Below are 72,089 nucleotides of genomic sequence, written 5' to 3'. Positions count from 1 at the left end.
CTAACGGCAAAAATGGAAAGTTGGGTGTTAATAATCAGGACAAATACACAGTGAATTTTTATACGTTTCATGCTTTCCAGGCCTGCTTCCCAAAAGTAGAAAAATATTTTGTACTTAAAAGATGTTTTTTCTGCTTATACCCCTCCTCTTTAGTAAAATCACAATGCTGGCATCACAGACTGATTTATTAAATCACTGAATTTTTACTGTACTACTAAATTAGAACTAAACTAGGTTGGTGCGGGAGATCTGCTGCTCAAAACAGAAATGTCTTCAATAACTGAGGAAACAGAATGTTGGCACAAAATTAACTTTTGAATAAGTATTCTCTCTCTCCCCGTACCCCCACCCTTCTTCACATTTGTTACACAGCAAAAATATCCTTCAGAAGTATTCTAGCCACAGCACTGCCAGCCTCGTGGGACCATAATTAATTCACACCAAATTTCCAGTAAAAGAAACGATCAATGAATGATACCTGAAACAATGCAGTCACTGCTTAAAAGATATCCATTTCCCTTTGGATCCATTTGCATTCTGTTCAGTTGCAATTACATCCGGAGCTGAGTGAATAACAGATTTTGAGTCACTGGCACATCCAAAATCTATATATATATATATATATATATATATATATATATATATATATATATATATATAAAAAAATCATTTGGGACCAAAACAAAATCTAATTTTTTTTTGCAAATCAAAAAGTAGAAAATTAATTTTGGGTCAAATAAAATGTGCTGCTTCAATTTCAACAACTTTTAAATGTTTTTGATTTTTTTAAAATAAAGCAAGTTTTGAAATGAAAAGTCCTTTCAAATTTTTTTTTTTTTTTTAATTTAAACAGGTTTCAAAAACTCAAACAAAACATTTAGCTTTTTTTTGGAATTTTTTTTCTGTTGAAACGAGTCAGCAAAATCAACACCAATTTCTGAAGCATTTTGGTTTCACTGAATCTGCATTTTTTGCCAAAAAAAATTCTGTGAGAAAAAACTTTGCCCAGCTCTAGTTAAGTCTTTGTGATTTAAAAGCACTGCTACTGAAAAGTGAGAACAAAAACTGCACAAGATAATATTTTGTTCATTAAATAAATAAAAAGTTTTAATCTTGAAGAGTTTGCTAAGTTTAATAGCAGCACAAATTTATACTTTGAGATTCTCTATATAGGCAAACTGCATTGAATTCAATAGATTTGTTTTTATAGGAACTATGGCATCAAGCCGTATATACACAGGTTAGACAAATTCCAGAAAGAGAACAAAATGGATATATAATGTCTCTGGACATTTCATTGATTTCTCTAAATCCTAAACATATTCTCAAGTAGATTTTTTTTCTCTCAGCCACAAGCACTGATATTTTGGAGACAAGCAATAAAACAGTAAATATATATTAGTTTCATTTGATTAACTGTGCAATAATATTTATTACTGGATTCGGTCACATCTTCCAATAAGTAAAAGTGTGTTGTTAAGTCACTATAAGTCTGATCCATCAAACTCCACATACCAAATATTTTGCTTCAAAATCAGATACAAAACTCAAAGTTTTATCATAGGTAGTGTGACTTATCTTAAAGACTTCATCAACTAATCTGGTGATGTCTCTTTAAGCAGTTCATTAAGTAATTTAGAACTCACTGGAAGTAATTAAGCTATCCCAAAGAAAATAGGTAGGTATAAGAAAATATTGCCATCTAGTGGTGACATCTTGCCTTAAATTAATAAAGTCCTACCAGCATACATCATACAGAGAAACACCAGAGCTCCTTGCTTAATATGAAGAGAATGACAAACATTTAAATAATTAAAAATAATTAAAAATAAATAATTAGGTGCTAAAGATTTAGCTTCAGATTTAAAGATGGTCCATTAATGATGTGAAAAGCTTGTGTATCCTTAATTTGGATTCTTTGTGTGCATGCATTATGATACAGTCTTTAATTATACAATCACATGTTAGAACCCCTGCCTCATTCAGTGCACAAAATGAAGTATGCTCAGGGGAGGAATCAGGGTTGTATGGTGAAGAAGACTGTCTGTAGGATCGCTGATTCGTTTCTTGCAGAAAGTGGAAGATGTGTAGTGAAAGAGGCAGGAAACAGCAAGAAGGGAAAGGATGGTCTCCTGGGTAGGGCAATTGAATTCTACCCCGATGGACTGGATTCTATCCCTGTTTCTGCCAGAGGTCCTATGTGATGCTAGGGCGTCACTTAAACTGAACTTATGTAAAATACCTAAAAGGAATCCCTTCTCCAGCTCACTCGCCAAAGTACCAAAAAAAACTGGATTGTCTGCATAGGCTGTAAGTTTATCAGCCATTTCTATGGGCTTTTTAAAGCCATTAAATGGAAAACTTCAGTGTTATCTTGTCAAATGCTACATATATACTATACATAAATATTTCATTTAAAAAGGTCTATGTACACACACCATAGAACCTTTATAGCATGCTATCGGCATAAATTAGGAATGATCACTTTGCTGCTGAATGCTGAAGCCGCAAGTTAGGAAAGTGATCCCGAATGAGTGCCAATCAATACCGCAATACACCAAGCCAATGCCAGTATTTTTACATCAGAGCATCATATATTCAGTATACACCACATAGTTTCTCTCTAATATGTCACAATTACTTGAGGAAAAAATGTACTATGGCCATTTTGTTATATCCTTCTGCCTATAAAACCAGGTGCCTTAATTGCCATGAATCCTAGTATATATAGGGCTCAGAGGGAGCTGTAAATAACATCTGATTAGCTTTTCTGTACCTAAAATATCTTGGTTTTAGGGTCTGATCTCTCAGCATCTTACATAGGTAGAAGCAGATGCTGTGTCCACATTGGACAGCTAGGAATCTTCCTTTTCCAGGGGTCTAAGGCTCCTGTTTCTATCCCTGCAGGGTCACAAGATATTGGGCCTGAAACCTTTCCACAACTGAATAGCATTTTAGGGAGGTGATAGTTCAGGAAAGGCAATTTCCACTTTTGTTGAGGAAGAAGGAAATATTTTTCTGGCAGGTTGCTCCAAAAAAATTAGTGACCTTGAAGCAGCTTAGAAGTTTGAAATGGCAGTAGTTCTGGGGGAAGATGGACAGAGAAAAGTTGAAGCAGTCAGATGTGTATGATAAAATTCAGAACGGTGCAGTACTCCCAGCTCCTCCATCTATCACATTTGTGGTATGTAAACATATGTATACACACAGACATGCAAACAGTATATGTTACATCGTTAGAGATATAAAATCATTTAGAGAAGAAAGGCTGGTCCTATGGTCAAGGCACTGGCTGGGACCCAGCTGCCCTTTTCTATTCCTGGCTCTGCCACAAATTTCCTGTGTGACCTAGCAAAAGTCACTCTCTGTGTGCCTTTGTTTCCCTATCATTGTCGCAAGGATACCACCCCTTCGCTCACCTTATAGGAGTGTGAAAAGTACAAATTCATTAATATTTGTGGAGCATTGTCATAGAGCAGTGCAGTGGGGAGAGGAGAGAACAAGTAGGACTGTACCATCCTAGACTGATATTTCTTGGTGTTGCAACATTTCTTCCCTATGGCAATGGATGGTTCCAGCTTAGCTACATGGAATCTGCTATGTTCCAAGTGGTGGAAGGGCATTTGAGAGAGGGAAAGCCTTTCATTCCGGTACCTTTCATATACAAAAAAAAATTAGGGACATTTTAACAAATACATTGACACTCTTTTCCAATGTAATTCTGAGTTAAATGAACCCCTTTTGGTTTCCTTAGAGGTAACCAGGTTAAGGGGAAAAATAATTTTAATGTGGAAAATAATCTTTGCATCTGGAGCACCAGGAAAAGAGCCGTAAAAGCCACAGTTTATGGTACAGCGGAAAGGGTTGAGAATTTGGAGGCAGTTCCAAGAGGTCGAATGTCAGACCAAAAGCCTGAGGTTAGGCACCTATAGTCGCATGAGTTAGGTGACCGTATGTCCTAGTTTGCTAGGATTCTTTTTGTTTACAGGGCCTGTCCATGACTGGGTTTGCTACACCCAGTCATTCCCAGTTTTACTTCAGTGCCCCCGCCCCAGATATACAGACTCTTGCTGACGTGAACCACAGGAGTGAAGCAGATCAACACCTCAGCCACGTACGTACACCAGCTCTTATGGAGAGGGGCAAGAGAGGAATATGGGGATTTCTGGCATCTCTGCATATACTGAGGAATGAAGCAACCAAACTTTATTGGCTGCCTCAACCCTCAGTAAATATATTGGTTGAACTTTCCCAAGGAGGTAGGTGGAGCAGAGAAAGAAACAGTTCCTTACTGTAACTGTGGTTCTTTGAGATGTAATGCAACTGTGTATTCAACTCAAGTGTGAGTACCCAGCGTGCTGGAGCCAGAGACTATTGCCTAGCAGTATCCGTAGAGGGGAGGCACTTATGTCTCGTGGCAGTGGCCCCTCCCCTCCCCTGGCTCTATGAGGCAGTGCCACCCCACCCCCTCAGTTTCTTCGCACTGAAAGCCCGTGAGAGGAGACTTCGGTGCAGCGGGGGATGGAAGGCGGGCCATGGAATACACATCTGCATCACATCTCAAAGAACCATAGTTACAGGAAGGAACCATTTTTTCTTCTTCAAGTAGATGCAGACGTGTATTCCACTCTGGTGACTTGTGAGCAGTACCCCAATCCAGAGGTGGGGCTCAGAGTCTACTGCGATAGGGACCGCAGGACCATCCTTCCAAGGCCTGCGTCCTCTCTGAAAAATGAGGTAATCGCATAATGGTCCATAAACGTACGTATGGACAACCACGCGGCCGCCCCACAAATGTCCAATATGGGAATGTCACTGAGGAATTCTACTGATGTCATTTGCACTCTTGTGGAGTGAGCATGTATCCACTGAGGTGGCACAGCCAAAGCTATCTCATACACAGCCTTGATACAGGAGGTTATCCCTCTAGAGATGGTCTGTGCAGAAACTGCTGGCCCCTTCCTGCAGTCTGCAGATAACATGAGCAGTGAGGCAAAACATGAAACTGTTTAGTCCTGTCTAGATAAAGGGCTAGACACCACCTGACATCCAGAGTATGGAGGCCATGGTCTTCCAGGGAAGAGTGTGGCTCCGGGAAATATGCAGGAAATACACTGCCTGATTAAGAGGCTACTGAGAAACCACCTTGGATAAAAACTTTGGGTGTGGTCGCAGTGTTACCTTGTCCTTGGAGAACTGAGTGTAAAACAGCTCACCCATGAATCCCTGCAACTCACACCCTCTTCTTATCAAAGTAATGGCTATTGGGAAGGTGATTTTCTGAGACAGGAGAGGCAGCAGACAGGATAAAAGGGGCTTCAATGGAGAGCCCATCAGAGCCGCTAGAACTTAGGTTTAGGTTTTTACGTCCCACAAGGGAACCAGTTCTCAGACTGGAGGATGTAAGCACAGAAGCCCCTTCAGAAATCTCGTCACTATGGCATTGGAAAAAACTGTCTTCCCTGGAATTGGGAGATGGAATGCTGATATCATTGCTAAATGCACTCTTGCAAACTAATCGCAGGGCCCAATTTCTGAAGATGTAGCATGTACTCCAAGATGTCCTGGATGGAAGCCCCTGTTGACTGAGTCCCACATTTCACTAAGTTGGCTATCTTTGTAGAGGACAGCCTACTGCTGTGTAGGACTTTTTGGACAGCTGCTGAGCTCTGTTTCTCCGCTTCATTCAGCCATGTAGCAGCCACGGCATAAGGTGCAGAGAGCTGACTGCAAGATGGCGAGTGCGGCCGTGGTCCTGAGTGAGCAGGTCAGGATAGAGAGGAAGCAATATGGGAGGCTGAGCCAACAGAGCAAGGAGGTCTGAGAACAGCATTGTCTTGGCCATGCAGGAGCAATAAGGATGAGCTTGGCCTGATTTGCACTGAGCTTGCAGATGACATGCAGAATGATCAAAATGGGGGGCAAAGGCATACAGAAGAGCTGACTGCCAGCTGTAGTGAAAGGCTTTGAAGAAGGAGCCTTGTCATAAACAGGTTGATCGTGGGGATGCCCCACAATGTGACGAAAACTCAGAGCGCTCTCCTTCATAGGCCACTCTTGGCTCAAACCCTGCTGAGATGGTCCACAAGATGATTTTGCACCCCCAGCAAATGGATTGCTACCCAAGTGATGTCTTCTTCGATGCAAAATTGCCATAAGTTGATCGTCTCCAGACAGTGTAACCTAGAATGCTCCCCCCTTTGTTTGTTCACATAGTACATTGCAATGGTATTGCTGGTGAGTGTGGATGGCCCGAAGTTCCAACATGTTGATATGGAGTGAGGCTTTCAGTTCCAACCACAAGCCCTTCATCCTCAACGAGATCCTCCCCAACCCAGAAAGGATGTATTGATAACCACTAAATTGATCGGGGAGGGCCAAATGAAGGTGACTCCTCGGCACCCATTGCATGGGGACTCCAACCTGCAAAGGGAACCCAGGACTGGTGGAGGAAGGTGAACCAACCTAACCAGGGAATGCAGGGCAGGGAGGTAAACAGTCCTGAGCCACATCTGAAGAAGGCAAAGGCACAACCTGGCAAACTGGACCAGCTGCGTGCAAGCAGGCATGTGGCCAAAAGAGGCTCAGACACTTGCAGTTGTCATGGATGGCTGAGACTGCAGACTGAGGCAGAGCTGTTGAAGTACCTGGAAGTGGTTGGTCAGCAGGAATGCCCTCACCCTCGTGGAATCTAATAGGGTCCCAGGGAACTTGATTTGTTGAGTGGGAGCCAAGGTGGACTTTGCAGTGTTTAAAATGAGTCCCAGACAGTTAAGCAAAGGCAAAGTGTTGTCAAAATGGGCAAGAACCTCCTCTTTGGAGCCACCTTTCAGCAACCAATCATCATAGTACAGGAAGATGTGGATTCCCTTCCTCCTGAGTTATGCCATGATCACTGCCATGCATTTGGTGAAGATGCAAGGGGCAGAAGAAAGGCCGAACAGGAGAACTGTATGCTGAAAGTAGCCTTCTCCTAACATAAAATGCAGAAACTTCCTGTATCTTGGCAGAATTGCCACATGAAAGTAAGCATACTGAAGGTCCAGAGCAGCAAACCAGTCATTCTAAGACAGCAGAGGGTGGACAGCCAATAGAGCGACCATTCAGAATCTCATGTACTTGATGAATTTGTGGAGACCGCAAAGGCCAAGAATGGGTCTCATCTCACCCTTGGATTTTAATATCTGGAAGTACTGGGAGTAAAAGCCGTGGCCCTGGTTTTCCTGCAGAACTTCCTCCACAGCTCCAAACTTCAACAGAGTTGATCTGATCCATAAGCAATGTTTCATGAGAGAAGTCCCAGAAGAGGGACAGAGAAAGAGGGTAGGAAGAGGGCACAGAGAGGAACGGCATTGCATAGCCCAATCTGACAGTGTCTAGGACCTAGCTGTCGGCAGTAATAGAGTCCCATGCATTGTAAAAGTGGACCAGCCGGTCCCCAAAAGCATGGGAGGAATGGAAGGGATGGAATAATGACTGGACCAGAGCTCTGGACAAAGGAGTCAAAATGGGTGCTCAGCCTGTGCCAAGGGAGGGTATATGGACTGCACGAAGCCCAAGCCCGACTGCTTCCTCTTTTGAGATCTATCCCTCTGTCTAGGCTAGACTCCAAATCAGAATCAGAGCCCTGGGATCTCTGTGACATGGGCAGAGCAGTGCCCCAGGGAGCCAACGTGTGGTCCAATTCATCCGTCATCCAGAACGAGGTGGGAATTGGCACCCCCGATGAAGGCAGTACCATTAGTACCAAGCATGCCAGTGCCACAGGTCGGGTCAGTCCCAGTGGAAACAGCGGCACTGATGTCAAAGGTGTGCGAGCTACCATGGGAGCACATGCAGCATCAAATGCGGTGGGGCTGAAGAGGGTCCAAGTGCCAAGGCTCCCCCCCCCATTGATTCCAGTACCGACTCCATCCCCTCCCCAAGAAGGGAAGCATCTGGAAGCGGTGCTGACAGATACTGAGGGCCAGCAGCTTACTCCATTGGTGTGGCCATACATGATGCAGCCTTGGACCAACGTTGAAGTTGGGACTGAAAGACAGAGAAGGTCTGTGGCTGCCTCCTATGCCAAGGACATGGACACAGTCAGTTCCAGCATCATCCCTGGCAGGATGATTCAACAGATGCCCGGAGGCCAGAACCGGAGTCAATGGTACGGGATTTCTGCCCTTCCCATTCGGTACCAGGTAAGGGTCAGAGGTACCCACACCATCCCACATGCTGATCTGCAACTTTCCTGGAGCCATCCTGATTGATCTTATGACACCTCTTCCTCGGCGCCAGTGACCGAGAATGGCTCCTCCGTCTCTTCAGCAAGGTGCCTGCCTTGGAACAAGAGGCAGCAGTGCCCTCCCAGCCCAAGGGTGATCTTCGGCCCAAGGAAGGCCTCGGTTCCAGATCAGGCCACGTGGCCTGTTCCAGCAGGAGCTGCTTAAACGAGTTACCAGTCAAACAGTCCTCGTTAAGGTGGGCCTTGCCAAGACAAAGCACGGACTACTTGTGGGGGTCACTGCTGGGGATCAACCTTCCACACAAAGGAGGGTGTTTAATCCCAGGGCGCACATCACTAGGAAAACAGGGTTACTTACCAGTAACTGTTGTTCTTCGAGATGTGTTGCTCATATCCATTCCATTATAGGTGTGTGCGCGCCCCGTGCACAGATCCCCGGAACTTTTTTCCCTTAGCTAGCCCCGTAGGGTCAGCTCCGGCGCCCCCTGGAGTGCCGCGCTCATGCCGCGGTATATAGGGCGCTGCTGACCCTGCGGCCCCTCAGTCCCTTCTTTCTGCCGACTCCGACAGTGGGGACGGGGGGTGGGTTTGGAATGGATATGAGCAACACATCTCGAAGAACAACAGTTACTGGTAAGTAACCCTGTTTTCTATCTTCGAGTGATTGCTCATATCCATTCCATTATAGGTGATTAAATAGCCATACCTTGGAGGTGGGTAGGAGTCAGCGGTGAGCTACTCTTGCCAGTACTGCTCTGCCGAATCCTGCGTCCTCTCTCGCCTGCTGTACGATGGCGTAGTGGGACGTGAAGGTGTGGACCGACGACCAGGTGGCTGCTTTGCAGATGTCCTGCAGGGGCACTCCTCCCAGGAAGGCCGCAGATGAGGCCTGGGCTCTGGTTGAGTGCGCTGTCACAGCTCCTGGAAGCGGCACCTTCGCCCGCTCGTAGCAGGTCCTGATGCAGGCGGTGATCCAGGCGGAGATGCGCTGGGTGGAGACAGGTGAACCCTTCATCCGGTCCGCTACTGCCACGAACAGCTGCGTCGACTTCCGGAATGGTCTGGTCCGCTCGATGTAGAAGGCCAGGGCTCATCTGACATCCAGCAGGTGCCATCTCCGCTCCTCCTCCGAACCGTGTGGTTTTGGAAAAAACACGGGGAGGAAGATATTTTGGTTATAATGGAACTGAGACACCACCTTGGGTAAGAAGGCTGGGTGTGGTCTCAGTTGGACCTTATCTTTATAGAAGACCGTGTAGGGGGGCTCTGATGTTAAAGCTTTAAGCTCAGAGACCCTCCTAGCCGATGTAATGGCCACCAGGAAGGCTACCTTCCAAGACAGGACGAGCAGCGGGCATGTAGCCAGAGGCTCGAAGGGGGGTCCTGTCAACATGGTAAGGACCAGGTTTAAATCCCAGGGAGGCACCGGGTCGCGGACCTGGGGATAAAGCCTCTCCACCCCTTTGAGGAACCTGACTGACATGGGGTGGGAGAATAGTGACCGCCCTTCCATTGGCATGTGGAAGGCCGAAATAGCTGCCAGGTGCACTTTCAGTGACGCCAGTGCTAGGCCCTGGAGCTTCAGGTGGAGTAGATACTCCAATATCGCCTGTATGGGCGAGGTGGACGGTAGGACACCCTGGGATTCCGCCCAACAAGTGAAACGCTTCCACTTGGCCCGGTACACGACCTGTGTGGAAGGTTTCCTGCTGCCCAACAGGATATGTTGGACCTGCGCCGAGCAGGCTCTCTCCCCTCCGTCAGCCAGAGAGTCTCCATGCCGTCAGGTGGAGGGAGTCCAGGTCCGGGTGCAGCAGGCGACCCTGGTCTTGAGAGAGCAGGTCGAAGCGCCTCGGAAGTGGAAGTGGCGTGTCGACAGACAGGTCGAGCAGCATACTGTACCAATGCTGTCGTGGCCACGCTGGCGCAATCAGTATCATATCCGCTCTGTCCCTCTTGATTTTCAAGAGGACCTTGGGCAAGAGCGGAATGGGGGGGAACGCATATAGGAGGGCCCCCATCCATTCTAAAAGGAACGCGTCGGAAAGGGAGCCCGGCTCGCGACCTCGGAGCGAGCAAAACCTCGGGCACTTCCTGTTCCAGGACGACGCGAACAGGTCCAGTTGGGGAACCCCCACTTCCGGAAGATGAAAGCCACTACCTCCGGGTGCAGTGACCAGTCGTGTCGGGGTAAGAACGACCTGCTGAGGCGATCTGCCTCGTCGTTCCTGACCCCCGGGAGGTGAGAGGCAGAAATGTGAAAACCATGCCTCACGGCAAAATCCCAAAGTTGAATAGCTTCTTGGCAAAGAGTCGCTGAGCGTGCTCCCCCTTGCCTGTTGATGTAAAACATGGCCGCCGTGTTGTCCGTGAGGACCTGAACTGTCCTGTCTTTGAGGAAGTTGATGAACACCTTGCAGGCCAAGCGGACTGCTCTGAGCTCCCTGACATTTATGTGGAGAGCTTTCTCTTGTATTGACCACAGCCCCTGGGTGCTCAGGTCTTTGCTGATGTGGGCTCCCCACCCGCTGTCCGAGGCGTCCGTTATTAACGTGACTGAGGGAGCTAGGTCCCTGAACGGAACACCTTTCAGCACCTCCCTTGGGTCCTTCCACCAATCTAGGGAGGACAATACCTGGGCGGGAACCGTTACCACCTTGTTCAGTCTGTGTCTGGCCGGTACATAGACTGAGGCCAGCCACCCCTGGAGAGGCCTTAGCTTGAGGCGAGCTAGCCTCACCACATATGTACATGCCGCCATGTGTCCCAACAGCTGAAGGCAATGCCTGGCTGTCGTCGTGGGGGACCTGCGAAGATCGGTGATTATGGCGGTCATGGTCTCGAACCTGGTTTGAGGGAGGAAGGCTCTGGCCTCTCGTGCGTCTAATATGGCCCCTATAAACTCTATGCGCTGCACCGGGGTGAGAGTAGACTTCTGCTCGTTGATGAGCAACCCCAGTCTGGTGCACGTGGCGCAAGTAAGGGCTAGGCTGTCCTTGACATGGGCCCTGGACTTGCCCCGGATCAGCCAATCGTCCAGGTAGGGGAAGATCTGGACCCCTCTGCGGCGCAGGTGGGCCGCTACCACTGCCATGCATTTTGTGAACACTCTCGGTGCAGATGAGAGGCCAAATGGCAGGGCAGAGAACTGGTAGTGAAAACCAGCTACCATGAACCTTAAAAATTTTCTGTGGTCTTGAAGGATTGTTATATGGAAGTATGCATCCTTCAAGTCGAGGGCGGCATACCAGTCCCCTGGATCTAGGGTGGGAATAATGGAAGCTAGGGAGACCATATGGAACCTGGAACGCCTGATAAACTTGTTTAGGCGACGCAGATCCAAGATAGGTCTTAGACCTCCCTTGGCCTTGGGGATCAGAAAGTACCGAGAATAGAATCCCCTCCCCTGTTCCTGTATAGGAACCTCCTCTATTGCGCCCAGCATGAGGAGGGAATTGACCTCTTGTATGAGAAGTTGCTCGTGAGATGGGTCCCTGAAGAGGGACTGGGTTGGGGGAAATTGTGGGGGGGAAGCCGTAAGTTGCAGTGCATGGCCCCTGCGAACTATGCCGAGGACCCATTGGTCGGTAGTAATCGCTTCCCACTCAGCTATGTAAGGCCGGAGCCTGTATAGGAAGGGTCTGGGTTGATCCAAGGGGGGAATAAGTGCCGCCCTCGTGCACCCCGTCAAAACTTCTTATGGGGTGCCCCGCCTTTATTAGGGCCTTGCTGTGACCCTTGATATGGCCCTCTGTCACGGCGGTTAGGCGCCCGGTACCTCTCCCTACCCCTCCTGGGTTGGGTAGGCCTAGGAGGTAGCCTCAGCGGAGGTTGCTGTTGCCTCTGCACCTGAGGCCTATTCTGGCGCCTCGAGGCCTGAGGCGTGTATAACCCCAGGGATCTCAGGGTGGCTCGAGAGTCTTTTAAAGCATGAAGCTTTTCATCAGTCCTCTCCGAAAAGAGGCCGGCATAGTCAAAGGGGAGGTCCTGTATAGCTTGTTGGACCTCCTGGGTCAACCCTGAGGCTTGGAGCCAGGAGCAGCGGCGCATGGCAATGGCCGAAGCGATCGCCCTGCTGGCTGTATCCGCAGCGTCACTGGCGGACTGTAGAGCCGCCCTAGCCACCGCCACTCCTTCCTGTGTCACCGTGGCGAAATCTGTGGCCTGGTCGGGGGGCAGCCCCGCAGAGAACCTCTGTAAAGAGGACCACAAGTTTAAATTGTACTTTCCCATGAGGGCCTGGTGATTAGCTACCCTCAGTTGTAGGGCCGCAGTAGAGTACATTTTGCGCCCAAACAGGTCCAGCTTTTTGCTGTCCTTGTCCTTAGGGGTGTTACCCTGACCCCCTTGACGGTCCCGCTGGTTCACCGCATCTACTATAAGTGAACCTGGAGCGGGATGGGTGTACAAAAATTCAAACCCCTCCTTTGGCACATAGTACTTTCTCTCAGCCCCTTTCGAGGTGGGAGCTAGTGAGGAGGGGGTTTGCCAGAGGGTCTTCGCGAGTTTCATAACCCTCTCGTGGACCGGCAGTGCCAAGCGTGAAGGGCCTGCTGTGTCAGAGACCCCAAATAGGGGATCCTCCTCCTCTGACATCTCTTTAATTTCCAGACCCAGATTGTCTGCTACCCTCCTCAAGAGGTCCTGGTGGCCTTTAAAATCAAAGAGGGGGGCTCTAGTATCCCTGGCCGTCGCCTCGTCTGGAGAAGAGGAGGAGGACTGTGGAATGGGTCCTGTGGATGGCCCTTCCTCTGGGTCAGATTCCCCCTCAGAGGGGTGACCCTCCTGTGGGTCTGTAGTGGGGCCCATTGGTGGGGCCACCGAGGTATGTATAGAGGTGGTCCCCGGCCCCATCTGGGTACCCCACGGCCCCCAGTATGGCCATTGCCAGGGGCCCTGGGGCCAGGCAGGTGTTGGTGCAGGCACCTGCTGGCTCAGCTCCATCCTTCCTCTCTTTGAGCTCGAGTCACTTCGCCGGTGCTTTTGAGCTCTGGAAGGGGAGCGGCTCCTCGATGAGGAGGACCTTCGGTGCCGACGTCTGCGGTGCCTGCGAGGGGAGGGGCTGCTGGAAGAGCTGTAGCTGTCATGGCCCCTCCCTCTAGACGACTTTTGAGTTTTCTTTCCCGATCTCGATCGGGAGCGGTGCCGACGGCGACGTCGCGACATAGACCTGGAACACGACGTCGGTGCCGTGGCGCTCGGTGCCGAGACTGTCGGTGCCGAGGCTGTTGGTGCCGTGGCGCTCGGTGCCGAGGCTGTCGGTGCCGAGGCTGTCGGTGCGGGGGAATGCTGAGCGGCGGGACTCCGCACCGGGGTGCCCAAGTCCATGCTCCTGTCCCCACTCGAGGCGGAACTGTATCTCCTTCGCCTCGAGCGTTTTTCCCTGGACCGCCCTCGGTGCCGCGGTGCCGGGGAGCTCGACGACTGTGAGTCGGAGCTGGGAGGGGAGCTCGCTCTCGCGACCCTCCCTGGCCGTCTGGGGGGAGACCTCGATTCCTGTCTCCGCCACCCACCGGGGTAACCCAACGCGGGTTTGCCCCGAGACACCGGTCCCGGAACCCTCGGCCGAGGGGGGGACGGAGGCGTAGTCAGGCCCATGAGGGCGCGAGCCGCAGCGAAAGCCTCCGGTGTCGACGGCCCTTGCAGAGGCGCTCCCCTACCCCCAGGAGTCAGGGGAGGCTCTCTGCGAGGAGATGCCGGTGCCGGAGTCCTCTCCACGGCACGTGGCTGGGGCATCTCCCGTTGGACCCCCTGCTTTCCCGGTAACAGGGGGGGTCCATGTGAGCGGCCTCACGCCGCTTTTTCTTCGTCGGTGCCGATACGCTCGGTGCCGCCGATGCCGGTACCTTTGATGCCGGTGCCGTTGATGCCGGTGCCGGCGGAGCGCTCCGCACCGATGAGACACTCGGTGCCGCCGGGGAGCGCGACGGTTCGGCGTCCGGCCGGAGCGCGGATTCCATTAGGATCGCCTTCAAGCGGGCGTCCCTCTCCTTCTGGGTCCTGGGCTTAAAGGACCTACAGATTTTGCATTTTTCCTTCCTGTGTAATTCCCCCAGACATCGAAGGCAACGGTCATGGGGGTCACTAACAGGGAAGGACTTTGCACATTGAGTGCAGGCTTTAAAGCCTGTGGAGCCAGGCATGGCTCCGTTCTAGCCCCTAAGGGCACTATCAACTACTCTACTAACTATCTTATCTCTAAAACAAAAAACTCTAACAAAAGGGCTAACTGTGAGGAATGCTACTTGCGTTTGAATGCAAGAGGCAGGCGTTCCGTTGACCGTCACTGGCGGAAAGAAGGAACTGAGGGGCCGCAGGGTCAGCAGCGCCCTATATACCGCGGCATGAGCGCGGCACTCCAGGGGGCGCCGGAGCTGACCCTAAGGGGCTAGCTAAGGGAAAAAAGTTCCGGGGATCTGTGCACGGGGCGCGCACACACCTATAATGGAATGGATATGAGCAATCACTCGAAGATAGAACACTGTCAACTTGCACTAAGTTTCTCAAATGCGGCCATTGTGGTCGCATGTGGCCACCAGGGGCATTCTGTGCAGCCATGACAGCCTCCTGGGCAGTGATTGGGGGATGCACTGCCTCTGGAGACAGGTGGGGCACAAGGGAGAGGGATGGAGAGGGGCCCGGGCTTCCAGCTCTGACCACACAGTGGCAGGCGCTGGCTCCGGGCGCTGGCTCCTGGCTCTGCGGCAGCAGGGCTCACCACCTTCTCCTCACCCCAGACACCTGCTGTGTCCCCATGCCATGTGACGGGGGGGAGGGACCGCCTCATCATGCACTCTTCCATTGTCCCGGGCCCCCGCTGCAGCCCCCAGCTGTGCGATAGTGGGGCTCACCACCTCCTTCCCCATTGCCTCAGGCCCCCACTGCCTCCCCCCCCCCCGCCACACCATCCAAGGCTTAGTTTGTCCTGGGGCTTGCTGCGAAGTGATATTAACAAACATATTAAAATAACTTTTCACAGCATTATTTTTATTATTGAGTCTGCAAAAAAACAAACAAACCCCAAAACACCTACATACATTACAGTGATTTGGACATGTGTATGTGCATAGTTGTTTATTTTTTCCTAAAGCAAGAGTTGGTGGCTGCCTTCTGAGGCTACCAAAAAATTTGAGAGCACCCCCTGCTCTGAGTATTAACTATCACTAACGATACAATAAACTAGACTAAAACAAAACGTGAGGCTGTGAGGTTATACCTATACAGCTCTCCAACTCCAGCCACCAGCAGTGAGAAGGAACTGAGAGGGGTCAGGTTAGCACCACCTCAGGGGAGGGGCCACAGCCATGAGTGCCACCCCCTACGGGTACTGCTAGGTAAAAGTCACTGGCTCCAGTACACTGGGCACCCACACACAGTTGGAATTTGCAGCAGCAGCCAATCTGAACAGGTTTCTTCCATGTCACTTACCCAGCCTTCCTGTTACCCAACCAGCCTCCCTTACTACAACCTATCCACACAAGCCTTCCCAACCCCCCAACCTGATATTTCCATGCCTATCAATCACCTGTCTTGCCTTTTCCCCCAGCTTTCCAAACCTCTTTTGCAATCCCATTAAAACACTGCTCTATGCTCCCCGTTAGATGTCACCTCCGCCTCCTACCCGCATCCTGGGCCACGTGACAGATGCTTGATTTTAAATTCTGACAATCTGCTCACCCATACATTACAGCTATTGTTCAGTCACAGCAAAATGTGCTATTGTCTGACTTGCTGCTCTGGGTGAGGGCTCCCTTTCTCTTCATTAGCACAGCCACCTTCTACCAGGTACTTCATGTTACAACAATGTGCTTTTTGGGGGTTCCTTGTAGTGTGATGGTTTTTGGGTTTGTTTTTTTGGTTAGTTTTTAAAGGAGACCTACTATATTAGTCTCACTCTGGCTCCCTAAACTTCCCCAGTAAATACAGTGCATTATTGTACTGTAAAGGAATGATTTCACTCAGTGCTTCTCAGACATTAAGACCTACCACCTCTTTCTTAGTGTAATGAATTTGTTAAAACCATATTGTTACTCTTAAACCAATCAACATGCCAGCCAATTGTAGCTCATCCCACCAACTTGCAAACCACTGATAAAAGCAATGGGTTTATGATTTTTTTTAAAGCTGACCATTTCTTACAAATTAAAAATGGGAGTATTAACCTTCCTAAGAGCTTTCTGTTCCTCAAGTATTTTAGCTGCAGAATTTAACATACTTTCAGTCATCGTTGTCATGAACTGCTCTGGAAATCTATACATTTACTCTCTTCCAGGCCTTACAGGAAGCGTTTGATGCAGGTTTGCCCTCCTGTCTTCAGAAAGTATGGATGTAAAATGTACAGCATTATTTACTTATACACATTTTATTTGGACTATGAAAATGACAGACTATTCCGCCTCCCAATACTATTAGTACATTAGCTATGCTGTTTGCCCATGACTTCAACCAGCACCTACTTATTTTTCCTTTGTTCTTACTTTGTAGAGCAGATGGATGTAGAACAGCATCAATACCACCGAAAGCTTTCTCCCAAACAGGATCAGCGTTATGATCTAATAATACCACCATCACCAGGGTACTGGGAACTTTAGCAACTATTTTGATGGTATCACTGCACAATGTGCCTGTCTATTGATGTGATAAACCACTCTACAATAAAAGCAACTCTCCCCCGACTTCCTCAAATCCACTTTCCACCTCCTCACTTCATGCCTTCAGGAACAAGAAGGTATCAGTCCACTCCTCTCCAAGAAGGTTCTCATGGTGCCACCTGTGAAGTTTCCTAAACATATAGCAGCATTTTGGAGACCCAGCAGAGCAGTGTCTGCAAGAACCCAAAGAGGTCTGAAAAGGAGGCCATTTGGCACAGTGGACGGAGGAGACCTGGGTTCATTTCCAGGTTTGCCATGGGACTGCTGGGTAACTTTCAGCAAACCACTTCAACGCTGTGTCTGTTTCCCCATCTGTAAAAGGGGAATAACTTCACTGACCTAATTGTAAAGCACTTTGAGCACTACTGCTGAAAACTGCTATGTAAGAGCTAGATGTTATCTACCCGAAGACTGGAGCTTGGCGATCAGCAGAAGCACCCAGGGTGAACATGTTTTACACACAAGATGACACTGGCTACAGTTTGGAGCTATTTTAAAAATACATTGGAAGCATTGCTCCAGAATTAAAATTAGCATTATGCAAGGAAAAGCAGATTTGGGGTGGGGGAAGGACCTAACCAGGTTGACCATATCCTGTTCATATTTTTTAATATGCTTGCTGCCTAATGTGTATATATAGAAGTCTGCAGGGTAAGAATCTGCCTTCATACAAATATGTTTCGAGTGGCCTCTCTAAAAGGGTATTACTTCTATAGCCGGACTGCTCTATAACCTGAATGTATTGACTTCAGGTTTGTCCCCCACGTAGCAACCATAACCCTCATGAACCTATACCCAACTACTAGCCTGTCAACTTCTCTAGTTTTTCCTGAAAAAGTTCCACAGTTGCTACAAACAGTGGAAGCATTAGTATAGACATAGCAGCAGGATCTGCTGGCAATATTTTGTGATGATTGGCACTGAGCAAAGTTAAAGACAACATGGTAATTAAAATATCTGCAGCTGCCTGAAGCCCTTTCTATGCAAATGCTCTCACCCTTGCTAATACCAGTGGAACTGCATCAGTGGTTGTGCTAGTCTGAAAGTTTTCAGAAAACATGGTAGCAGGTACAAATTCAGAGAGGGGGACAGAATTGTCACTAACAATTGCTGAGCCCTCTGTTCTGTCATTCACTAGCTAGCATTTAATTGCAGTACCGCATTATCAACCCCTACATTTCAACAATCATGAGTCAGACCCCAAAAATCTCATGATTTAAACATAAATAAAACTAAATGTTTATGTCAAAGCACATCAAAAGGTGATTATTTGCCATCTGGTTTTTGAGCCTTTGGGGTAACACGCATGCTTTCCTTGGCAACTATGAATCCTTCATCACCAAAGCTAGCAGAAAAGAATCAACACACTAACTGTTCCTTGTGGAAGATACCATTTCCACATAGCCACTTGTCAGATTAAATCTATGCTTAGGACATGTTTCCAAAGACAACCCATCCAGTACCTCTATCTACATTACTTTTATACAGCCCTCAAAATATGACCAACTTTCAAGTATTTAAAAATAGAAATAATTTTCTTTCCTTCCTACTCTATATGAAAAATAGCTTGTTTATAGCATAGTTTTGCTGGTTGGGTGCATGTGCAAAGAACTCATTTGAAAGAAAACAAAGTCAAAGAAATTTGCATTTACTTGTGTGGTTAATTTCATGGTCATACTTTTCTCTCAGGACCCCAAAACTGGAAATTCGGTTGCCTGCACTCAGCCTTCCTATATTGGACAACAACTTAACTATACCATACTAGTAGAATATAGTTGCCATAGGAAGTCAGTCAGAGAGAGAGAGGTGGGCTTCTCTGAAGAAGCTGGGACCAATCCCAGGAAGAGATACAAACATGGGGACAGACCTTGCACTCTATTCAATGGGAACCAGTTCACAAAGCAGAGCAGGTAGTGACCTATTCACAGTGACCTTGCTAAGATGGGCTGCTATGTTTTGTATCAGTTGTAATTGTAGCTGTGACAGCATGTGGCCTTCTTCCTAGCAAAACATTAAAAAAGCTGGGAAATGATGCTGTTTATGTTTAATTGAAAGGTGCTATAGAGCTGATGTCACCAGTGTACTACTGACACACAAGCCTTGGTCGTCTCACCAGCTCTCCCAATGGCTTCACCCAGATGCTGAATAAAAGGAGAGAACTCCCTAAAAAGGAAGTATTGGTAACCGGTTAGTAAGGTCCCAGATGTTTTACTATCTTTTAATATCCACAAAGGGCAGGGGTCAATTACAAGAGATTATATGCCAACTGCCATCAATACTCAATGATTTCTACTTGTATAAATAGGCTGACTTCCCGAAAAAAGAGTGTTTTGTATTTCTGTTCATAGCTTCTGCTTGTTGGTCTTGGTGGTCTATAGGGGGTTATAGCCTGGCCGCACATGATCTTTTTTATGAAATAAGAGGATAATACCTCACAGTGATAGATGGTTATATTCTGGAGTAAATCAGAGGTAGTCTGGTTTTATGAAGCTCTTTATATTCCTAGAAAGTGCTCCAGGGAACTTTCCTACCTACTAGAGCAGTAGATTCCATCTTCTTCACCTCCTTGATCAGAAGGCTGTCCAATGAGTATAAAAGCATACAGATAAACCCAGAGGGCTCCAATATGGATACAAAGTAAGATACATTGTATTATACTTTTCCCACAAAAATCAGAATATTTTTAATTCGCTTACTGTGTCTGGCTACCCAACATGTGAAAACTAATCACTAACGGTTTACCGATAACTGGATGCTTAAATTATCAACATTAGCTATAACAAACAAGGCACTATGCAAGCTGTACAGCAAACTAGGTACACCTATTTGGCATAAAAACATAGATCTAGTGTATGAACTCAAATCAGGGAGTCTCAAAACAAAAAGGACACAATCACATTTGTAATAGTTTATTAACACTTAATGCTTTGTAACACCCTTATAACCTTGATAATAAGATTTGCTTACCGATTTTATCCGTTCCCATTTGGGAAAGGCCTTTTGCCCCCCTGAGACACACTAATACAGCTCAAGCTAGTGTTTTGTTGGTTTATTTCCTGTATGCACATCCGCTTCAATCATAGCAGCAGGAACATGCAAGGCTCTAGCTGACAGTGTGTCAACTGCTTTTAGAGAAGCAGTAGGAATGCACAAACATTGCACATTGGTGCAAGTTGCAGTGTATTCTTTTTTAAAATGTGCTCAATAAAGTGGTAGGCTAATTTATTTACTATAGTAATTTTGAAGTAGGTTAAATTTGAGACCTAAATTACTACAGAAATGCATTAATAGAGAATGAAGTATTTTCTATTTAGCTGAATTTCTGAAGTGATATATGTTTTTAAAGTGCTAGATCCATAAAAAAACTTAACACACTGTACTATGTATTTGGGATCAAGAGATTTTTGTTACTTCTTGCCCTAGTGGGCAAGCAAAAATGCAATTCGTGTAGTCCACTAAACTAAAAAATGTTGGGAAAATTGTGCATTTAACTTCATACATGACTTCATGGCCGTTATCATTTAACCGTACTATTACTATTAGCAATGGAGATTATATTTCCCCATGCTGACACACACAAGTAAGCAGGCACACAAAGTAAGAAGTTCTAACCATTTCAGGAACAGACAAACAATTTAATCCATATTACATAGTTCACTGAATACAGTTGATCTCATCCAAAGTCACTCCTGAGAGCAAAATAGTTTTAGCATTACATTTTATATACAGCTATGAAGGATTACTTGAAACCAAAAGAGTCTCCTTATACCAGGAGCACCTCATGTTATGTATATTGGTTATGGTGCCTGTGTGCGCTTTTAGTCTACACTTATTACTGTTTCCACCTGCTTTGTATTTATAAAAATTCATATTCATCAGCTGATTTTATAATAATTTTTCTCTCATTACACGTGCCTTTTCCCACTCCAAAGTACTTATGTCAGGCATCCAATATAAATGGGTTGCACTGAGAAATGACTTTCTTTACTCTATAGCCCTGAAAAATGCTGGGCATTATTACAAATCTTTGCATACCCTAGTTTATGATTGCTTTGTCTGAAGCAAACTACATCCTGCACACTTTTTTGTTATTTTCCATGTTATCAGCTTTCCTTTTAAGGAACAGGCTTATACAGTCAGATATATCACCATTTTGACAGAACGTAAGTTGGAGAATTGTATTGGTTTCTGAATCAATGGAATCAAAATAATCAAGGCTTTAGAATACGTTTTTCAGTCATTAAGATGAGAGGAGACTTGAATGCAGATACTGGAACATACAATGGAAACATTGGTGCTTGCATGCTTTTAAGTGAAAAGATAAGCACTATTTGTATTTTTCTTTGTTGTCTTCCTTGTACATATGCAAGATGTTTTTTTATAAAAGTTTACCACAGATAGCAATGACAGAACATGATGTAATTATATTTTTCATTAAAAAGCACTAGAAATCAAAGGCAACTAAGATAATGAATGTTTTTCCCTAGAACATTTTTCTTCGCTACACAATGTGTGTATACACCAAGGTCTAACACACTTAGCTGCACCACATCAAGTCAAGCTGTCCAAGTACATACACAATTTTGCTTACAGGAGTATATCCCTTCCAGAATTTGTCAGTTTACAAGTAATTCTCTGTGTTGGATTATGGTTAGTCAGAAGTATGGATATATTTTGTTCCAATACCACCATCTACTTGTTTTTATGACCTGTATATCAGAAATGAGGCAAGACATAAGATTAAGTGCAGGGAAGCATTTCAGACCCAATAAATGCATTCTTTAAAACTTAGATATACATGGTTAGTAACACAAGTAAATTTGCCAAGAGTTGTATGAAAGTTTTTTGTTTTGTTTTTTACACTTTTGGAAGTTAAATAATTGAGGCTTGCTCAGCAAACATCAACTCCTCTGCATCATGGAAACTCATTATGGGTGTCTGAATAGAAAAAAAATGCATTTAAAAGTATCCGTTAAAATGGAGTTACAAAGAGAACAGACAGATTAGTAAACTTGAATGAGGTACCCTTTATGAAACCAAAGGAGAATTTGCCCCTGGAAGACACCCAACAGACCCAAAGATGCAACAGAAGGTTGACTATTATGCACCCACACAATCCAAGCAAATATTTAAATACCAGATACTGAAAACATTTGTCTCTCAAAATAAGTTTGATTATTATCTTTTCTGTAGCTGAAAGCAGCCACAAAACTGTTCAGCTATTCATAAACAGAATGGGAACCCATAATGATTTTTTTTAAGCTTCAAATACAACAGTCTAAGCCAGAGACTTAAGTAAGTAAATTGAAAAATATCCATTTGTTACAAGTAGCAAATTACCAAGAACAATGAACTTGTTAGGAATCCCTCTAAAAGTATGACACACACAAACAGGCTACCCAGCAGAATATCTGTTAACAATTTTATTTCTGTTTTAATGTTAAATATCATGGGACAGGACTGTAAGAATGAAAAACTCCAATAACTGCCTCACAAGGGATAAGAAAGAAATTCTGCCATGATAGTAGCAAAGTAAGGTAAAAGAGAAAATTTACACAGTAAGAGGCACCATTTCCCCTAGAAATCCTCTTGTCATATTCCTGAACGAGTGGGATTAGCAATCTAATAAATCATTTTTCAAGAGGTAACAGCAACAGATAAAATTTTAAAGGATTATTAAAATAACATTTACAAGACTCTGAACAATTTTTGAACTCTTATTAAAACCACAGAAAGAAAGAACAATTCTTTATTTATGAATTTTCATAAAGGACTGAATGTGCAACTGACACCTGCAATTGATGATTTAATGTACAATTTTGTCCAGTAACCGAACAGTTTGTCTTTTTTTAAATTGTGTTTTCTAACCGTGCGAGATCATTAAAGGCAAAGCCTGTATGACGCTGTACACAAAAATGGTCACTTGGGCCATACTACCAATGAAGTGGTAGGTAAACAAATCTTTTTCTGGCCAAGAAAAAAAAAAGGAAGCCGCACTCTGCATGCTTCTCTCTCTCTCTCTCTCGCTCTCTCCCTACAAGATGAATTTCCCTAGAAAGAATCCAATGAAAATGGCTGCAATTACAACAAGAAGTGAAGGAAGAGGATTGGAGCCATTATCTCTGAGGGCCAAGGCTGAGGGTGATCCAGATTTATCGGAGTGTGCAACCTTTCTGGTCCTCAAGCCTTCCTCCTGAAAAGAACACATGAAAGAAATTCATGAATATGCAAAATCACAGTCCTCTTAATAGTGAAAATTTAACCAAGAGACAATCTCTTTGGTAAATATTTAAATAAGGTCATACAAAATCAGAGTAACTGTACTATCACTTTTTAAATTGGAAAAAAAAAAATTAAAGTACTGCAAGTTTCAAAGTAAGTGTGAATTTATCAAGTCATAGTTTCTATTTTCCAATAGCTAATCCCCTAGTGTTCCACCCTGCTTCTGTGTATAACTATTAGTAAAGGTAATAAAACTTACCTGGCATACTGAAAAATCCATCTTTTATTTACACAACATTTTAAAGTAAATGAAATGACTCCTCGATAGCTAATATTTATATTTTGTGGTTTGTTTCCCCATGTGCTCTGATATCACAACTGAAGTTTTAGGTGTTAGCATTATTTAAGATTTCTTTATAAAATAAAATGCTACTATTAACAAGACAGGAACTTTCATATACCCAAGAGCGACAATGACAACATGTAATTAGTGATAAGTTATAATTATGGAAATACTACTATTACACAAAGTCAGCAGAAAGTAACACCACATTGGACAGAACTAGTAAGTGAACAATCAAATGATCTTGTAAGCTAAAATTCTGTGATCTACAATGCTGTTGCATTGGTTCTCAGTTATATGCGCTTGAGTACTTCTAAACAGACCCTAAATATTGTGAAAACAGATAACTGAGTTTTTATGAAAAGCTGTGAGTGATCAGTAAAGTGGAAACTATAAAGACATCCAGGATGTTTGAGTACTGCCTTAAGAAAAGGGTAGTTATTCCACTACGTCTTAAAAAAAAACTGGTGTAGTTTCAAATTCTCATCAGTGGAGGAAAAAAAGATACTGACCATCAACAACTGATGAGTGGTTACATTTAACATTAACTTGTGCTGCACACATCATGGAATAATACTTCCTAGATGATTTATAAACGAGTTTAAAAATAAACTCATTTATTTCTTGCAGCTGACACAGAAGAGGAGTTTTTAGATGAGAAGAGAAGTGATAGCTTAGCTAACAGTGTTACTGAAGAAATAGCTACATTTGATCAATCCCTGTTTCTTGGGAGAACATGAAAATTATATAGCAGATAATCCTTTTTATACAGATAGTTGTACCTACTTTCTAGAACAGGCTTTGTTCATTCTCAGAAGTATTTCCCCAAAGTATTTTCCTTTTTTAAGTGTTATCTGCATGTCTCTATACAAATCCATGTCTTTTAATCAGCTGTTTGGGAGTAACTCATTTTAATAGGAAACTCATTAGAACAAAACTTACTCTCAGGCGCCGATTTTCATCTGACAATTTCATCACATCAGCCTGAAGTCTTTTGCATTCTTCCATTAGTTTCCTTGTTTCAGTATCATTAAGAGACACACTATGTGGTTTTGGCATCGGTCCATCCTGTTTAGCTGTATTCAGTACTGGGGCAGATTTGCTTGCTTCTATATCATTCTGCAAATATGAAGAATAACCCTGAGAATTTTAATTTTCTAGATAAAAAGAAATATTTACAGTTTAAAATAAAAATTGAAAAAATTAAACTACTGCTACAACGTATTTCAAATAAAGTTCATATCTGAGGTCATTCAAAAAACAGCAATCAAGTGTTGTGCTATCAAGTGTTCCCTTCTCATTAGTAAGAGCATTAAAAGGCAGGAGAACATAGCATTGTTTGCTTTTAGCTCTAGTGCCATTGAGAAAAGAAAGCCAATACCTATACTTCTTGAGTTAACACTGATCCAACAGGCATCCAAATGATAATGTAAAATGTGAACTTTTTTTTTTCCTTTTCCTTTTGTATAAAAATGGAAGGTGATAGAAAGGTATGAAAGAAACTGCTAAAATAAGAAAGATGAAATCCAGACCACAGAAGTTCTGTTAAAGACTGAGGTGTGATAAGAAAATAAAAATATTTTGCATGTAAGAGTGCTTCTCATGCAAAGAGCTAAAAGCACTTTAAAAACATTGATTAAACCTCAGCATCTCAGAGTAAGAATTGCACCCATTCTGAATATGGGTGAACAGAAGCAAAGAGGTTAAGTGATTGCCCAAGGTCACGCAACAAGACCAAGTCAAAGCTGGAAATAAAATCCAGGAGTCTAGATACCTGCGTCCCCACTCCAAACATTAAACAATCTCTAGTGGACATTAGAAATACCATTCCATATAGCAGTGACCTGAATTAACTACATAGTTAAATGGATTATAAAAGATAGCAACCACATGTTAACACCACGGCAGATAATAGTAATTCATGTCATAGTAAATCATGGTAACGCTATTGTATTGTCTCCTGATTAACTATTCAGTGACTTTTATTTAGGTCACCACTCTATTGCACCTCTTCAAATAGCATGTATGCAGTCAAAGTTAAATACCAAATCAAACAAAGATTATATCAATAGTTATTTAAACTTAATGTGGCAATTATGTAATAAAACAGCCAAAAAGAGACGTTAACTTGATTTCAGTTTGCAGAAAAAACAAAGTTCTTCATAATTAAATGAACTTCATTAGTAACAACTCAAGCTGCTACTGGTACCTCCTTATCCCTGCTTACATTTTACAACATATTCTCCTGTATGGCCATAAAGAGCCGAAGGGCCAAATCCTGCTGTCTTACACAGGTAATCCCCACTGGATCCAACAGAATTACTTGCACGAGGAGAGCATTGTATGGCACTTAGTTTATTACTAGTTTGCTAGCTAACTAGGGATTGCTTTAAAAAGCACTGAAATGCCATTAGAGCCATATAAGCTTTTAGCTCCCTGGAACAAACCTGCTTCGTTTGCTGTCTGACCTCACTGACTGGTTCCTTCATGTCAATCTTCTGGCTATAACTGACAGGTGTCTGGAGAAAGTTGCTGCTCACTGGAGTGAAATACTTGTATCCTGATGTAGGTAAATCCTGAGGTGGCAGGTGAGCCATACCCTCAGTACTCGGCAGATTTCTCATTGCAAGATTTAAGGGAGAGACTAAACCAACGGCTAAAGGATTAGGTTCTGCAACCCCACGCTGCTACTCAGAAAAACATAAACATTATGTACAAGCAGTATAATACAAAGGTACCAAGTTACAGAAAGCACAAAAAGTTCGCTTCAGATGTTAGTTTTGTACAATTAATTGCTCTAGCTAGTCTACGGTTTAGAGTAAAATGAAAGAGCTACTTAACACTTTTTTGTAATATGCCAACAGAATTAATTTAATAACTTTTAGTAAAAGAGAAGAAAAAAGGGTGGCAACTATATGAATATTTATTGGTACTATGCTTAGCCTTCATACTTAGAATTTAACTGCAATACGTAAGCACCTGAAGCTTGGTTAAGAAATTGATGCCTTACTCAAAATCTACATTTAAAAATTACCATTATAAGGAAGTCTTATTTCCAAAATATTTTTATATTACATCCATAAAAACTACGTTAAAAAAACCAAGATCTCAAAGCCAAGTATTCAGACATTAGAAGCACCAGAATTAAGGTTTGCCTTTGCAACTAATTTTGTGTGAATCCATTATAATATAGACTTTAATTATATGATCACATACTAATTTTTCCAATGAACTTCTGCCTCATTCAGTGCCCAAGATGGACAGTGCTTAGGGCTCTGAAGCGAATGAGGCTGTTGTCTGAAAGACCCCCGCCTAGGCATTATGAATGACATATGGGCAGAGACAGTTCCCAAATCAGACTGGACAAAATTGAGGTAGCATGCTTTAAATACACAGGCCTGGCATTTCTAAAATGACAGCAAATTAATGTTACTCTCTGCACTGACATTTAAAGTACAGGCCTTTTTCAATTTATACATCTTGAAATTACCATCTGCCACACTATTTGAGTGGATTTTGGTGCAGATAGGTAAAAGTTGCATCTTTCTAACTCATATTTCCTTTCCTTACCACTAATTTGAAAGATGGACATAGGTCCCAAGAGTATCTGTACTAAACCCAAATGCATCACCTCCTTTTTTCAGGAAAACTGAATTCAAAATAATAGGTTTGAAATGTCTGATTCATTTAAAAAGGTACATGAATATTTTCATTAATATTCAAATATTAAAATTCAGTTTTAGTAGAGGGAAAAAAAAGTCTTGCACATAATACTGAAAATTCTCATTTGTTTTACCCCAATCTGTTGAAAGAGCCAAGAATATTAAAGCAACAGAATCAGGGCTGAAAATTAACACAGTATTTATCTATTGATACTAGCCTAGTTTAAAATATTCTGAAAACTCACAAATTCTAAATTTTGTACCATCTGTAAGGGCCACAACACAATTTTATTATACTGTATTAGCTGTACCCACAGAATGTTATTCCTCTGAGACAGACTTATTTAGCACAGCTCACCAATATGTTCACTTAATATGGTGTAACAACTTCCATTGTTGTTTGCAGTATTATTGTAGCCATCCCAGAAATATTAGAGCGAAAAGGTGGGTGTTCTTTGTTTTTTTTATTGAAAAACAAGCTTTCGAGCGACACAAACCTCTTATTCAGGCCAACTTCAATTAATCCAGTCGAAGATATTACCTCACCCACCTTGTCTCTCTAATAGTATACTAAGTAATTTAGTTCATCATCAGAATGGTAAACTTAATTAAGGTTAAAGGTGATCTGTGGGAATATGAAATAAAAGCTGCAGAATAAAAGAGGGACACTTGTCAAATAAATGTTAAATTTGCCTTCCTTCCCCTATTTCCAGGTCTATTTAAATTAGATGACAAATACAGACTGTGTGTCTAATCCAGGAGTGTAGTATACTGAGATGTAACAATATTAAGAAACCCCAATGGAGCATTTTACTGAGGTAAATAACTGCTTTTTAAAAAATATGGCCCCAATATTGCAGAGCAAAACTTTTATCTCAAGAGCATATTAATATTTTGTAAAACCATATCACATAATGAAAGACTGCAAAAGCCTGCTAGCAACATGTTTAAGGGATAAAAAAAGAAACCTATTTTTTAAAATTCGTTGAATGTGTTATGTTTGACAGCTTTCTTACTTTTGGTATCTGTTTTTGCATTTTGCTTTGGTATTAGTTTTTGTTAATATGTTTGTTTATATAATATCTTTAAAAACACTCATTCAAAATAAACTGAAATTGCTGTAAGATCTTAAAAGGCTAGTATAACATCAATATTAGTTTTTTAATTTGTTCTTACTTACCAGTTTATCATTTTCGTTGGGCATTTCAAAAACACATCTCAATTTGGAGTCCATTAGTTCATCCGATTTTGCCTCTTTCCACTAAGATGACAATATTTTATCGTTATTTAACATACAAGATTTATGCAAACCACACAAACACTTCTTAAATGATTTGCTTTTATACTTCTCAATACCCAAGTTTGACTGTTGCCTTTATTTCAGCTACAATTTTCAGACTCTAGCTTTTAAACAATTCTCTCATCTCCATTATTTTACAAATTATAATGAATAATGGAAGCTAGAGATGTGTAAAAACAGAAGTCTGGAAAGAAAGATGAAAAAACAGAATGCAACATTATGAAATAACTTTTGATTTTAAAAACAAAGAACTAAAACATGTTTTTCTAAAATACAGGAAAAAATCTGTACTATATTTTATAATGGCAGTATTATCTCATTAACATGATCCTGTATTTTCAAAAACTCTTTTTAGAGTAACTTTATTACTACAGGAGGTCAGACTACATGATCATAGTGATACCTTCTAGCCTAAGAATCTATGAATAAATAAGTTCTTCTTACCCTAGATTTCTGAACTAATTACCATTTTGCAGCTTTTAACACATTACTGTTTGGGTCTATAGAAATATTTCACAGTAACTGATAAACATTTTGAATTACAGTACATTGTCAAATATACCCAACTATAAGACAGACTGGAAGATTCCCTTCTTCCAGATAACTGATATTAAAGTACTGCCATCTAAAATATGCCTTAGACTTACTGAGTTCCAGATGTCATCACTGCAATTCTTGGAAACATCCACAACTATTCCCAATCCTCTCCTGCTGCCAAACATCCTCTTTATGGCTAAGTAAGCATTTAAAGTTTAAAAAAAAGTCATAAGACTTCCTACTAAGAACTGTAAACAAAGATGGCCCCTCCCTACAAGCTTTAAGAGTCAGAACAGTTGCAAAAAGTATATTTGTCCACTAGGGGGCAGAGCTTAGTCAAATCACTCCCAAAGAGAAATAAGAGTTAACACGACACATTAACCAACACAATGATGCATTACATACTGACTTATCTACTAAGTAGAACATATAAAGAATGTTTATAAATTCATTATAGTGTCTCAGGACACTACTAATACTAAGCGCCACTGAGCACTAATTTGCTATTGGAAACCTTTGATACATCAATGTCGGTTAACAGTGCAGATTTTATATAAATAAACAGAGGAAAATTGTAATATGTGAAATATTTTTAGGTCCATTTTAAATAAACAGTGTCCGTCTTTCATAGGCAATTTGATTGGTCTGAAACAGACTTAATATTTGACAGTTTATACACCAAGCAAATTGTAATCATAGCCAGGCAGAAAAATGGTGCTGAAAACAGCCTCGCTTTCTAACGGCTACTACATGTCCCTCCACCTTGAAACACTATTATTTAAGTTACTTACCTGTAAATTGTTCTACAAAGATATACACCTCAACAGATAACTGCCCTTGGGTTTCATGCTCCTGTGTGCGAACACAGAGCAATTCCCTATGCTCAATTTTTGAGTCACTGGTTCCAGTCTGGGCAGATCTTGAGCCACCTTGCTGCAGACTAATGGCCCAATAGTCTAAAAGTCAATTTCCTCTGAATTGGAGATCAATTTCTCAAAAAACAAACAAACAAATGAGAGTTTGGGCAGAAGTTCAGTATCATTAAATGTCTGTAAAACACCATGCACCCCAAGGCTACTCCATATTTTGACTTCTGTCTAGAATTCAAACTGAGCAATAGTACTTGGTATGTGCATGTAAAGAACTCCATGGAAGTGGAAACAGACCTGAAGTTTGCAGCAGCAGGTGATTTGCCTTGCTCTAAGAGGGCTTCTGAAATTATCTTAAGAGTTGTAGGTATTACAGATAAACAGAATCAGAGTTTCAATAAGCCATATTCTATAAAATCCCTTCCCGCTCTTTTTTCCAGAGGCATTTAAACTTGTGTGCAAAGTATTTTACAATCAAAGTGATTCATGTTTTTGCAGTTTTAATTCTCAATACCCCTCTACTCTAATGTATTTTCCAGGGTGGTCATTTAAAATAATGTTTCTGAAGTGGATTTTTATATCCTCCCTGGATATTGGTAATATTCCATGTAGCCAGGATCCAAAAGAACATAGGATTGGGACAAAAAACAAACAGGAAGCTCAAGTGAGGTAGATTCCACCTAGACACTCCAGAAGCTTTAGCAAAACCTGGATTATCATCACTACTTCTGATTAAAGGAGGCCATAATGAACCCTTCAACTTCTGATGAAAGACGTACAGTACAAACCCGCTGAGCACTAGTGAATTCAGTTTTTTGTAAAACCTGGTTTCTGGCCTTTGTCCTTTCCTCTACTCAGAGTTACCCAAGTGAAGTGCACCAGGGCTAACTGAGGAAGTTCTTGGAACAAGCACCAGAAGGAGGAGCCTTGACCTCACATTCCCTGAATCTGAAGGCACATGGTTATCAGATCCCTCCTAGAAGATGTGTCTCCCTGGTTTCTGGGGAGTCTCAACATTTCCTGAAGGAAACACTGCGGTTAGAGGAGCCTTCAGAAGTAACAGTAATGGAACAAATATCTCCAGAAATATGGACCATCAACCACTTCCGAGACCTGTGATGGTGGCTTTTCTTCTTAGAAGACAGTACTCCAGCACACAAAATCCCTCAGTGGTTGTTCTTATCTTTATTCTTAAATGGGATCAGAGAGTAGGATAAACACCTCAACAGGAATTGAGCCTTGGTTGGAGGTCTCAGAAGGATCCAATGGGATTCTGGCACTAAAAGCCTCACCTTCAGGGTTCTTTAGCAGTAAGGGAACCCCTAATACTTATGGATTCCCTGCAGTGACTGGATCCCAGTTTGGAAAGAGGCTTTTATGGTGCTGATGAATATTTTGGTACCAATGGGGTCCTAGAAATCAACCAGCTCACAGCGGTTCTTTCTCCAGCACCCGTTGTATACTGCTTTAGTGAGTAATCAATCTTTAGTGCCAGCTTTCAAAACTTGGGAATCTCTGAAGACAACTGCACAACCAACTGTTGATTTGAAAATAGTTTGGGGTCTGAAAGAACAGTTAGTAATCTTCTGTAACTGTTGTTCTTCGAGATGTTTTGCTCATGTCCATTCCAATGTAGGGGTGTGCTTGCCGGAAAGTTTTTTCCTCAATTGCATCCATCAGGTCAGCTCTGGTGCCCCCTGGAGTCACGTGCTCATAGAGCTGTATAAAGGTTCCCACTGACCTCTATCCCCTCAGTTCCTTCTTGCCGGTTAACTCCAACAGAAGGAGGGGAGGGAGGGAGAGGATTGGAAATGAGCGTATCTTGAAGAACAACAGTTTTAGAAGGTTAGTAACCGTTTTTTCTTCTTCAAGTGCTTGCTCATGTCCATGCCACTGTAGGTGACTCCCAAGCAGATGCAGGGGGAGGGTTCAGAGTTCATTGACAAGCAGATTGTAGCACCACTCTGCCAAATCCAGCATCGTCTCTAGCCTGTTGAGTGATGGCACAGTGAGACAAAAGTGTGGACTGACACTAAGTTGCCATTCTACAAAAGTTCTGGATAGAAATCTGTGCCATGAATGCAGCTGGAAATGTTTATGCCCTGGTGGAATGTGCCGTCAGGGCAGGAGCAAGGACCTTTGCTATTTCATAGCATGTGCGGATACAGGAAGTGATCCACAATGAAATTCTCTGGGCTGAGACTCAAAGACCTTTCATCCTGTCTGCAATGGCCACAAAAAGTCGAGTAGTTTTTCGGAATGATTTAGTCCTTTCTATGTAGGAGGCAAGCGCACTCGGGAGTGAAGTGTCTGCTCCTATTTGTTGCCATGTGGTTTTGGATAGAAGACTGGAAAGATGATGTCCTGGGAACTATGGAATTGTGAAACCACCTTTAGGAAGAAGGCTGGATGAGGACGCAGCTGGACCTTGTCTTTGAAGAATACAGTGTATGGAGGTTCTGATGTGAGGGCCCTAATCTCCAAGACCCTTCTTGCCGAAGTAATGGCCAACAGGAAGGCCACTTTACAGGACAAGTAGAGCAAAGAACACATTGCCAGTGGCTTTAATAGGGGACAATACAACTTGACAATACAAAGTTGAGATCCCAGGGCAGGACTGTAATTGGGGGTACAGTCTGTCAGGTTCCTTGAGAAAATGACTATAAACAGTGTTTGATAAGACAGACCAGCAGTTTACCCACGGGTGAAACACTGAAATTGCAGCCAGATGGATCCTAATTAATGATACAGATAGCCCTTGCTGCTTCAGGTGTAGCAAGTAGTCCAGAATGAATAGCACTGATGACTGTGTGGATGAGACACCTTTCTGCAGTGACCAGATTGAGAACCGTTTCCACTTTGTCAGATATGTAGCTCTAGTGTATGGTTTTCTGCTTCCTAAAAGAACTCAACAACCAGTCCTAATCATTCTAGCTCCAAGGGGTTCAGCCATGGAGCTTCCAGGGTGTGAGATGAAGGGATTCAAGTTTCTGATGACACAGGTGACCATAGTCCTGGAATATCAGGTCTGGAACCTGAAGTAGCCAGATTGGTGTTTCCACCAACAGATTCAGAAGTGTGGTGAACCAGTGCTGTCATGGCCAGTCTAGGGCTATCAAGATGACTCATGCTCGATTCCATCTGATCCTCAGCAAGACTTCGTGTATGAGAGGAATGGGTGGAAATGTGTACAAGAGATGACATGTCCAAGGTAAGAAGAAGGTATCTGTAACAGATCCTGGACTGTGGCCCAGGAAAGAGCAGAATTGGAAACACTTCCTGTTGTGCTTCGTTGCAAAGCAGATCTATTTGGGGAGTTTTCCACTTCTGGAAGATGACTTTTAGGATCTCTGGGTGAATGGACCACTCGTGACCTCTGACACGCATTTGTCCACTATATGGGGCTCGAACACATGGCAGGCCAGGGAAACCACCCTGAACTCTCTGATGTTGATGTGAAGCAAAAGCTCTTCCGGAGGCCATAAGCCCTGAGTTCTGAGGGACCCCAAGTGAGCTCTGCATCCCATCACTGTTGCATCTGTGAAGAGGGACATTGATGGTTGGAGCCTTGAGAAAGGGAGTCCTGTGCACACCGCTAGCAGGTCTAGCCACCATCCGAGGGAAGAAATCACCAAAGGGGGGACTGTAATGAATGAGTCTATCTGGTGGCAGCTTCGCGAGTATACCGACGCCAGCCATGCCTGAAGAGGTCTGAGCTGAAGTCTCGCATGATGAATCACATAGATACATGATGCCACATGGGCCAGGAGCTGCAAGCAATTTCTCACCATGGTGACGGGATGTTTCCTGAGGCTTTCTGTATGCCTTGTTATTGCTTGGAACTGTGCTTCTGGTAGAGAAGCTCTGGCCTTAACAAGTCTAGTATTGCCCCAATGAATTCTATCCTCAAATAGGGAGAAAGTAGATTTCTGCACATTTATGAACAAATCTAAGTCTTGGAAGGTCAACTGTATTAACCTCACATCTGCCTCTACCTGAAGTTTGGACCAACCTCTGACCAGCCAGACATCGAAGTACGGATAAACCTAAACCCTTTGCCTCTTTAAGAAGGCTGCCACAACTGCCATACATTTCATGAACACCCAAGGGGCCACCGACAGGCTGAATGGGAGCACTGTAAACTAGTAATGCACATGGTTCACAATGAATTTGAGGGAACCTTCTGTGTCCCTGAAAGACTGCAATATCAAAAAAAAAGTCCTTTAAATCAAGGGCAGTGTACTAGTGCCCTGGATCCAGGGAGGGGATGATTAAGGCCGAGGAGACCATGCAGAACTTCAGGTTCTTCATGAATTTGTTGAGGTTTCACAGGCTCAGAATCGGTCTGAGACTGCCACTGGTTTCAGAAATAGGAAACAGTGAGAGTAGAACCCCCAGCCCCTTAGCTTCGGTGGAATCTCCTCCACTGCTCACACCCTTAGGAGCAACTGCACTTCTGGGCTAGAAGCTGCTCGTGAGAAGGGTCCCTGAAGAGGGACAGGGCAGGGGTGTGGAAAGGAGGGGAACAATAGAACTGAAGGGTGTGTCCTAATGCTATTGTGCACAGCACCCAGTAGTCTGAGGTAATAACGGCGCACAGCCGACAGAAGTGGGATAACTGGTCCATAAAAACTGGGGAATTTGGATCCACGAATTGTCCTGGCACATCATCCCCAAGCATTCCATCAAAAAACTGCTCTGACCCTGCCAAGTGTCTAGGGGGTGCAGACAAAGACTGTGGCAGAGGCTTCCTCCTGTAACCCCTACACTTCCTCCTGCCATAGTCCTGTCGAGCAGGAAGAAGCAAGCCATCGGATGGGGCCTTCCTCATAGGGGCTGGTGTATGAAGGCTTAAGAATTTAAGTGTGGCCCTTGAGTCCTTCAAACTGTGAGGTTTGAAGTCCGTCTGCTCTAAAAAGAGCGATGTACCCTCAACAGGGATGTCTTGTAATGTCTGTTGGACCCCATGTGACAAGCCCAAGGATTGCAGCCACGAATTTCTACACAGTCACAGCCGAGACCATAGACTGGGCAGCCAAGTCCACCACACTCAGGGCTGCTTGTAGCTACATACTTGCCTTTGTCTATGGCTTCAAACTCCCATCTGGACTCCTACAGTAGCAACTCCTTAAATTTTTGCATAGAGTCCCAGGAGTTGAAATAATACCTGCTCAGGAGCACCTGCTGATTGGCCCTGTCGAAAAGGGGTGCCACCGCTGACAGCTCCCATATGGCTGGGGACTGCGGTACACGTAGAGCGAGTAAGTCTCTTGCAACCATGAATGCCTCTGGCGTTGACGGTACAGGCAGAGTAGTGGGTCTGCAGCTCCTTAGACACAGTGAAGTGTCTCGTCTCAGCACCGGAAATGGGGAACGTCGTCGAGTGTGTCGAAGCGTAGCCAGGGTGTTCCTTACTGAGGCCAAAGTACTCAGTGTCAAGTTCAAGTGACCCGGCTCCAAGGGAGCTCGGAGTGCTGTCTCCATGGAGGCTAGACTGGAGTCTAGCGTCTCTATCCTTTTTGACGTGGGGCTTGAAGTCCCTACAGATCTTGCATTGCTCCCGCATGTAGGCTTCACCCAGACACTTGAGCAGCTGAAATGGGGATCACTCACGGGCATACGCTTTTGACAAGACCAAGGCATGTCCCAGTGCCAGGCAGGGTCAACCCCACCCAGCAGGGTTTGCTAACGCCTAACTAATTAGTTAACTAATAACTGAAACTTTACTAAATCCAAAACAACTATATACAATAAGACAGTGAAAAGACCACTGAGGAGTACTTGCAGAAGCAAGGACAAGGTAGTTTCAGCAACCATCACATGAGGTAAAAAGGAACTGAGTGGACAGCTGGGCCCTTTATACCAGTGCTATGAGTGCACCACCTCGGGGGCACCAGAGCCAATCCGATAGATATCACTGAGGAAAAAAACTTTCTGGCAGTAGTGCTCAGGGCAAGCACACACCTACGTTGAAATGGACATGAGCAAGCACTCCAAGAAAAATCCCAATTCCTGCATCACGAGGAAAGGCTGGATTACGTGTGTCTTTATCCAAGTAGACCTTAGGGATGCAAGTCCTGCATGCAAAGCATCTATCTAGAAAGTGAACCTCCCCAATGTAAATCAAACCACTAGTATGCATCAGCCTCCAGGAATACTGGAGAGGTATGAAATATACCAGTTAAACCTGGACATCTTCTCCAGGATCTTTGAAAACTGAATAGGCTGGAAGACTCATGATGCCAAGAATGCCTAGCTGTAATGGTTCAGAAAAATAAAATTGGAGCAGAAGCCTAAAACTCCTAGTACCACTATAACAATAACAAAACTATACAGGAAATATACAAGAGAAAACACCTTGGAAATATCCAAATTAAGATCCTTGGACATGGGGCAACATCACTTAAACTAATGGCTAAACGTGAAAATAACTAAGGCACTGTGCCCACACAGCCCATACATGCTTTGTGCTCTGAATACTTGGAGTCATGTAAGGGCACTGCTTTCCAGAAAATACCTTTATTTCAAAGACTCCATGGTACATAGTCTACCAATCACATATGTCAGCTCAACCTCAGGTATGTGTTAACTTCTACAAGAATGGAAGCGAGTTTTTAGTTTGTGCATATTCTTGCCTTCTTAGTCTTCCTGTAGAAGAATGCTTATCTTCTCCACTAGATTGTTTTGATTCCCATTAGACTCTGTCCCAGCTGAATTTCTTTTACATCCAATAATCCCAGTCTCACGTTAGAACTTGCCACTTCACACTTTCTCTGAACTCTTCCACACTAACCCTGTTTACTGTCTTCCTGTTAACCGCTTGTAAAAGGCTCAGTGGGCTCATGCTGTAATACCCAAAACTAATTCATCCTTATGTCATTCACATTCAATTTCCCTGCTATTCACAAAGCTCCCATAAATAACTTTCAAACAAAGCTCATTAAGTAAGTCACAAGCACTAATGACATGATTATGCATTTGTGATTCAAAACCTTAGATCACTTATTCACAGTAGTCAGAGTTTTGTTCCACAGAATACTTAAGTTTGACCATAACAATGTTTACCTATTACATCGGAAACTGAATTTTAAGCAGGCAACATATTCATGTTAATATGTTTACTTACCACTGCCTCCATATCTGAAGTGTTCGGTGGCGCAAAGATTGTCTGTACCATAAACTTGTGTTTACTCTTCTCATTTGGGTCATAGTCAAAAGGCTGTAACATTACTGTACAAGAAACAAAGTATAAGGTTATTCATGGTTCTTCAATTGATCATTGTGTGCAGACATAAATTAAAGCTAAAATGATTAATAACTGTCACTTGACTGGCCATTAACAAAGCCACAATGCAAAGAAAGTGTTGGAAGTAGGCTACGGAAAAGGACACTGTGTCAACAGGAAACAAGTCTTACAGCCGTATAAATCCTAGAATTTCTAACACTGAAACCCATATTTGTAATAACCTGTTTTGGTCAAGCACTACAAACAGGCAGAATATAATTTAATTTCTACCAGTACCAGAGAATATTTAAGATAAAGAACAAAAGTAATTTCCCTCAATCCATTTTTAATTCCTCTGCAATACAAACTGAACTGTCATCGGGATTATAATTTGCTTCTGTGTAATCAGAAACATATGCTGTAATTTAAGCAAACGTGAAGACAACAGACCCAAAATACACGATTGTAGTTACAATCAGGATCTACTCTAATGAATGTTTTGAAGACAAGTGCTAGTTGGGCCAGCTTCCCTCTTCCACTCTGAGAGGACAGTACAATGGTGGAGAAGCAGGTACTGGTCCATTCACCTGTGATACTGTTTACCCATAAATTCTACCATATTCCATACCTAGGATCAAAATGCTGATTTAAACAAAACCATATTATTTAAAAAGAGAATCCACACTATAAAGTCTCTCTCTCTGTCATTAGCTATGTCATCAGTGTCTTGTAAATAAAAACATGTACTTTTAAAAAAAAGAAATATTTGGCTCACAAAAGTCTGAATGACTGTTTCACACCTTTCTATCACCCTAAAAAAGGAGATGGCCTTTTCTTGTTTCTGCGTAAGAAAAAAAGTTTTTACCACCCTGTTTTTCTTTAGATGACTGAGAAGCTAATAGGATTAGAATAATGACAAGCGACTGAAACTAGAGCAACTGAGGAGGAAAGAAATTTTTGTTCAGACTATTTAAAATATTTTGGGTTTTTTTATCCTATTTAAATAAAAATTTCTGACAAACAGTTGGGTGCAAAGCTCTCTTTCAAGGTCTCTTAACACACGCCTTGCCCCTTCAATTGCCCCTGGTATTACTAGACTGGATGATATTTAGTTCTCTAAGGAAAACTCCAGAAAAACAGTTAAGACTTCAAAGTAAAAAGATTTAAGAAAAATTCAGAGTTGAGAATCTCACCCATTGGCCTTTGCCTACTCCAAAAGAAAGCTCTATTAATACCTCAAAATGCACAGAGTTGGCCAAGCGACTTCTGGACCATTTATGTTAGTTTTCAATAAGTCTAGGAAGAGTGGCTAGGCCAACGTTGTGTCAATATCTGTATCAAATTAATCAGATGATGTAGGTAATTGTAAGTCAATTTGCATAATATAAAGCCTGAGCAAAACAATGGAATTATTGTTATATTGCTCTATCAGTAGAGTTAAAGGACAAAATATACCAGTCGACATGGTGTGATGTTGTATGATTGAAATATAACCATATATAACACTGTTATACAATTGCAATTAAACTTATGCAAAGCATGTCATGTAAGGTATCAATGCAAAAAGTTATGATTTGCTAAGTATGATCATCCTGATTCTATGCATATATCATTTTGTAGCTGAAATATAGATTTTGTATATCAAGTTATAGATGTTGACTATGTACTGGCATCCTGTATATATGCTGCATTCCTGAGTAACGCCCATCAGGTAAAATCTACACTCAAGCCAGACATCCCTTTGTAAACGCACTAGGCAAATTAATGGCCCATTTAAGGGCCCTTAGCTCGCACAACTGACCATAGAAGAAGCCTGTCCTCACCCGACGGGTCTCCCTGTGAACATTTCAGCCAGAGTATGGACAATGGGTGCTCCTATGACTCAACAAAGCATGCAAGGATATGTGACTTGCTCATGTGACCCTGGACTCCATTTTGGACTTGTAATTTTCCACTATGGGAGACTGAAGACATCCGCACCCACGTGGAAGAAGAGATATAAGGCAGCTGCACCAAGTCCATCTTGTCTTCATTTTCTGCTTCATTTCTCAGGACTGGATTTCTAACAAGGAAGCTTTAAACAAGGACTGATGACCCCAAGCTTTTTGGGTAATTTCCAGAGACTTTGCAAATTGGTAAATTATTCCACCACTGCCACAAACCTGACTCAAGAACTTTGCAATGATTGTGATTCTCTGACCATTTTAACTCTCTCATTTCTTTTTCCCTAAGAATAAACCTGTATATATTAGATAATAAAGGATTGGCAGCAGTATGATTGTTGGGTAAGATTGAGTTATATATGTGTGGCTGATTTCTTGGGATTGAAGGACCCTTTGTTTGATTAAATTGGTTTTAAATAGCCATTCATCATAAAGTCTAGTGTCTGGGTGATGAAACAAAGGCTGGGATATCTAAGGAGACTGCTTTTCTGATTTATTGTTAACCAATGTGGTGAGACAGAAGTTTACTTTTATTGCTGGATTGGTATATCTTATGGAAGACTATACACAAGTCAGGGGTGTTTTTTCCCTATTTCTCTGCAATTTGTCCTGAATTTGATATCCTTAGCTATGGACCCACTGAGGCACAGTGACACATGACTTAATGGAAAATAGGTCTTGTCAAATAAATGTATCTTTCTTTGACAAGATTACAAGTGTAGCGAAGAAAGATAACTGTGGTGATGTAATATACAATACATGTAATACATCTCACACTTTTGGACTTCGACTTCAATACCACGTCATTCTGATTTAAAAACTAGCACAATTCAAAATCAATAGGGCACATGTTAAATGGATTAAAAGTAACTGATAACTCTCCGTTCAAAACTTGAGACGTATTAACCAGGGGAGCTTTTCTAGTGAGATCATGAAGTAATCATTCTCAGCCCACCACTACTGATTAGTTTTTTAGTCAACGATCAGAAAGAAAATATGAAGTCATTTCTGAGAAATTTTGCAGATGACAAAGTCTGGTGATGTGGTAAATAACAAGGAATGGTCATTGATAAAGAATGATCCGGGTCATTTGGCAACATGGTATGCGATTTGCCTTTTAATACAGCCAAATGCTAGACATCTAGGGATAAAGACGACAAGCCATACTTACAGGATAAGGAACTGGAATCTGGAAAGCAGCAACTCTGGAAAGGATTTATGGGTCATTGTATATAACGAACTGTACATGAGCATCCAGTGTGATTCTGTGGCAAAGACGGCTATAAAAATACCTGGCTGTACTAACTGGCGGAATCAAGGAGTAAAGTGTATTTTTACCTGTCTATATGGCATTGGTGAAGCAACTGCTGGAATACTACTGGTGTTTACACTTCAAAAAGGATGTTGAAAAATTGGAGAGGTTCAGAGAAGAACTACAAGGATGATTTGTGCCTGGAAAAGACACCTTACTATGAGATTCTAAAGGAGCTTAATCTAATTTACTAAAGAATAGATCAAATGAAACCTAAAACACAAATCTTTAAACTGACTGCCCAAGGAAAAGGAATCTGATACTACAGGGCTCTAAGCAGACAAAGGCATAATGCGATACAAGTTAGCAAAGCTCTGCTGAAAATAAGATAAGTTCTCCATTACTCTTAGGGTATGTTTATGGTGCAAAAAACAAAAACAAAAAAAAACCCACCAGAATTCTGAGGCAGCGAGTCTTAAAGCCTGGGTCAACTGACTTGTGTTCATGTTAGAGAGCTAGAAAAATAACAGTGTAGATGCTCTCACTCAGGCTGGAGCCTGGGTTGTGAGACTTCCCTCCCTCACCAGGTCCCAGAGCCCAGGCTCCAGCCTGAGCAGGAACATCTATACTGCTAAGTTTTAGTCCTGAAGCATGAACCCAGTCCATTGACCCGGGCCTGAGACTTCTGCTCCGGGTTGTTGTTGGTTTGGGTTTTTTTGCAGAATAGATGTATCCAGAGAGTCTTTAATTCAAGATGTCCCTCAGTGAAATGCTCTAGCTCAACCATAAACTGTTGGTCTAGAATTAGGAATCACCGAAGAAACTCTATGGGTTGTGATCCATCCCTTGCATAACAGTGGCCCAACTTGTTCTCCTCAAGAGCAACTGTTAAGAAGAAAATGTATATTTGAGTATAAATAAAAAATTTGCTTCATAAACTGTGCTTTGCAACTTTTGAATGGAACTGTTTGAATCATTCTCCCCAGCCTCCTTCAGCCACTTCTCAAGCAGCCCCAAGATAAGCACCAATGTGAATCAGGAGTGCTTTGAGCATCTGCTCCCCACATCACTGTTGCTGCTTCTCAGCAGCTCCTTCACAGGCTCCTGTTGCACCACCAGGAGGAAGAAAAATAGCAGCTCTGGTTGTTCCATTAGCAGCTTCCCTGATAGACTGTGAGAACCCCATGAAGAGCAAGATAGGAGCCTGAATGGCTCTGCCCACGCCTAGAGTACCATCTAGCAAAGAATTCCTTCCCTACCCCATGCAAATACCCCAGGCAGTCTAGAAGATGGGGAAAAGACTGATAAACTAGACCCATTTGGTGGATCCATGGGAGTGGTCACAAAAGGAGCCAATCTGGCTCTCCCTCCCTTCTTTCATTGGAAGTGGGGGAGCTCCTTTCCCATGTAGTGCTCCCCAAGAGGGTAGTGGGCTACCAGAGCCATTTGCTCAGTCATGGGAGAACCCAGCCCTTTCTCCAGATCCCAGAAAGGCAAGATTCTCTGAACAGTATGCTGCTGCTTTGGCGATAACATGGGCCCGGTCTTAGATTAAAATACACGTCCAGTTACTTTGGCAAGCTGACAAAATTTTTCTGACAACACAAGTGGCAGAAAGGCAATGTTAATTTTTCAAAAAATATTTGTCCAAGCCACACCAAACAAATTTTCATGGGAGGAAAAAAAAAGGCACTATCTGGCTCCAGGGCTCTCACTCTGCTTAATTTCAACAGCTTGCTGCAAACTATGGACGTATCAGAACTTCTTTAAAAAGACTAAGAACCTTTCATATTAGAAAGCATTAGGCAACCTAAATATAGGGTGGCTATCAGTTACACCTATAAAAATCTGGAAAAGATAGCTAATTATATGGTCAACTTAATCATTTTCAACAAAGAGTGTACTATGATCCAACCAACTATAAATGTTAATCTATTTTTAAAACGCCAATAACTATTTCAAATCTAAAATACAGCTTAATTACTTCACAGCCCATAAGGTGATCATGTTCCACTACAAACTGAGGGTGCATTATAAACAATAATATGCCTCTCCTTGGCAAAGGCATCATTAATGCTTCTTTGACTCTTTCTATCTTCCCCTTCTGCTTCCATACGCTCATCATGGATCGTTATGGCAGGCTACTGTAATTTAGTTTCCCCAGTCATACCCTTTCCCTCACTATTCCACCTTCCCGTTTCCTTTCCTATTAAATAATCTGATCTTGAACAGAGTTCTTTAAAGTCACACCCATCTATACAAAAAGTCTCATTTGAATGTTTTAATTTTTCCAAATTAAGTCAGAAATATAGTAGTTTGTAATAGACAGCTAAATATTTCAGTATTCAGGATTTTTCTATATTAACTTTTAGCGTACCTGTGGAGGCACCTGCAATCTCAACTATACTGAAGAACTTATACTAACAATTTAATTATCAACAACCCTTTAAAAAAATCATAATTGATGTTATGCAATAGTTTCTGTAAGGGACAGGTGGCAAAGTGTTACATGTAATATCTTGGAACGAGAGAATCAGAACTATAAAGCTGCACAACAAACTTGTTTTTACCTGAAACAGTTACAGAGGATCCTGGGTCAATAATTCCACTGTTGGGCCGCACACAGTATCGACGAGGCGCTGTGGTCTTCACTTTGAAGCATACTTTTCTATCTGATGGGTTTCGTAGCTTAAGATTTGTAGTGACTACATCTGTGAAGGGACCTGTTTAAAAAAAAAAAAAAAAAAAGCATGTTTCTAGGAACACTAACTACAGAAAATACCTTCTTTGTTTTATAAAGCTATATTAAATACGAAACATGTTTTGATAAACTTTTTTCTTGTGTATCCAGCACTTTTAAAGTCATTTTATTTAATTAAAAAATATGTTTCGTGAAGTTAACTAAAAATTTAAATTCTATCCAAACAGAGGCTTGACAAAAAACAAGTAAAAATTTAATAAATAAGAAATGCATCATTCACCATTTTCTAACATAATAAAAAAAGTAAAAATTAAGAAACTGAATGAATATAAGTTATGCTATGTAACTACTGAAATAATGTGCATGTAGTGTATCCTCCTGGCTAGCAAAAAGGTGCACCAAATTTAGTGTAAATTTAGCTATATTTAAGGTGCAAATCAGTATGTTTTAATGGTTACCAACTAACAAGAATCAATCTTTCTTTAGGAAAATAATAAAAAATTACAAATGCAAAACACGATTAAAATTGATGATTTAAATCAAAGTTTCTGAATGGGTGATTAAAACCAGTTTGATTTAAGTCAATCGATCCTGCAAACAAAAAAGCACTTCTCCTGGTTTGGTAATCAAAATAAACTACACAGGCATAAAGTGCATTTTGCCAAGATAAACTGCAGCTACTCTAGGGTTTTGCCAGTACTGAAATATCACCCCTCAAAAAAAAAAAAAAAAAAAAAAAAAAACTACCCTAAATCACGAAGCTACATCAGTAGAAGTTTCTAGTGCAGACCTGGTTCCATTCTATACTGGTGAAAACAGTAACAGTACAGGAGGAAAATCTTTTTAGTAGCAAAGTCTTCAGAACCATTAAAATGGGCCTCTCTAATGTTTGCAACTGATTGAAGGCAGAAACTAGATGGCTCAATCAAGGCAGACTAGGAGTGGCCACACCCCTGAAGACCCAGCCAGCTGGCCAGTTTCAGAAGAAAGAAAATTTTCAGGTACGCGATTTTCCTATTGTTCACAGGGAAAGTCTGAAGACCCATTACAATGGGATGTCCAACATCAGCGTGTCACCAGGGAGGGAAAACAAAGGATGAATTAGAGGATGCCTCACTTACAAAAAAATGCATAACAACTACACACCAGGGAATTATGCACCTGCATAATTTTGCCATAATATGTTTCACTATGCAAAGGCAGGCAATATTGCATAAAATGTCCATTAATCATAAAGGATACAGTAAAGTAACAGATCACACTGAGAATAGAGATCGCATTAAACAATTAAAAAAATGCCAGGACAAAAGTCTCATTTTGCAAATAAATCAACTAAGACAAATGAAAGATTTTCCTAGAGAAGCATTTAAAGAGAGTAAACCTCATTTGCAAAACGTGTAACATTCTCAACCATGAAAGGAAATAAACAATTGCAAACCACCTGAACAAATCACAGAAGCATTTCAAAAGAAAATCTGAGTTGCAAGGACAATATCAGAAAATGCAGCGCACAATTTTGACATATTTCAACACAACCACAATTGCACAAGAAGAGTGGTCACATGTCATCTGTGATTGGGTATGAACTTGTTCCAGTGCAAATATATAGCCACCTAAAATAAACCATCCTTCGATATGATGGTTTCTTAACACTAAACTGAAGAACCATAGTGTAATTCCAGAAGGTTGCCAGCTATAAGATGCATATCTTAGACTGAGGTCCATAATGTCGAGAGAAAAACTTAAAGGACAAAGTGAAGGATAACTGTGTATCAATTATACTCAATGAAATGACTATGAAGATTGGTACATACTTAATATTTTAAGTGAACCATTGGTGAAAGATAGGTACAAATCTTTCCAGTGCTATCTTGCTGACACACACTTCACCCAGAAAACAAATCACGCCACCGTCCCTCAACCCATTATTCAAATACGCTAAATTATTAAACTGCTTACAATGATATAGCTCTCTTTGACACCGATAATTACATGTACATGAAGAAATCTTTTAATTCTATACTGTTTGGACGGTTTTCCGATATCATGCACATTACATGCCATGCCCACATAATCAACTTGGTGGGAGAAAGTTTTCAAGGATGTCAGTGCAATGGTAAGATGATTTAACAAATGTTCTATACAGCAGGTGGCAGGAAGATTACCTCAGGCAAAAAGTTCCCAGCATAGCAGTGGCACCAGACCCAGTAGCAACTGGATGTAACAGCTGGTTTTTTTGCTGTTCAGGACCAGGCAAAATACTACTACGAAGAAACTGGTGTTTGCGGCAACGCAGAGGAACTTAAGAACATTGTCAAATGAGGCACAGCATTTAATTTTGAAAACTGCACTGGGTTTTATCAATGATAAGTGCAAGCCAATCATTGAACAAATGGAAACATTTGAAAGGCAGAAACCGTGCACGCTCTGCTTTTGGTAAAATGGAAGGAGCTTTTAATTTTCCTTGAGACTCTCATTCAATTTTTGGAGGACACCACTGAAAAGTTTCTCAAGGAGGAACATATCAATAGTATTTTAATATCTGATCAAGGCAGGAATTTGGTGCATCTGTTTTTGTCTTCTATTCACAATTCAGCTGAAAAGCTAAAGAAATATACTAGTGATACTGAGGAGTGGGTAACCCACTATCAAATTCCTTAGATGTGTAAGAAGAGTTCCTGTGAAGTACCAGGTCAAGAAGGATTACCCTTTAGTTCCTTACTTCAGTGACTTTCCAGCAGAGGAGTTTGCTTTGTACACTGAATAGGTGGCACCTTAAGTCATGCAGAGTGCTCTATCACCAGGAAAAATTAAAGTCAATTTGTTTGGTCTTCAACAGCTAAGGGTCTTCATAATTTAACAACAATCGCTTTAATACACACAAATGCAGTAACCAATTCCGCTGACGCAGAGTGTAATTCACCGTATAATCTTGTACTGTCCATAGAAAGGCACTCTCATTCAGAAGGTAAACTTTAGAAGCTGATGTTCCGTTATTTCAATCTTGGAATTTAAAAATAGGTGAAGCTAAAAACAAAAATTCCCCCCCGCCCCCCTCGATTTCTACAGTCTGTGCTTCAGTTATTTTTTTAAAAAGCTATTCTGCTTGTGTTTTCATATCAGGTATTGAAGAAAGACACTATATATCCACACAATAATTTAATTACCTTGCATGTATTTGTACAGAGCAAGGATGTTTATATTTTAATTTTCTTTTTTTATTTCAATCTTGGATTTTGAAATGATGTGACCATCAGCTTCATTGCAGAAAATCAGATTTTTATACTAGTTCATTATAAAGAGTAATCTTAATTTAAGTAGTCATTATTTAACAACTATTTTTTAGTTTCACAAACCACACATTCTGGGTCACTTTAGTATCAATTTTTTTGTTAACTGATAAAATATGTTGTGACAGGGTCTACTTACCCCCAAACAGAGCCAGGGGACCCGCAATATTCTTCTCATTGGTGTAAATTTGAGAAGAACAGCAGCTAAGAAATTTTCTTGCATCTAAATAAGACAATCCTAAACCCATTTGCTGTCTCCAGTGAGTTGTATATGGGTACCACTTAGATTACAGTTTGAGGCGCGTATTAAGAATTTAAACTGTAAAACTCAAAAAATTGTTTTTCCCTTGCATGGACTAGATCCACCATACTAACAACACATGTTATAAACACAAACCAGGTCCCTAAAGATGCCTTTTGCAGAATACTTTCTCAAAACTAAAGCAGTGACTCTGAAAAAGATTTGGGGGTCATGGTGAATAATCAGCTGAACATGAGCTCCCAGTGTGGAAGAAACCCATGCATTTCTACAGACTGGAGACTGACTGGCAGACAGCAGTTCTGCAGAAAAAGACCTGGGGGCTACAGTGGACAAGAAGCTAAATATGAGTCAACAGTGTGCCCTGGTTGCCAAGAAGGCTAACTGCATATTAGGCTGCATTAGTAGGAAGACTGCCAGCAGATCGAAGGAAGTGATTATTCCCCTCTATTTGGCATTGGTGAGGCTACATTTGGAGTACTGTGTCCAGTTTTGGGCCCCCCACTACAGGAAGGATGTGGACAAATTGGAAAAAGTCCAGCGGAGAGCAATGAAAACGATTAGGGGGCTGGAGTCCATGACTTATGTGGAGAGGCTGAGGGAACTAAGCTTGTTTAGTCTGCAGAAGAGAAGAGTATAGGGGGATCTGATAGCAGCCTTCAACTACCTGAAGAAGGGGGGTTCTAGGGTAGATGGAGCTAGGCTGTTCTCAGTGGTAGCAGAAGACAGAAAAAGGAGCACTTGTCAGAAGTTGTGGTGGGGGAGATCTAGGTTGGATATTAGGAAAAAAAATTTCACTAGGAGGGAGGTGAAGCACTGGAATGGGTTACCAAAGGAGGTGGTGGAATCTCCATCCTTAGAGGTTAAGGCCCAGCTTGACAAAGCCCTGGTTGAGATTATTTAATTTGGGTTGGTCCTGCTTTGAGCAGGGGGTTGAACTAGATGACCTCCTGAGGTTCCTTCCAACCCTAATATTCTATGATATATGACCAAAAGAGCTAATACTGGGATACATAAACAGGGGAAACTTGAGAAGGAGCAGAAAAGTTATTTTACCGCTCTTTATTTGGCACCAATGCAGCCACCACTGGAATACTGTGTTCAGGTTTGGTATCCACAATTCAAGAGGGATGTTGATAAATTGGAGATGGTTCAGAAAAGATCCATGAGACTGATTAAAAGAATAGTAAACATGTCTTACAGTGACTAGACTCAAAGAACTCAATCTATTTAGTTTAAGAGAAGGCTAGGGGTGACTTAATTGCAGTCTAAGTATCTACATGGTGACCAAATAATAACGGGCTTTTCGATCTAGCAGAGAAAGGTATAACACAATCCAGTGGCTGGAAGTTGAAGGTAGACAAATTCAGACTAGAAATAAGGTGTAAATTTTTAATGGTGAGAGTTTAACAATTAACCATTGGAACAATTTACAAAGGGTCATGGTGGATTATCCACCAATGACAATTTTTAAATCAAGATTGGATGTTTTTCTAAAAAGATATGCTTTAGGAATTATTTGGGGGACGTTTTGTCTTATGTTATACAGGAGGTCAGACTAGATGATCACAATGGTCCCTTTCTGGTCTTGGAATCTATTATCTTGAATGACAGTGGGCTACAAGAGTCCAACCATGCCTGCAGCCCAAGATGTAGAGGCAATGGATGCATGAAGGGCTGCGGACATTACCTCATTTTTTATTATTCTTTATTTAAAAGACTTGCCATTTCTTTAATCAGACATTAGGGTTCCATCAACTTTTGAAAGTTGAAATTATAACAGATATATTTGTAGTGGACTAACTCTCCTTCGCACCCACTTCCTCCTATGCTTTTTTCAGACAGTTCTCTGGAGGGTTCACATAATACTCCAGAATGGTTTCAAATTACTCAAAAAACCTGATTCTGAGGTTCCTCCTCTGTAGGTTCTAATCCCAAGTCTGAAAGAAAATTGCTCTTGCTCCCAGGATGATAAATAAAAGTATCCTCTCTGCATCCTGGGCCTTTTCTTGTTCCTTTTGGAGCCATTAACTAAGATTTGTATTCTGTCGAACTGAGAGAGAGTCCCTTCGCCTTTCAGGTTCTAATAAATAAACTGGAGGAAGATGGAGCATCATTTGTACAAGTGCTCCTCACCCAAACATTTAAGTCATTAGGTCCAGGAGTCTCATATGGATAATCTGTTTCCAGAGGACAGGTAAGTGTTAAAACTGATCTTTTTTTTTTTTAAAACCGTTTCTGCCATTGCCACAGACAACAACTAATCAAACAGAGTTAGCAAGGATGTTTCCTATGGAACAAAAAATACTGAACAGTGAAGGCTCCTGGATTTAATGCGGCTGCATCCCATTAATGCGGATCTGTATAGAAAATATGCAGAGAAACAATCATTTCCCATAAATGATTATGGCATCAAACACATCTTATGTAAACAGTTTTTCCAAATGGAAAAAAAAGACTTCAAATCAATGTAAGACCAATATTTTTATCTGCGAAGGATTGACACTGTATATCATGATTTAAATACAATATAGAATTATTAAATTATGCATGCTTAGACTTACTGCTTTAAGCAAACAACAGAGTAATATGGAATGTTATTCTACAACATCAAGCAATATCACCCCATTATATCCATTTCAATGATCATTTTCTGACTTGTTGATTTGACCATGTCACCATTCTCTTTAGATCTGTCCACTGGCTCCCCCTTTTCAATTGCATCAGACAAACTATTTGTGTGAAGTTTCCAGGAAAGATCACAGAACACATCATAACCCCCACAAATACCCAAACTTATGCACCGTATTTGCAAGGTCAGACCCATATTAAGTCTCAAAGGAACACCTCCAAAAATATCTTCTGGAAAAGGAACAAATGTTTCTGGAGAAATGAAACTTGCAGTGATGTCCTTCACTGCCAGTTTGCTGGTCTCAGAACAAGGAAGGGTGAAGGAATCGTAAATTTATGGCAAGACTGATAGTTTTGTGACCCTACTTGTCTAATGTGGATTTTTTTTATTTTATTTTTTTTTTGGAAAGCTTGTAAGGTTTGGAAGAAAGCTCCGTGCTAAGGGAAAAACAGAGACAACCAAGGAGGATTAGTTGCTGTTGTTATTTCTTTGTTTCATTATCTATTTTCTCTCTCTCTCTCTCTTCCTATTACTCTTGCGGTGCAGCTTTAAAAAAAACAGTAAGCAATGGCACCTCATAGAAGACAAACTAACATTATAAATAGTAGAGGATTTATTAATGGAGATTCTTTATATCCTAATGAGGAGAGGATGGAAGAGAATAAAATATGGGTAGGATCTGATGAGAAACTATCAAATGAAAGAGTCCCATTCAATTACATCACATGATGGCAGACTCAAAAAGTCACAACAACAAATTTTACGTACATCAGAAACAGGAAGCCTGCTAAACAAGCAGTGGGGTCACTGAACAATCAAGATGCTAGAGGATAACTCAAGGAAGATAAGGCTATTGTGCAGAAACTAAAATTCTTTGTAACAGTCTTCATGGCTTAGGATGTGGGGGAGCTTCCCAAACCTGAGCCATTCTTCTTAAGTGACAAATCTGAGGTTGAGGTATCAGAGGAGGTTTTGGAACAAATTGATGAATTAAACAGTAATAAGTCACCAAGACCAGATGGTATTCACCCAAGAATTCTGATGGAACTCAAATGGGAAATTGCAGAACTGTAGTATAACCTATCATTTAAATCACCTTCTGTACCAGATGACTGGAGGATAGCTAATGTGGCCCCAATTTTTTAAAAAGGTTCCAGAGACGATCCTAGCAATTACAGGCTGGTAAGCCTAACTTCAGTACCAGGCAAATTAGTTGAAACTATAGTAAAGAATAGAATTATCAGACATATAGATGAATACGATTTGTTGGGGAAGAGTCAACATGGTTTTTATAAAGGGAAATCATGCCTCACTGATCTACTATAATTTTAGGAGGGGGTCAACAAGCACGTGGACAAGAGTAATCCAGTGGATATAATGTATTTAGATTTTCAGAAAGTCTTTGACAAGGTCCCTCACAAAAGGCTCTTAAGCAAAGTAAATGAACATGGGATAGGAGCGAAGGTCCTCTTCTGAATGAGTAACTGATTAAAATATAGGAAACAAAGGGTAGGAATAAATGGTCAGTTTTCAGAATGGAGAGAGGTAAATAGTGGGGTCTCCCAGGGGTCTGGTACTGGCACCAGTACCGTTCAACATATTCATAAATGATCTGGAAAAGGGGTAAACAGTGAAGTGGCAAAATCTGCAGATGATACAAAACTACTTAAGATAGTTAAGTCCAAAGCAGACTGCGATGAGTTACAAAGGGATCTCACAAAACTGGGTGACTGGGCAACAAAATGGCAAATGAAATTCAATGTTGATAAGTGCAAAGTAAAGCCCATTGGAAAACATAATTCCAACTATACATATAAAATGATGGGGTCTAAATTAGCTGTTACCAGTCAAGAAAGAGATCTTGGAGTCACTGGGGATAGTTCTCTGAAAACCCACTCAATGTGCAGCAACAGTCAAAAAAAGTAACAGAATGTTGGGAATCATTAGGAAAGGGATAAATAATAAAAGACAGAATATATCGTATTGCCTCTTTATAAATCCATGGAACACCTACATCTTGAATGCTGCATGCAGATCTGGTCTCCCCACCTCAAAAAAGATATATTGGAATTGGAAAAGGTACAGAAAAGGGCAACTAAAATGGTTAGGGGTATGGAAAAGCTTCCATATGAGAGACTAATAAGATGAACTTTTCAGCTTGAAAAGAGATGACTAAGGGGGGAATAGAGGTCTATAAAATCATGACTGGGGTGGAGAAAGTAAATAAGGAACTGCTATTTACCCCTTCTCATAACACAAAAACTAGGGGTTACCAAATGAAATTAATAGGCAGCAGGTTTAAAACAAACAAAAGGAAGTATTTCTTCACACAGTCAACACACAGTCAACCTGTGGAACTCCTTGCCAGAAGATGTTGTGAAGGCCAAAACTATAACGGGGTTCAAAGAAGAACTAGGTAAGTTCATGGAGGACAGGTCCATCAATGGCTATTAGCCAGTATAAGCAGGGATTGCTGTTTGCCAGAGGCTAAGAATGAACAATAGGATGGATCACTTGATTACCTGTTCTATTCATTCCTTCTGAAGCACTTCGCATTAGCCACTGTCAGAAGACAGGATACTGGGCTAGGTGGACCATTGGTCTGACCCAGTGTGGCTGTTCTTATGTAGAGGAACCTGCATCTACTGGGCTAGCCAAGCTCATAGTTATAAAGGCTGCTGTTTCCCCTGTTACAGCTTTGCTGCTGCTCCAGTCTATGACCTGCTCCTTGAAGAGAGACATAGGAATTATTTTTAAATACATTTATAGAAGCAATGTATAAGCACCGGGGAGAAAAGCAGAGCAGGGCATGAGCACTCATGCTTGAAGCCCCTTACTCATGCAGTAATGCTCTATGAGCTTTAAAGACTTGCTGAAGTGGTTTACTCTCCTCCCTCTCTCACACCAACAGAAGTATTACCTCACCCACCTTCTCTCACTAATACCCTGGGACCAATATGGCTGCAACAACACTGCATACAACAATGAAAGATCCCTTAATACTGACATTTTAGTGCAGCATCACAGCCTTTTGGATCACCCATTCGACTTGGCAGGCTGATGGTGTGAGCAACAAGACACTCAACAATTTTACGTGGATGAAGGGTGTTGTCAGGTTCAATAAATGGCCAACGAGGCTAAACTGATACACGTAAAGGGAAACTGGAACAAGAAAAGCTTAATTGCATGACCACCAGCAGATTCCAGCTATTTTTGTGGTCTACTGGCACATGCAGGCTGACAGTAATGCAGCTCTGCTGCATTGGTAAAAAGCAATCAGCAGGTATGGCAACAAGGCAGGTTGGGTTAGACGACATTAACCTAATGAAGGTTAAACAGAACACAAAGACTACAGGCACTGGTAGGCTAGCAGTATGAGCTAGACTGCTGTGCTGCATCCTGCAAAAAAGAGGGAAAAAAAACCAATGGTAAAACGGAGGACTGGATTAGGCCACACTTGAGGGAACCAGGAACTGGAGAGCTAACGGTACCAGAAGGCTGGAAGCAAGGGCCTGAATTATATATTAATCATCTCTGCCTCCCTGAAGAAAAGCCAGTGGGATGAGTGGGAAAGAGTGGGAAAATGGCAGGCTAGGCTGTGCTGCACAAACCCACCACATATGAGAGGTATAAAAGAACAGGGTTAGTGCACAGAACCTTCAGGTTGCCCAGATGTAATACTAAGTGGTATCAAATACAAGGAATCAATCATTTGAGGAAGTATGTTTTATGTAACTGTTTTGGTTTCAGAGTCTATGGGAGACAAAGCTGCCCTCAGCAGGAGGGCACTGGCAGAACCATTTAAGGGGCAGAGGTTCGAAATACCAATAACCGCCATGGCTAGCTAAGGCCCTTCCTGGAAAAACCAGGACAAAAATACCTGGTTACCATAGCAATCTGAAAGGACTGGGCATCCTGCACCATATCTATTTCCTGCCCTTCTGGTTCACCAGCCTCTTGGAAGCACTCCTGGACAGAATGCAGTCAACAGAAAAAAAAACCAAGCATGGATCTCTGGCTTGTTGCTTCTTAAGTGCCATGTCCTGCAGCTGAATTTCTACCCAAGCAGCTTAAGACTTGCCTGTAATGTTGCTACTGTTAGAGTCAGCCCTTGCTGCCATGCTTCAACTTAGCCTGGTGTACCACGAAGCCAGGGACAACTGGCTTAAAGATTCTACACAGTTATCTCCTTCTGTTGTAAGGCTGCCCCTAAGAGCTTAAGGCTTGCCTGCTACTTTGCTGTAAAGTGGGGGAGGTACTGCATTACTGAGCAGCTGAGCCATGTGCAGGAGCCCCTTTGAGCTAATTTGGGCCTGTTACACTGCCATGGTTTCTACTCAAATATAATTTTTTCCTGCCTGGAGATAAAAGAGAATAGGCCTAGAGGAACATCCTGCTTGTTTGCAGGCAGTTTTCTGAACAATTCCACCTGCTATCAGTACATTGTGAAGTTAGAGAGGTTTAATACAAGGAGTACATTGAAGATGGGGGAAATTGTCCCCATGGAAGATTACGTTTAATTGACAGTTAAATTGAGTTTGATAACAGTAAGAAAGCAAGTTGTAGAATGTAACTGACATTTTTTCCAGACATGCAAGTTCAACTTTTGCAAAGGGAACGTGTGTATGTAAGCATATAAACACAGAAACTATCACAAAACAGTCTCCCATGACTAAAGGAAAAACTGCCACCTTCAGTTTATTTATGTACATAATATACACCTAAGAATACCTATAACTACAAAGGAAGCTATTACAATCATTTTTGTACAGTTCATAATTCAGAAGCTCCATGACAGTTTCTTATAAATTTAGTTTAAAGTCTAACCTTACAATTATCAGTAATCTCAGATGTTGAAATATATGTGAAACCCTAACTGTTGCTCTACAAGTACCAAAAGCATCTGTTTCATGCACGGACCATAAATCTACTTAATTTGTACATTAGCATGATAGAGTAGTATATTCAACTACAACTGAAAATTGTAAATACACATAAAAGCAAAGAATTATTAGAACTGGCATACAGAATCCAACTCAAAGTAAAACCGTAGCCGCAACATGGTTTCCGACACTATAACTTCCTAACAATTGCTGGAATTCTAACATTTGTCTGAATCATGACATCTGAGGAGAAAGACGCATGTAAGAGATCAAATTAATAAGGAACAGGGTTCACGCTAACTTACAGGGCAATAGTTGTATCCTGCATCAAGAACAAAGTTACGACCTCAAACAGGGAGCATCCAAATGTTCTTATACCCAAAAGATTTAGGCAATTTTTCTAAAAGTCATTTAGTGATTTTGAGGTCCCTTGCTTGAAATATCTATTAAGAATAGTGGCTGTACTCAAAGCGCTGAGCAAAGTCTCAAGTCAGACACCCAAAAATCAATAGTTACTTTTGAAAATTTGACCCTACTGATTAAATGTTTGATGTAAATGAGCTAAAATGTTTGAAGTTTGTCAGTCAGACAACAGTTAGCAACCATGTTCTGAGGACAATATCAAAAGAGAAAAGTGAGATGAGTAAGTCAGTGAAAAAAAACTTATCATTGACACAACAGGAATATATGATGAACTGCGCTAACTTTGTTCCCCACTCTGCTAAAGCTAAAAATAAGAGAAATAGATTTAACACTGAAAAAGGCTGAACTTTCCTCCATCCCCTGAAGAAAGAGTATGTGACATAAAAGCAGATTTGCCATTTCATCTGTCTCACTCTGACCAGAAATTCAGAAAATAATCAATCACTATCCCTATTTGATAATATCTGAATGTCTGACTAAACACAAACAACAGGTTCAAAGATTCCTATTCAGAGAAGACAAAATTATAAATAAGGAAACTAAATTTACCCTTATCCATTGTAGAAATTCACTGCTCCATGAAGCTTGGAGTTGATGGAAAGTAGCAGACAGATTCTCCAAATCAGGAGAGTAGTATAAATATCGGAAAAAAATATCCAAACAGGTTTTTTTTCCCTTTTAAAATATAGAGAAGAACATCACGAGAGCACCTACAGAACACTAAAGAACTCAGTCCAAAAGATAAACTGAAAACGAAAGCAAGTTAGTTACATAGTATTTCATCATTGTGTTCATGGACACACAAAGTCACTGCCCAGTCTCTCTTTGGTCACAAAGTAGCATCTCAACTGGGGAGCCGGCAACAACTTTCTTGATTAGAACCTCGATGAAGATAAAAAATAGTTGACTTCATCGATATTTATTCATGAATAGTAGAATTCATCTAGAGGGAGAGGACTTTGAGGCCTTGCACACCTTTACGGGGCAAGTACAACACTACTGCCCTGATCACATCAAAAAGCACACAATATAATAATTTACTTGTCTCCTTTAAAGGAGTCAAAGCCTGCAATGAGTGCTTTTTCTGTAGTAGTATAAACTGAAATACTGTACATTCAACAACTACTTTTCCAGAGTGAGAGAGGGCTTTGGACAAAGAGCACAGAGACTTAATGTGTTAAGTAGAAGGCCATATTTCTTTTGGGAATGAAGTTGGAGCTGACTGGAAAAAAGCTGAAGGCAAGGCTGCTAAACACAAAAATCTGAAGTTCACTAACCTTCCAAGCCACTGTGTTAGAATAAAAGGCAAACTTGAGAAAACAAAGACACTTGTACTGACTCAGAATATAATTTCTTAACAGCTTCTACGGCTAGATTGGGATTCCACTGTTCCCGTGGGTGTCATATTGGGGGGCCTCTGAAAAGATATTGCTTTCAGAAGCCAAGACATATAGGTAAGGCCCTACTTGAATTGCAGGATGATTGTCAAAAATTGAGGCTGAGCTGTGAACAAGCCATGAAGAATTGCAGAAAAGTAATAATGGATCTTATAGGTGAAATAGCTGGATGGCACAGGAAAGAATGAGATACCTACTATTTGCTGCTGAGACTTGCACTTTCAAGAAACTGGAGCTCAGATCTTTCTGCAAACAATCTAAGGTAAATCCATAATGTCCTTCATGGACAATCTTCAGGGACTGGGAATTCAGAATAACCAAAACTCAAGCCAAACTGATCCTTCTGATCATCCTGGATGCGAGAGGTAACAGTGGAAAGGATCAGAGATCAGATTAGAGAATTGGTAGTGCATTCACTGTAGCCTCTGAGTGAAAATATTTGCAGAACTTGGTTATCTTCCCTACAAACTGGATTACAACACGAGTCTCCAGTTGTGGAAGGAACCAACTCTATACAATCTGACTGAAGACTTGCTGGTTTATCTCCTATTCTCCCACCTCTAGCTCATAATGGCTAAGCCATTCAGTCTATCAGTACCTCTGAGACACAAATCCAGGTGGTCCAACATCTGCAATTTAATCTTTCACTTTTTGTTCTTCTTGGAGGTGAGAAGCTGTAGTAGTAGTTATATCATTCTCCTCATAAATATCTGACTCAGAGGGGCCTTTGGGATCAAGTTGACATGTACATGCCCACAATTCCAGAAAGTTGATTCTAGACTAGACTCCAGAACAGAACACCATTTGCCATGTGTTATGTAAGATTCCATCTGAGCTCCCAATCCTGACAGGCTGTCAGTCATCATGCAGATTGCTGGTTGATCTGTCAAAGATTTTCCCCTTACAAGTGGGAAGATCTCTATTTTTAACCTTCAGAGAGACCCTGTCTACCTCTCACAGAAGTAGAAGCCTGAGAAGCAACATCAATGCAATTTACCAGGCTTGCTTGTAGGGGGTACTGACAGGCCACATGGAAAAAATTAAAATAAATGTTTTACCTGCTTCTGAGCCAGGAAAAAGCCTAGCAGTTTCAAACCTGGCAGAGCAACAGATTCCCATTCAAAGAATCTTTGTTTACATCCTTATATTGGTTCAAAACCTGCCACTCACTTTATGGTGTCAGTGGCATGGTGAACATGTATAACATTAACCACTTAATACACAAAAGATAATACAGGCTCAATGTCATATCTTATGGTAATTTGAAACATCACGGGGGAGAACTCCTTCAGTCCAACTGATACGAAATATTTATATTACTATATCAATGCATGCTTACACTTCAACACAACTTGAATTAAGTGCTTCTGTACTCAACCAGTTATACTTTATTGTGTAAATACAATAATATTATGTTTAAAAAAACTGAAAGGTATTTGACAAGTTTCAGAGGAGTAGCTATGTTAGTCTGTTTTCAGCAAAACAATAAGAGTTCTATGGCACCTTAAAGACTAACAAATGTATCTGGGCATAAGCTTTCATGGGCAGAATTTGTATTTGTAATTTGGGATGGTAATTATAAACCAAACAAACCAATACACATACACAGTAAGAAAATAAGTAACTTTTTGCCAAAACTACTAAAGACTTAATTTAAGTTAGCTTTAGAATTTAAAAGCACAAGACAGTAAGCCTGGTTTATATTCAATCGCTACACCTCCTGGGCTCTTTTTAATTGAAAGATATCCCCCACACATCCATTAAGAAGTGACAAGTTTTCTTTGATGCTCATTTTCAGTTATTTATATCAAAGGTCCACACTTCTTTTTGTTAATTTCAAACTTGCATTCTACTTTCACTTAATGGCAATGTTATTCCTACTGAATAGTATGTCTCCACATCAATTGGAATTTGTTACAGTTTTGAACACATTCTTATTCCCCTGGGATGAGGAGGAAGAAAGAGAGAAAATAAGTCTTAAAATTTTACACTGATTCTTCTCCCCTTCCAAGAATTCTCTCATTGATGTGGCAACAGAAGAGTGGGAAAGAAATATTTTAAGACTGCTAAATATGAATGTTTAATAAAACAGATAATGTCCAAGGCCAGCATCAGCTACTGCTAAGTATAAGTGGATCGACCATTATACTTCAGCGGTGTACTGGCTGGGACATGTTGCTTTACTGCAGGAACTGCAACATTTTGCCTAATCCAAGTAAACCAAGTAACTGATGAACTAGGCAGAGATGCTCACAGGAACTCCTCTTCAAGAAATCACACAAAGAATGCCAGACTGGTACAGCAAAACTGGATAAGCTACTGGGAATGAAGGACAGGACCCCCGAGGTTTTCACCTGATATACCACCAACACAGACTTGGTGGGGCTGAAGCACAGCAAAAGTCTCAAGGTTATTCAGCAAGTCCAATAAGCAGCACCATAGGGCATAGATGCCATCTGAAATATGGAATTTCCAGGCTGGTTTGCATACATCTTTCTGGCCTATGCTGCAGCAGGAAAGCTATTCTTAAAATGATATATAAGGTATCAGAAGAATTCATTTTAATCATCTCTGACTGCCCAGCTATTATGGCCCTAGTACCAAGTCAGTCATACTCTCCACAGAAAATCCAATCAAAATCAGCAAAACTTATTCCAGGGAGCAGAGTGCTACAAAAACTTGCTATCAAGGAGACCAGCCTCAAAACAAGGGATATTCAGAGTAATTATCCTAATGCAAGAACTCAAAAAGCACTCTCCTGGTCACCACTGCTTCCCTTGTGAGTAAAGTTCCAGTAACAGAGTGAAAGCAACTTTTTGCAAGTTTCATAATTCTGCTCCTGCTGTGAAGAGATGTGTATGCAATTTATGTTATTATGGGGACTTTGGAGGGAGATATTTTTTCCTCTTCTCATCCAGTAATAGCAAGCAGCCCATGAAAGTTTTTTTTTTAATCAAATTAGTTTCATTTTTTGTTGCTGCTGTCCAACCACCTCTGCCTGGTACAAAACACAAAGTCCATCCACTTTTTAAATGCAAGCCCAGATAATAATACCTAGCTCTTAGATAGCACATTGCATCAGTAGATATCAAAGATATCAAAGGAGATCAGTATAATTATCCCCATTTTACAGCTGGGGAAACAGGGAGATTAAGAGACTTGTCCAAGGTCATCTAGCAGTAGAGTGGCAAAGCTGGGAATAGAACCCAGGGCTTCTGACTCCCAGTCAAGTGCTCTATCAAATAGGCCACATAAGTACAAGCCCCCTCACTGTATGAATAGCTCATTGCAGCTTCATAAGCAAAATCCCATATACTGTGGGTTTTAACCCAGGGGTGCAAGGATTCATTAGAAACATAGAGAAACTGAGACGGATACTCAAGTCTTCAACAGTTAGTTTTAAATGCACTGATGGGACTGACCTATCTTTAAGTTACTCAGGAAAATACTAGACCATCTGCTTTCAAGTAAAACAGTATTCTTGGTAACCTACTCCATCTGATAAAGAGCCACAAAATGACTCTCAGTATCCTCACATCATGTTCAAGAAAAAGTAATACAGTATACTCCCGATTATCCAAATAGCAGGAGAGGGACAGATTATATTCAGATAATCAGGAATTCAGATAAAAGCAACAGCACAGTGTGCCCTCTACAGGTCCACTGTCATGGCTCCACTCACTCCCTCCTGTGACAGCAGGGCTGCAGAAGACTCTCTGTGCTGCCACTTCTGCCTCTCCATTATTGCAGGTACAAGCTGCAGGAGGGAGGCTGCAGTCCTGGCAGGGCAGAGCAGGGACCACCCCCAGCCCAGAGTCTTCTCTGCCCCACCAGGACTGCAGCCTTCCCTGCACCTTGCATCTGCAGGGGGCTGCAGAGGGCTACCTGCATTGCTGCAGGAACCATTCAGCAAGAGGATAGCCTCCCGCACAGCTAAGTCTCTGCTCTATTATCCAAATCTCTTCCCAGCATGCAAAACTAGGAAGGGATTCAGATAATGCAGGTTCAGATTATAAGATTTTTGGAAAAATCAGGAGTATACTGTATAACAGTACCACAGTTCATTTCAAAATGGGTCTCTCACTCACACACACACACACACACACACACACACACACACACACACACACACACACACACACACACACACACACACACACACACACACACACACACACACACACACACACACACACACACACACACACACACACACACGACCTAACCAAATTTATGACAAGGAAGTGAAATGGCATATACTAGGAAAAAAATCCCAAAGATATAAGAAAAGAACTTCCATTTTCAATCAGAATTATCACCCCCATTCTATTTTAAATTCATATATATATATTAAATATATCTATTTTAGCATGGACAATATCAAACATAATTGATAATACCATTATCTACTCCTTTTCTAAATTTAGCTCCAGTATTTGACTTGACTCTTGTGGCAATGAATTCAACTCTATGGGCTATGTGCATGAAAGAGTATTTCCTATTTGTTCTAACTTTACATGACTGATTTCATTGAGTGACCTCTCCTTAGTACTACAAGACAATGTAGAAATACAATCTAGAATTTTAAATATCACAGGCAAGTTTTTTTTTAACTTCTTCCAAGGCTAAAACCCAGTTTTTTATGATCTCTAGGCATATTTAAGTATCACCATATTTCAGGCCATCTTCTCCAGACCTTTTTGGGCTAAGTGTCAAACTAGATGTTACTCCAAGTGAGGCGATACTCAGTTATGCCAACATATATTTTCTGTTATTCTTTATCTTTTTAAAAATTCACTCATGTATCTAAAATGCTGTTTTTGGTTCCACAGCTGTATACATGGAAGAATTGTCCAAACTTCACTGCCAACTGTATTCAAGTTGAATTTCATACGCTTCTAGTTTCATTTCTAAATAAAATGATTTAAAGCATAATAAAATCAAGAGTGAAGGACACCCCCTCCAGCTCACATTCCAAACATCTGAACCTAGCCAACCAGAATTTTACAAAACAAAATTTTATCAAAACATTCACTTTTGGACTAAAAAGCACAAGAAAACTTAGCTGAAAGTTCTTCTCCCCTCAGAAATCAATGCCCAAATACAGAAATGTATGGTATAATCTAAATTGTTATAAATATCCCTCCCACACAAATTGTGTCTTAATTATACCAGTTAAGTTTTGTGACAAAGAAAAAACAAACCAAAAAAGTGGAATTTATGAACTACAATATAACATACTTGTTTCTACCTTCCCATTTTCAGTAAGAACTGTGCAGAATGCCACAACTTGCATAACTGGGCCAACTTTCTGTTGATTTTGTATACGCAACTAGAATGTGTGTGTTTGGTTTATTTTAAGATCACAGCTGTCTCATTTGAGAACTTCCACTATGGGTAAAGAAAAATTAATACCAGTCTATCATTAGTCCATTAAGTCACATATTTCATAATTTTCCTCACTATTTTCGTATAAACTAAGCTCTCCTTAGAGTATTTTCTTCCAACTGATTTTGCAGCTGGCAAGAGGAGTATACTGCAATCCTTTAAATGGCTAGGGCTTGAGATGTTTACAAGACAGCTATCAAATGACTAAATTAGCCAGAAGTTAGTTTATAAGGATATCAACCACCTCATTCAGCACAAACCATTTAGAGGACAGTGCTACATTGAAACACATCCAATATACTATATACCCGCTGCCTTGGCTGCTGGCCACCCGACAGTGCTATCTTTAGAATCTGCTCTGAGGTTCTGTTTTTCTTAGTGGCCTTAAACAATAAAAAGGATCTGACCCCCTTTGGCTCTCCTTCAGCCTGCCACTCATAGTACTGTAGCTGGCTAGAACTGTCAATTTCACTCTCCTCTTAAACTATGATTAGCAGCATAAAGAGATCTAGGATCATGTATGTGGTATTTCTCTAGCACAGAAGTCCCCAAACTGTGGGCCATAATCCCCTAAAATTTTCAGGGGGTGCAGTGGGGCCTAGGCCAGCCCACACAGGGGCAGAGAGGAAGCACCACCCAGCCCTGCTCTACCCCCATCTCCATTCCAGCCCTGCCCCCCAGCTGCAGCCCTGAGCCCCACACCCCGCTCCTGGCCACAGCTGGATCCCGGCCATGGCAAAGGCCCTGTTCGCAGCCCTGGCCCCTGGCTCCCAGCCCTGGGCCCCTGCTTCTGGCCCTGCTGACAGTCTGGGACTTAACTCACCTCATATTAAATCAGCCTTGGGCGAAACGCAACAATTTCACCACTAAAAATCAAGAAAAAATTGCTCCACTGCTGGTAAAGCACCCCACCTCAGGAATGCCCTTAACATGAGTTAACACCAAGGGTTGAAAAGTTTAGACACCCAGGCGCTGGGAAGTTTAGGGAGGATACAGAAAGACCCAGCAAAGGGCAAGATAGACTCTGACCAGTGAATTTATGCTGACCATCTGCACAAACAAAGAGAATCAAAAATAAGTCTCAATTTGGGCATAAGAAAAAATGGAAAGAAAGACTTGAGCAGGAAGGGGAAAACATAGGTGCCAGTGTGTGATTATTTAAATTTTATTACCATGGGGTATTTAGTAATGGGATAGGGTTAGTAAAGTTAAAGGAGGTAGCTAGCTTTATCTATATAATGGAAATGGAAAACAATGCTTTCGGGGGAGAACCATCGCTGGACTGCAGTTCAACATCAAGCTGCCAGAACTCTTACCCCTCTGCGTGACCATGACGTGCAGAGGCATCACCGGCAACCCCAGACAAGTGGATCCTGACCGGCCACTAGGTGAAGTCTGTCTGTATACTGGAAGTGGTGAGCGTAACAGATGTGCTTAGCATATGTATTGTGTGTGTGTGGCTAATCAATAGATGTTTAGAGCACAGCTGTGTAAGGCTCTTTCACTTGGAAAAGATCCTGCACAGCTGTCAAGCCGCAAGTCCTGTGGGTAGGGTGGGTGTCTTATACCCCAAGCTCTCGGTAGGGAAACAGTGGGGGTACCTAAATTAACCGGGTGACACCTTTAGCCCTCAATAGGGTGTAGGTGGGATGCCCTCAATTTTTGTGGATAACACCATGCCCCATTCCTGGCTCTGCAGCTGCAGCTCCAGCCCCCACCCCAACCCCAGTTTGGGCCCCAGCTCACAGACCCCAACCGCAGTATTGGCCTCACCCTGACTCCTGATTGCAGCTCCTGGGGCGGTGTGGATCAAGAAAGGGGGGGACATGACCCCAAAAATTTGGGGACCACTGCTCTAAAACCTTCAGATGGGATAAACTGAGCAACACAAAACTCCTGTTAATTCCAATGAAAGAAGGTAGCCTTTTGACAGCAAATGCTCTAAGTATTTATTGATATATTTTTCTATCAGACTAAATAGCAAGACATACCACTATTACAAGCATAACTTGTCACACTATTTTCAGCTTTAATAGCTGTAAGAGCAGTCAGTATTAAAAACACAGACAGTACTCCTAACTTACCCGTCTATCACTCAGTTTTCAGTTCTGTCCTAATTGTGTGATTATGAGATGACAATGGTCACAATACTTCCCTGAAAATACTGACTGGTCAAAGTTTTTTAAATGCTGAATTTTATTTTTTCTTAACACATCTGTACCAATCATTATTACTTTATCTTAAACTTCATTTCATTGAGTAGCTACTACAAAAACGTATAGACTATTAAAAGTTATTTTGGGCCAATAATCACTTGATTAAATTCTATGGCCTGTGTTGGGAATGAGGTCACACACTTTCGGCCTTAAAAAATCAATGACTATTCACCAAACCTTATATCATTCTATGTGAAGTGCAATATCTATCTCAGTACACGGTACTAACACTTAGCATTCAGAAACATGAGGTATAAAAGAGTCCATTTTATAAACAGTGAAATCACAATTCCGCCCATAACCATTTTCATCAAGTTTTCCCTATGCAATCTAATATTTTGGTTTTTATAATGTAACTACTATGACTTTATTGTCTGTTATTTTTGTTCAGTAACATTTACTTCACAGTGAAGTCTGAGACAGCACAATTCAATACTAATCTACCACAATCCTGTTGGCACTTTGGGCAGAGCCAAAAGATGACCCAATCTAGACACACTCAGATAAAGCATTCAGATTACATTTAAGTTCAAATCTTGCCTACACAAAAAGACACAGCCTGGGCCAATTTTGGCAACAGATCTTGAAGGCAGGGGATAGATTTAACAGTGAGCTATTTTTACTCTTAAATTCAACCTTCTCGATTTGCAGTAATGCATATCCTGTAGCTTTCAGCATTATCAACAGCAATGCAGTAATAACAAAACATACTACTGAACTCCAATCCTTATTTGATATTGTTCTAATAATGATGGACATCTATACTTGACATAAGATATTTTGTTTCCCTACAATATTTTATATAACGTGAACATGTTAATCTGCATGAATACAGGTTATAACAGGAGACAATTTTACACTCTTCTGATGAGTTTAGATTACTAATCAGATGGATGAGAAATGAAATCTGATCTGCTATACTGATCATTATTGGTGACAAGGTGATTTCAGTCTGTATTTATTAATGTTTTTATTCTAGCCTGAAACATGACAAAATCAGGAACAAAATGGAAGAACTACACCACTGTACTCTTCCTCACATTTGTAATGATACTTTATTTACACTTTCAAGTAAGTGACCTTTTCAACAGCAACATAACTGGATTTCACATTCCTGTAACCAGATCTTCAATGAAGAACCATCAAGAATGATCCCTACTCAAAAGAACACATTTTTAAAAATCTGAAAATATTCCTAATATACACCCTAAATAAGATCCTGGTTGTTAACCCTTTAAAGCAGCGGTTCTCAAACTGGGGAGTGGGCCCCCTTAAAGGGGCGTGAGATGGATCATGCGGGGGCGCCATGGGCAGAGTCTGGCAGGAATGGGGGGACAATGCCCCTCAAACTTATGACGATGGAGCAGTTTCCACCTCCTGGGTGAGGGGCGCCGGGCTGAAAGCGGGATCGGGCAGCGGTGGGGACCCCAATGCCTCACACGGGCAGCACCGGGCAGGTGTTGGCAGTGGGGGACCCTTAGGAGGGGAACGGAGGCGGGGGAGGCTGCTGCAGGCGGCAGGCCCGGCACTGCTGGTGGAGCAGGAAACAGAGCCAGTCCACCTCCACACTTTGTGTAGCTGCTTCCATCTCCAGTGGGAGCTCTGCTCCCGGCAGCCGCCGCCCACCTCCCACAGCAGCAGCAGCCCCGCCGCCCCTGCTGGGCACGCTCCCCATACCGCTGCCGCTCTGCAGGCTTCCGGAGGCAGCAGCTGCATCTGCGCTGTTGCCCGAAGATAATCCCAATGATGAGGTGCGATTCCCCGCCACCGCCACCATTTTTTCTAGCAGGTCACATCAGGCTCCAGAGCTGCGGGGAAGCTGCTGCTACACCTTGCCCCCTCAAATTAAGCAGTCAAACTCCGCCTAAGATATGTAGGCCCTGTTTTTTTCTGAAAGTTGGGGGAGATTCGGGGGAATGTAATTGTTACACGAAAGTCAACAGGGAGGCTCCATTTAAAAAGGTTGAGAACCGCTGCTTTAAAGAGACACCATCAAGTCAATAAGCCCCAAAATTCAGGCTTAGTAAATGGAAATTTTCATACTTATTTTTAAAGAGACTATATTTAAACACCCCTCTTCAATGTTTGTAACTAATATCACGGTATTATGCTAGTGTAAGAGAGCCAGAAAATGAAGGTAACTAGTCTATTTTCATTGTCCAAATTGAGGAAAAAGCAAAAGTTGTATTTTTCGTTTTTTTCATTTCTAATAATTTGAGGTGTTAGTAATAAATAAAAAAAAATTTTAAACTTCAAGAGAAAAGAGTGAGTAAATATTTGGTGATATAAATAGTTACAAACTACTCCAAATTAAATGTCTCATATTCCATGGGTTACTAGAAAGACTTAGAACAAGCAGCAACATTTTAACAGGATGGCCAGGAGTACTGCTATTAAATACTGGCAAAATGAGCTACTTGTTAATGCAGTATTGTAGCCGTGTTAGTCCCAGGATATTAGTGAAAAATGGTGAGTGAGGTAATACCTTTTATTTAACCAACTTCTATTGTGAGACAGAAACTTTCAAGCTTACAGTGAGCTTTTCTTCCGGTCTGGGAAATGTATTTGTTAATGGTGAACTATGATAAGACATTTTGAAGAAATTTAGGTAGTGATGCAAAACACATACCTTGTTTATTATTGACTTAATTGTATTTTTTAAGGCTGGAGCACTTCATAGATAAGAAAAAAGGACTGACACCCTAAAAGTAACTTCAATTAAATTCTTGCAATCATAAATACCTTTAAAAGTTTAAAAAAAAAAAAAGCATTTATCGATTTAATGAGGACCATGCTGAGATTCTATGACACTTCAGAGCTTTAATACAAAAGCTTGAAGTGTTCATAACAAACAAACAGGACAGAAATTTGTTTACAATCATGAGATTCATGGTAGATTAAAACTGCAGCTTCAACGTGTGGATTTAGCAGAATCAGAACACCCATCAATTACTGAATGTATCAGTACTGTATCTGCATGACTGATGTAAGAGCCTTATACTATACAGTGAAGTTATTCCACTTTCCAAACTAGTGAATTTTAAGCAAATAATATATTTTCATATCTTTCAGTCAAATACCAAGTCACTATAGCTACACCTTCTCAGATCTCAAGTTATAAACAAAATGTTTTAAACTGAGAGGTGGAAGACTGCTCTGGTGAAGATTATATGGTTCAGTGGATAAGCCATTTGACTAGGAGGCAAGACCTGGGTGCTATTCTCAGCATTGCCAGTGGCTCATTCAGGAAATCACTTGAACGCTGTGCCTGTTTCTTCATTTGTTAAAAAAAGATTATAATTATACTTACTTTCATCGAGTTTTGACATCTACTTATGAGAACAACCATGTAATGAGTAAAGTTGATGAGTCTCACAGGCTCAGCTATTACCAACTACGTCAGAAGAGAAAACTAGTTTTGCCTGAGCAAGCAAGAGGATATTAAGACAGAATATTAAGATAGTAAGACTGATAGTCTTTCATTCATGGTGGGAATATTTACATCAGACACCATGAGACATTTTCTTAAACCCGTATGAACTCCAAATGGTAACAGCTCCTTGTTCAGGCCTTATACAGCAATTGTTGATTAAGGTTCTGAGTAATTAAGTCAGTTAGCAAAGATGCTGACTATCTTTTTCATCTGTACAGAAAGCAAAAACCTGGAAAATTTCACTGGACGTTGCCCAGTTTAAAGTCTTTAGAGCTTCCTGACAAGACTGGTCCCTGAATAACTCACTGCCTACACCAAAGCATGTTAACACTTTTTATACCCTCATTCTATAATCACAAATGTCAAAAAGTAAATCCTTTGGGGGCAAAAACCTGTTTTTTTCTGGACTCTAAGAATCCCAATCTGGATGTCTAGTGTGCACATCAAGTGTTTGACTTTAGGAATGCTATATGAGTCAACCACTTTCCTTTCCGACCCATCAAAAGAACTTCAGCAAATCAGCTGCGATCACAGTAAAACATTGGTTTTTTTGCTAAAGCAATACAAATTTGCCATATTGGATCTGAAACAGAACCTCTTTTAAGGTGCATTACCTATTACCAGCTTGTCTATTTGGTATAAGAGGAGAATATATTAAAAAGTTGGAGGAGAGAGATTGTAAGTTATTTCATTGGAGAAATGGTGTTTTGTTTGTTAAAATACATCAGAACAATGTGCAATTAACATAAAAGGGGTACATGCTGGGACAGCATGTAGAATAAGTGAACTGACCTGCTGTATCCGAAATGCAATAGGTTTGGTCCTTCTATACAGTAAAAGACCCCACATTTCGCTTCATGTTCTACTCAAATATTCCCTTACACAAAAGCCTTCCCAACACCCGTACTTGCCTAAATAAAGTTTACACTTAAAACAATTCATGTATCTCCCATTCTGGAGGTGCATACTAAGACTATTTGTTTGCTTACCATATCCTCCTATAGGCTTTGCAATCCAATGATTATTCAAGGATAGCATCTCTTAAATCTCAACAGTTCTGTTTATACCCAGTAAATGTTGCTTACTTTTGGCTTAAAAAGAGATTCTAGGTTGATACAACAGAAACTATACATACTAGCTTTGGTTCAGCATGCATCTACCCTTGCTCTACGCTTCTTGTGAAGCAACAGGGTATTGAAATGTATAATACAAGTGCTGCCATTCTCTAAGAGCAGTTACAATTTTGGGGCCTGCTAACCCCAAGTCTGAAAAAGACTTTAAAAAACCTGGCAAGGTTTTAACAATGTACAACATAAAAATGTTGGGTGTATCGGAGAATATGCAATTTAAAAAAGCAATACCAAAAATTATATATATATATATATATATATATATTAAAGTGAGCATTCCAGTTGGTTTATTTTTAATTGACTTAATGGAGAGAGAATAATTCAAATCTCTGACATAAAATTATCATTTATTGTAAATCTGTCTTCTCTGATGAGCAATCTTTAAGCCTTGTTGAGAAAATGTGGGCTACCTAAAGCTATTATTCAGGAACACAGTTGTCCTCTGTAAGACACAAAATCACACCAGTTTATTCTACTTGCCCATTAAAGGGGTTCTACAAATAAGCCAGCAAGATGATTCTAAAATTCCCAAGAAACACAAGAAAAGACTGCCTTGCTCCGCAAAATACTATAAATAGAAAATGAACTTGAAGAATAAACACTGTTAAAAGTACAAAGTTAAATATAAAGGAAGACTCAAAGATTAGCTAAAAAGCATAAGAATTATTTGAAGAATTAAGAAATGTATATTTATACAAATAGGTTTATTTATACTTCCTCAAAATTAACAGTAACAGTTAAGTTTCAGAGTAAAAGCTCCAACTAATAAATTGCTGGCATAATGCCCATTGTCAACCTGTGTGCACTGGAAATCATCACATAATTATGACCACCACAGCATAACTTTATTTTGGAAGGTGAGGACCAAGGAGCCTGTTTTCCTAGCAACTGAATGTATTGGTCTGTTTGTTCCCAACCTCCGTCCCTATATTAGTTGGGGTTCATCAGAGAACAGTGTAATTAATCAGAGCCTATTTTAAAAGAACTGTTTGAAGCCAGTCTCAGTAAGACTACGCAGCTAGCACCCCACAAATAAATATCTGACACAGATGCTTCTGCAATTCTCACAGTCCTTCTCTTCACGACTAAAAGTTTATGAACTGCCTGCTGAGACCCTCCGAAGGATCAACCTACAACTGCTCTGAAATACACCCGCATCGTGTCATCTGCCCGCCCAAAAGGGTCAAACTCCACCCGGAAAAGGAAAAGGAGCCGTGCAGTTGCAGATCCCCGAGTGATACCAGCGGATAATGGTGTAAGGCAGTACCACTCCCTCCCGCCTACAAATCAATGTTAACAGCTGGTCTTAGCCCAGCAGCTGCAAACAGAGCGGGGCTGGGGCTAGGGCCAGGGAACAGACCTGAGGACACCTGGTAAAAGGGGGAGCATCTCTCCTCCCACCCCCCTCAACACACACACACAGTGACAAGGCTTCACCTCCCCCCCACCCCCGGGCGCTCCTACCTGCTCCCGGGGAAGACGCGCCCGGCGGGTTTCGGGCTAGGGGAGGGAGCAATCCCCGCTCTGCGCCCCCCGGTCACTCCCGCTCCCGGGCGATGGAGGCCGGGCTGCCCCATCCCCTCGGCCGGGTGTGTCCCGAGGCGGGGCAGGTTTAAGAGCCTGGCTGCGGCGCACGCTGCCGGGACGAGGGCGGAGGGGCCCGGCTCCCCCTTGCGGACACTGGGGCGGAGGAGGAGGAGGAGGAGGAGGGGGGGGGCGGTTTGTTTGCAGCGCGCCGACGGCTGCTGCGGCATCTGCCCGCCTCTCCCCGGAGCCGGGCCCACGACACACGATTCCCTGCGGGATCGCAAGATGGCGGCGGCGGAGCCGCGTCCCGGTCACCGGCTCTGGCGGCTCCCCGCCCCGCAGAGAGACCGCGACGGGGCCCTGCCGCCGCCGCCGCCTCCCCCGAGGAAGCCGATGCGCACGCAGGGCCGGCCCGGCCACGGTCCCCCCCTACCGTAGCCCCTCTGCACCGGGCGGCCCGGCCCGGCCCGCTCCCCCGTACCTTTGAATTTGAGATCGGTGGGCGGATCGAGCACCAGGATCTGCTCGTGCTTAGCCAGAGCCCCAGCGGCCGCCATCTCGCTCGCTCACTCGCTGGCTGGCTGCCGGCCGCGGGGGGTGGGGTGGGGTGGGGGGAGGGTAGGAGGAGCCGGGCGGGCAGCAGAGGCGCCACTCGCTCACGCCGGGGAGGGGGAGCAGGACTCGGCTGCGGAGCGGAGCGGAGCGAACGGCCGTCGCCTCGTTCCCCCTCCGCGGGCGCGCGTTCTGCCGTGGGAAGGGCTTGATTCAACCCCCGCTGCCGCGGCCGCGCGCGCCCGGTGATCAACAACGCCAGCCTCGCTGCGGGTACACGACGAAAGCAGGCAGGCAGTGGCAGAACCCAGCTGACGCATGCGCGCTTTCTCCTCAGTCCCTCCTCGCCCCCCCCCCCGCCACCGTCCGTTGACAGCTCGCTAGACTGGAGCTCGCGGCGGCCCAGCAATCACGCGCTGCCTCAGCTGAAGCAGCAGGGGGCGCGTGAGCGGGAGGAGGCAGACGGGGAGCGACTCGAGGGGAAGGAAAGAAGAGCGCAGGCGCCAGGTGTGGCCGCGCCGGAAGTGGTGTTCGACGTGGCCAAAGTTCCGCTTGAAGACTACAGATCCCAGCATGCAACACGTTGCCGGCGTTGGAAGCACTGCATGCTGGGAATAGTAGTCTTTAGGGGCCACAGCAGAGCGCAGGGGAAGGGGAAGGTTCAAGGTAGCTGCAATTAGCTTGGTTGGCTTCCGCTGGGTGCGAAAGCGGGGGAAGATTCGTTCTCTGCTGCAAATAGCGCTGCCTGCAGCAGGTTTGCCGTCTGCCTTAGGAAAAGATGGAAAGAAAAATAAGCCCATTTTACCATAAACACAGGCTGTGTGAATTGCAGCTCTGGCTTTTCAATGGCCCCCAGCAAGCCCGCCGGGCCCCAGATAGGCAAAAATTGGACTGTCCCCGTGTAAGACTAGTAGGGCCACATTCCTACCAAAGAGTGTCCAGTATCCAAGGTTGGAAATAAGGAAAACAGGCAACACTTTGTAGACAGAAACACAGGGAAATTCATCCCCTTCTCCTCACTTTAAAACATAAAAAGGTATTTCTCCCTTTCACTCTCCCATTCTTCTTTGTGGGGTTTGTATTTTATACATGTACTTCAAAACAATACTCTCAGTGGGTAACAAGACATAGGATAACATTATTTGCAGTGAAGAAGAAAATAAGGATCAGTCAAAAGCTGATTAAAATAACGTGGACAATGATCCACGCAAGGTCTTCCTCAGCCAAAAGAGGAGTGTAGTACTGTAAATCTTACACCTCGACTTCCCTTCTCTTTCTGCCCCCCGCGACCCCTGGCACAGAATGTCTACCTAAATGAGTTCTTAAAGAGTGGAGGAGAGGCAATGGAAATGATGACAACCCCAGCGCAGTTTTAACAGCTATATTGCTTGCAATCTAGTGAAAATATAGGAACAGTACAATCATATTTCAAACAGTATTTCCTAATAATAATAATAAAAAACAGACCTCAAATTTAAACTTTGTGTAAAAAGAATTGGATATCTCACTCCAAAAGGGACAGTGTGACAATTCCAAATGGAAAACTGACAATATTTCCCACATTGCTGGGGAGTAGAATTGTGTCCTATCACTGGCTACAAATGCTGAAAAGGAAAATCTCTAAATACTCTTGTTTGGTTAGGACCCATATAGTTTATGTTGGTAATCTGGTGGTGGAGCTGCTGGATGATGTGAGCATGAGAATGTTTGAGGTGGTCCTGCCAGAACTATTCTGGAGCCGTCTTCTGCCCTGACTTATTTTATGGTACTCGAAACAAGATTCTAAATTGTTTCCTTTTCCTTATTTACTGTAAAACATTTCAAGTTGTCTCCTGATCAATGTCTATTAAGAGTTTTCCACTTTTTCCCACATATTCCGGTTACACACAAACTGGTAGGTAAAAATATTTTCTGTCAGTTTTATTTTTCTGCTCTTTACCTGGATACTTACCCTATTACATTCCCTTTTTTTCTTCCTCTATTACATTCCCTCTTTTCCATTTATTCTTCTTTGTATTCACTAA

General features: G+C 42.1%; 1 protein-coding gene across 1 annotated transcript; it reads right to left on the bottom strand.

Annotated features, from left to right (window-relative positions):
- Nucleotides 1-20,495: 20,495 nt before the first annotated feature.
- Nucleotides 20,496-70,389, bottom strand: VAPA (VAMP associated protein A). Its single transcript, XM_067547833.1, has 6 exons — nt 69,995-70,389; nt 42,805-42,957; nt 36,941-37,044; nt 28,289-28,369; nt 24,389-24,565; nt 20,496-23,074 (listed from the first exon to the last, which is right to left on the bottom strand). The coding sequence occupies exons 1-6, from the start codon at nt 70,068-70,070 to the stop codon at nt 22,916-22,918; spliced, it is 750 nt and encodes a 249-aa protein (XP_067403934.1). The 5' UTR covers nt 70,071-70,389; the 3' UTR covers nt 20,496-22,915.
- Between the last annotated feature and the right edge of the window lie 1,700 nt (nt 70,390-72,089).

The sequence above is a fragment of the Emydura macquarii genome, unplaced genomic scaffold, assembly GCF_026122565.2.
Source record: "Emydura macquarii macquarii isolate MOO-44397 ecotype Brisbane River unplaced genomic scaffold, CSIRO-AGI_Emac_v2 contig_212, whole genome shotgun sequence".
Classification (NCBI taxonomy): domain Eukaryota; kingdom Metazoa; phylum Chordata; order Testudines; family Chelidae; genus Emydura; species Emydura macquarii.
The sequence above is the reverse complement of the archived record's forward strand: the minus strand, read 5'-3'. Positions and strand labels throughout refer to the sequence as shown.

What these genes read in the sequence shown, in the direction of transcription:
- VAPA (XM_067547833.1), bottom strand. Translation starts at nt 70,070, where the DNA reads ATGGCGGCCGCTGGGGCTCTGGCTAAGCACGAGCAGATCCTGGTGCTC. An exon ending in CTTCAGATATGGAGGCAGTG is followed by an intron (nt 28,370 to 36,940) that starts GTAAGTAAACAT and finishes TTGTCATCTTAG; the next exon opens with TGGAAAGAGGCAAAATCGGA. An exon ending in ATGAAAATCGGCGCCTGAGA is followed by an intron (nt 23,075 to 24,388) that starts GTAAGTTTTGTT and finishes TGTTCTTTTCAG; the next exon opens with GAGGAAGGCTTGAGGACCAG.